At 40.2% G+C, this 72,089-nt stretch overlaps 1 protein-coding gene and 1 long non-coding RNA gene across 13 annotated transcripts; one reads left to right on the top strand and one right to left on the bottom strand.

Annotated features, from left to right (window-relative positions):
* Positions 1 to 36,229: 36,229 nt before the first annotated feature.
* SLITRK2 (SLIT and NTRK like family member 2) lies at positions 36,230 to 40,875 on the bottom strand. 2 transcript variants are annotated; one of them, XM_036402456.2, is made up of 2 exons: positions 40,707 to 40,875; positions 36,230 to 39,696 (listed from the first exon to the last, which is right to left on the bottom strand). In XM_036402456.2, the coding sequence occupies exon 2, from the start codon at positions 39,651 to 39,653 to the stop codon at positions 37,083 to 37,085; it is 2,571 nt and encodes an 856-aa protein (XP_036258349.1). In that variant the 5' UTR covers positions 39,654 to 39,696; positions 40,707 to 40,875; the 3' UTR covers positions 36,230 to 37,082. The 2 variants fall into 2 exon arrangements, with proteins under 2 accessions (XP_036258349.1, XP_036258348.1); XM_036402455.2 differs by lacking the exon at positions 40,707 to 40,875 and adding an exon at positions 40,205 to 40,452.
* On the top strand, positions 40,603 to 67,922 carry LOC118698898 (uncharacterized). 11 transcript variants are annotated; one of them, XR_004981969.1, is made up of 7 exons: positions 40,603 to 40,689; positions 51,744 to 51,917; positions 56,796 to 56,892; positions 57,334 to 57,483; positions 57,788 to 57,866; positions 60,961 to 61,090; positions 61,518 to 64,445. It is a non-coding gene; the product is annotated as an uncharacterized LOC118698898 (long non-coding RNA). The 11 variants fall into 11 exon arrangements; XR_004981970.2 differs by lacking the exon at positions 40,603 to 40,689 and adding an exon at positions 40,740 to 41,364; XR_004981971.1 differs by lacking the exon at positions 51,744 to 51,917.
* The last annotated feature ends 4,167 nt before the right edge of the window (positions 67,923 to 72,089 follow it).

Raw genomic sequence — 72,089 nt, 5'->3', positions numbered from 1 at the left:
ACAGAGCTTGATCAAGACATTAATGCTTTGGAAGTAATGGATTATTGCAAACCATAGTATTTCTTTTTTGGTTCTTTAAAGATTTCTCAGTCTCTAAAATGACACCTTGATTTATGCCCCTACATTCTTGTGGCTTACTGCAAAATATTTATCTAATCAATTGTGAGACTGTCACAGAGGAAAAGTCAAGTGCCTATTTAGAATGCAAATTGGTATAAACTAAAGGCTGTAGTGTTTCTGTGTCTGCTGCAGCATTCTGACCCCTTTTGTGTAACTAACATTCAATGATGCTGAATATTTAATTACATACTGTGCTAAGGGACTGATTATAGTGATTGAGGCCTTTTGCTATTGCACATTAATACTATGGGGTGAGATTCTAATGTTTGACCCCAGGTACATGCAGGGCTCAATGGTCTGAAGTTTAAAACTGATCTTATTATAATTGCAAGTCTGCAGGGGTTTTTTTTAATATTTTTTTTAACTCTTTGAAGCATTTTGGGGGCAATTTAAAGTGTAGGAACATGTATTTGTATTAGGCAGTTCCAAGTATGGCTTTCCAATATTTAGGCTCTTGCAAGTAGAGAAAGTTGTGATTTTTTTCTGATTACTTTAGTATTGTGATTTCTCTGTGATTACTAGCTGTCCTGATTCTATAGCTGATAGCCACAGCTATAAGTGAATGGAATGTATCCCTTAAAATGTCACCCTGAGAAAGCACCAGCCGTTCTCTTCCAGTTCACAAAATTTTCAGTCATGAGGCAAGATTAGCACTTTTCAGAATCCCCAGGTCTGAAGACAACTGGAAGAATTCAGACATATTTTCACATCCTTGATAAGACAAAATTGTACTTTAATGGAGACCAAAAAGTGAAGCCATAGGAAACACTTGTAGTCATTTTAAAACTCCTGTTTATACTGTTTTCCTCTGTAATTGCGCAGGCTCTTTTTGTCAAGCATTGGGAGAAAAAAAAATCTGGCTTTTGCTATGGCAACACAGAGGACTTAGAAAATGATCTCTCAGCATGGAAGAATGATGATTCCTAAAATAGTGTAAGAGCACTGAAAAAGAGCGAGATTCTCTCTTGTGCCAAGATCTTTTCAGCTCTGGAATGGGGGTTCTCCCACAGAGCTGGCTGTCATTCTCCCATCATTAAACTTATTTAAATGTACAGTAATTTAGAGCAACCTATACCCTGCTGTAATTTATGACTGTCTGGCTATTGTCTGCAAGGACCCCTGGATATATTGGGAGCTGTCAGAGTGCGACAACGCTTTCCCCAACTTTAATGCATCCCCAGCCTTGAAGTTAGGGGGAGGGATAAACAGCAGAGGATGAGGATCCACTCACTTTACACTACTGTTTAGCTCCAAATAGCTGAGAGAAGTCTTATGCAAATTAATCTTTTCAGCCAGATTTAGGTACTTTACTTTTCAAAGAACTTTCTGTGCAGGTAGAAAATTGATCACGAACTGCTTTAGGAGGAGGTGGCTGCTTTGCTTCATTAATCCAAGCAGCCAATAATTTGTGAACAAAACAATGTCACAAGTCTGTGAGGTGATGTTTAGTAATACAGCATTGGGGTTGCCACCTCTGAAGTTGAATAAATCTAGAGGAAAGAAGAGCTGGCAGTAAAGTTCTGCAAAGTTCAAGCTAATTACTTCAACGATTTTAAAAATGACTGTGAAAGAACTCTTAGTGATATTTCCAGTTAATGAGAATGAATAAAATCCTTGCGCCATAATTTTTTTTATTGCTGACATGTATTCCTTCACCAAAAAATTAGAATAAAAATAAACAAAGGTCCAAAGATTTTCTTTTCATGCAAAACACAAGTACCAAGGAGGTTTTTGTAAGGATTAGTGTGTTCTCTGCTACCTTCTGTGAGCATCATACAGGAATTTCAACATTTGCAATCAAAATCATGAAGCAGCCACTTGCAGGTCCCTTAACTAGTTATTCCCTTCATTTTTCTGCACAGTACCTCTTGCACAACAAAATGATCACACATGGGAGGCAATAAAAGCTAATATACTGAGACAGTGATATCTATTTCATATGCCCCTTGAGGTCACTGGTTCTAATCTTGGCCTTCTGCAATCTCATGTTGGGCAATACTATCTCAGAGCCTTTTCAGTCTGCTAGCCAAATGTAGAGTGCTCTTCACCAAAATTCACATCACTGGCTGACATGTGTTTAAAGGCAATAATTTCTGCTGCCATTCATGAACTCGTGTTTCTAGCCCAACATGCCTAAGTGAAGAATGTCACAGAGCCAAATTCATTCTAGGGGTACTGTGAGTGTTCCTTATTGGGAGAATTTCTTGTTATTTGTTTCTGAGGTCAAAGACACATCAGCTGTCGGTCTAGAACCCCACAGACTGCTGGAAATGAAAACCATTTGTGTGTCTTGTTTCTTAAGAAGCTGCTTATCAGCCTCATAGGCAAATGCACATATTTAAAGGAGTCCACTGACCCATTCATTTGCACGATACACTGAGGTTTTTGTGTTCACAGTGATGTTACTCTGATGTACGTGACTAAACCTTCTTTGCCTATGAGAAAGGTTACTCAAGATGTTTTTGGAGCTGCTAGGTTCTGCTCTGTCTTTGCTCTGTGCCTGTGCCAATATTATCTGAAGTTACTCAGATCTACACCTACTGTACATATAACTCACCTAAGAGTTGACTTAACGCACAGAATTATCATTATTCTGACCCAGGGTCTCAATCAATGGCTTTCAGCCTCCATTTTTAAATGAATGAATGCTTCATTCTGTGGTAAGTCTCCCTCTGAACAAATCTCTCCAAATGCATGTATCCCATGTGGAGCTTACAAGTCCTTCTTACAAGTTCTTGCATAGATCAGCTAGATGAGCTTTCTGTGTTAACAGCTTTCTGTGCTCTGCAAACAGTTATGTTAAGTGTACTTGAGAGGGTTAGGATGGGTCTACCAGTTTTGTGCTTTGATGAGGGTTGTGATTAGTTTTCTTCTTTCCTGCTGTAATTGTGTTAGAACAGTCCCTTGAATGGTTGCAACTATTTTGCCATCAAAGGTGCCAGGGTATTTTGTTCATTTTTAGTAAAGGTATATAATCTCTCCACACATCAATTCCTTTATGCAATTATCACTAAAATGCTTATGTTGGGGGGGAGTTTTGTTGTTCTATTTCATTGCAGGTAAGAAGACAATTTTGTTTGTATGCAAGATTGTGGCTATCAGTAAAAGTCAGCATTTTGAAAAACTGCTTACCATTGGGGATGCGTGTGTGCTGTAAATTTCTTCTCCATCTCTTTACAATTTGCCTGTCTATTTGTATTTTATAGTGTGTGGATGTGAAATGCCTCCCTTGCTATGAACACAGGGTCAGTTCTTCCTCTGCAGTCTCTCCTAAACCAGAATCTATTAGAATCTATTAATCCATTTATCCTTTGTCTTTGGGGTGGTTCTTGCACTATCAGCCTTAACTGAAGCTCCAGTCTACCATAGGTTTCTCTTTATTCTGTGTGTGTGTATATATATATATATAAATTTTGCTTTCCCTGTCTTGCTCTCTTACCCCTTCTTTGTATGTAGATGGGACACTTATGATCTCATACCCTTTGGAACTGGGATTAAATCTGCTTAATTTTATGTGCCAAAACTGCCTTCCTTGTTGCTTATCACCAGCCACATTGTATTCTTGCATTGACATTGCTTATCCATGGGGAGGTAATTTATGGCATGTAAAGTGCATTGTTGTGCTAACTTTTAATGGTGGCAGCTCTGCTTGGCTCTAAGGACATTTAGATCTGCCTTCACATATAAATGGTTGATTTTGTAGACATGGGAATATTCACACCCTTGACACTCCAAGATCTTATCTCTGTGCCTCACATGCTGCACCCAGAATGTATAAAATTTTGACCAAGAGACACAACACAAATATTGTAACTAATTCAGTAAACTAAATGAAAGTCACCTGTGTAACTGACTGCAAAACAGAAAAGCCTCAACAGTCCAAAGAGCTCACTAAGCACGTTCCATAGGAGTGGAATGCAATGACTCTGTTACATCAGGAGTTAATGGAAAACAGCATTTTACAAATATGAGTATCTGAAAGTGCAAGTATTTGAGCATTTATACTGTGGATAGTCCTCGTGTAGGTGGTTCTGGGAGAAAATTCTTCATTTGTGAAAACAGGGGCTATGGGGAAAAGGGAATATGTCATCTCCTTGGAATGCAAATGTATTATTTTCATCCCCAAGAGATGTCTGCTCACAAAGGTCCCTGCCCTCAGCCCTTCTCTCTGCATCTGAGGCAGTGATGCTTTTCTTCTGGTGCTAGATCTAAGAGCATTCCATTCCTTTATGCTGGAGAGTCAAGGTTGGAATTTACCATACCTCTTACGATGCTGATGGAGGTACTCTGTTGGGGCCTTCTTAGGAACAAATTTCTTTAAAGATAAAGGAAAATTCAACCTTGCCTGTGTAGAGCTTTATTGGGACTCTGTTGCCACAGAGGAGGGGTAGTGAGACTCCAAGGGGTAGTCAGGAGTTGTGAATTTTGTTGTGCTTGGATCCTGCCTTTCCTCCTTCCAGAAGGGCTCTGAGTATAGTGGGATGTGATCATCCCTGAACTGTGTCAGGCTCCTATGGGCACTGCTGTGAATTTTAGCTTCTAATATTAACCAATTACAGTGCCCTCCACACCATACATTTATTAAAAAACTTTTTCCACATGTGAAATGTGTAGCTGTTTTAAAAAAGAACTCCTCACTCTCACACTCAGCTCTTGGACATTTTATGTAGGAACATTCTTTGATGTACTGTTAGCTCTGCTTGGTGACATGAGGTAATCTCAGCCTGTTATGGAAGCAGGAATCATCTCAGACTCCCACAGAGAAGAAGCTGAGTGAAGGTGCAGAAAAATGAAGTGAGCTCTTTCCAGCTTTGAATCCATCCCAAACCCAGAGATTTAAGGCTAACAAGATCTGGAAAGACCCAAAAGTTGTACCTCTTAGCTGGACTATTAGGAATATCTGCAATTAGGGAAAGAAATAGAATATGTGTTTTTATCCATACAAATATCTATTATACATTTTGAATCGGAATATGAGGACTAGCAATATGTTTCCTGTACAAGGAAAAACCTCTGTCACAAGTCAGGGACTTGAAATTTAAACAAGTACTAAATGACTGTGTGACCACCATCTGTGTTCACTATTTGAATCTTTATTCTCAGAGATGTAATACATTTCTTTCTGGAATAAAATAATTAAGAAATAAATAAATGAGATATGCACATAATTCACTGCTGACAGAAGGAGAGACACTAAATAACACAATTGCACAAGCATAATTTCATTAGAAAATAAGTCTCATGATGAGCTTTTAGAACAGACTGTTGCAGATGCTTTTATTAAAAAACCCACATTTTCTGTCATAGGTTTTTTGCCTTTATAACTAGATAGAGCATAACAGAAAACTGCAGCTTATTTATAGAAACCCTAAATCATTCTGGAGAATTAAGGGCTAACCATTCCTGATGGTTGGAGACCAGGTTATTTAATCCAAAATAGTTTAAGAAATATAGAATGATGACTCTAAATGTTGGTTTCCCACCCCTGGAGTTTTCACGTGGTGGGTGGTTACTTTTCCCCCATTCTGTAGGCACTTGGAAACTCTGACTTTTTGTATTGTTCTGTGCTGAAGCTTATAAATGGCACTTTGTTTCATGGAAGTTTGGTGATACTGGTTTGTTCTGGATCTTGGATCAGGTCTGGGGCTGGATCTTTAGAGATCAAGACAGTGAAATGGTAGCTGATTTTTACTGGGTCAAGAAAATATCTTCAAGCCCTCATCCCTGCTCTGGGAAGGATTTTTTTGCTTTGTTTAACTGTTGAAATGTTATCATATCTACCTTTTGAGCTTATGCTTTAGAAAAACATCTTTTGATCTAAACCTATAAACAAACTAATAAAGAAAGGCATCAGTAAAGCAATCAGAAAAACATTTAGAAGGAACTTGGTGGTACTTTGGGGAAGATTAGTTTCCTTGGTACATCCTCTGAATGTCAAATTCTTACATTCAGGAAAAGTAAAAAAGCACAAGGGCAATTTTTTTTTTCCTGTGAGACATCAACACCTCAGAAATGGAGAGAAGAGGAGAAAATTCTAACTTACAGTTAATAGTAGACTTCTCTCTTACCTGTTAACACTCAGTGTTTTTACTAGAAAAAAATATAATGAAAGATAGGAAATGAGCTATGATTTGAAAAGTTCCTCATGCTATTAAAAAAGAGAGGACAATGGTATTTATATGATCTTTAAAAACTAAGTAATAATGACACATGAAAGGCTCGAATGAATGGAACAAAGGGTGATCTTCTGAAGTGTTTCATAGAAATATTTTTTTCCCTAGAAGCATCACTAAATTGATTAACTTATTAGGAAAGCATACATTTTCACTGAAGGAGAGGATTTTTTTATCCTTATTTCTGTCATCTATGTGTTCTGGTTGTTGTCAACACATTTTAATCAAAAATTGTTTAATAGCTTGCCTGCGCAGAATTAAATATCTTGTTGCACTCCAGGTCAATTAACAAATACAAATTGGGCTGGCCATCTTTAATTAGACTGGTTTGGGTTTTTAAATTTCTCCTGTCAGGCTGCAAGGAATCTATCCTTATAGTCAAAGTGCTTGGGGGAATAAAAAGAAATCTGAACCATGGAAATTTAAATAAAAATGAAAGAAGTGAAATGGGATGAGCACTGCCATTCGAAATAAAGTGCTAATAAAACACTCAGGTATTAGCTTCTGAAGAAGATTTTTATAGAAATCCCTTGAAGCACTGGAAAGACTGGAATAATATTGTAATTGGCATCCCTGACCTGCTTTATGTATACTGCAAGAAGTTTTTGTATCTGGCTTGAAAAGTTCATGATAAAACAAAGCTCCCAGAATTCCCTGGTCTTTAGCTTTGAAGGTCTAAAGTATGGATTTTTTCATTAAAGTATAGTGAAAAAATAAACCGGTTTAGCCATGATACAGAGAGCATAATCATCAGGTGTTCTTTGCTGCACACTCTTGGATAATGTTTTTTGCAATAGCTTTGATGAGGATTCTACTTAGCAGACTGTGAAAACCTGACCTTCAAAGCTCTGCTATGCTATAATCATGTGTACAGTGCCCTGTAACCAAATCTAAAGCTCATGCATTGTGTGTTTGGGTGTCATTTTTCAGAACACTTTTATTGCTCATCTAGGTCTGGAAACTCTGTTAAAACCAAATCAAGCATTAATTCCTTCAAAAGAGGCAAAAATACAGTCATATTAGCTGTGATAAAATCAGCAGCAGGTCTGGTATGAGGGGGATTACCAAAGGCAAAACAAACAAAGAAAAGTGTTCAGGAGCTGAAATATGTGATTGAGATATTGAAGGTGCTTTGCAGTTCTTAGGAATTCTTTGCAGGCTGGCATAATGCAGCCTTCTCACATCTCCTTGTGTAATTACAGTGATGAGGAAAAGATTTTTGGGTCAGGTCCTTAATTTAGATAATTCTGTCTTAATATTCAAGGATGATACACCAAAGGATTAGCATTCTGAGGGCTGAAGGGATTCGTGTGCCTTGCAGTGTTTCACTGCAGCCAGCTTTTATTCGTGATATGTCCAATATCTTTCTTGCTTTATATCACAGATTCTGCTCTGCAGAAATGGATCTAATATTTTGCTTATTTTCTTTCCTTCCTAACCATCACTCTCAAGATGGCACCTTTGTCAGCTGCAAATCATTATTTCTGCACCCTGCATGGGTGGGAGCTCACAAGAGCTGAGTGATGCTGCGGGCACAGTGTTCCAGCCATCCCTTTTCTGCAGTGTGCAAGTCCCAGGGAGCTGCAAACATGTGCCCACCCATGTGCCACACTTGTGTTGACATTGCAAGTCTGTCCCATTGCAGGAGAAAATACAGGTACAAAAATGGCAATGACGGAGACATTTCCAAACTTAAAATATACTTTCCTCTTTGTGAAATAACTGTTATTGAACAGTAAAAGCACAGGTTTTGTTTGACTGCCATTCATCTAAATCTCTCCCCTTTTCCCAGAAACTTGCTCTGACTTGATAAAATGTATTTTTTTGGAATAACAGCCTCTATTAACAAACACAAAGGGTAATAGAATTTGAGCATCTTGAAATGTGATTTAATTTGGGAGACTGTAGTCTGTGAATATTAACTACTCACAAATTAAATTATTCAATGACAAATCACATCAGGCAGGCACCTATGTAATATTAATTGGTTTTGTCATTATAACAATTCTTCCAAACAGTAGGATGCAGGCAAACTCTGCATTAATGTTTTGGCTCAAGGTGTTCATTTGTAAATGAACAATTCATCATGTGAAGGAAAAGGGAAATAGCTCCAGGTTTGTGCCAGACTGCCCTGGTGTTAACTGCTGCTCTTTGATGTGACATTGTCTAGACCTATAAGCAGTGGGAGTAATAGAGGGGAAGAGTGGCCATTCCATTATTTTGGATGAATTAAACTATTGGCTGCCATTACCCAAGTCTAATGTTTCTAGTGATGCATATCCACAACTTGCATTAATAAAAACATTGATATGTTAGGTGTTTGCTTCCAAACTTTAAAAATATTGCCTTTAAATTCATATGCCATTTCAAATAAGAATCTTGGCAATATCTTAAAGTTATTTCTTTTTTTTTTTCTATTTAAAAACAGAGACAGGGTCTGCTGGATCAACAGGAGTCATTCTTTAGTTTCTATTGACTTTATATTAGCTTTTATAGGAACATATTACTGAACTGCCATGAGGGATATAATTGATGCTGGCAACTACAGAAGGAAATTAACAGTTGGAGGGTTATTCCATAGTGCACCATAAAGGAAAGAGGTGCACCCTTAGTCCCATATAATAGTATATACCAACACTTATGCAGACAGAATCTAGAGAATACCAGGGCAGAAATTTGTCCTCCAGCTCACAAAAATGAGGGCAACAGACTTCAGACTTGCTATTTCTGTTGTAAAGCACTGGATTTCAGGATACATTGCTGCTTGTTTGAAGTATTTTGTAATTGACTCTTCAATAGAAGAAAACTTTATTATAAAATGTATTTTGTGTGTATATGGTTAGAGATCAGACATATTATGATTGTAGAGAGCATTCAGTTTCTTCCCCAGAATACACTGTGTATGCAGAGTATGATGCTTTAACATCCAGCAAAGTCAAAGACATAATTTGAATGTCTCTGAATTCAATCAATACTTTGATTCTGTTAAAAATAGTATTTCTTAATGTTATTAAATTCATGTTTATTGCCAGGCTACATGCCAGGAAATATACTTTGTTCATTTTATTTTTAAAATAATGCTGTATCCTTTGGAAACAAGGTACACAGCTCCTTTCTTTGACATTTTTATACTTTTAATAAGTATTCTCTTCTCAGTCAGTCTCTTCTGGGGTACTTTATCCCTTTTACAGATATTAGCAGTCTTGATACAAGAAAACAAAATCCAGTCAGAAACCTCTGCAAGGCCCTGAAGGTTTGTCTTGTCCATGTCATAAATTTAGGTGTAGTCTGTCTCAGCTGAAAACACACAACACAGGCTGGTCCAGTTACAAGGCATCTCACAATAATATCTTCAGTGCTCTAAGAGAATATTGATGTTCTGTGGAGCAGACACGCCAGGTTACCTTGACCTGCCAATATGAGATTACAGCTATATCAGTATATTGGACTTTGCCTAGCCTCAAATGATCAAAGAGACTTTTGTTTCTTCTCCCAAGAGGCATCTGCACAGCACAATAGACTAAGGTTAGGCTTTCTTCACACTTATTGCTCAGTCCTTTGAGAACAGCAATTATTTGGAACCATCATAAATAACTCTTCTTCTTCCTTAGTGTTCATTGTCCTGTCTTATGCCTCTGTTTTCTGTTTTAGGTAGGTTAAACACATTTAGCTATTTTTTACAGTCTTCTCACTCTGGCCAGAACAATGTGGAAAGTCAGAGAAAAATTCAGCTTCTGCTTTTTCAGTTTTGTCAGTCATGCTGTTAGTCAGTCTAAAGCAGAGCCATGTCAATGAGAAACTCTTCACATTGTAGTCCTGTGACACAAATCTGGAGCTGTTTCCTTTCTGTCTCATAAGATGAATTGCTCATTTGTAAATGAGCACCTAGAGCCAAAATATGAGTCCTGACTTTGATTACACTGCAGTGTTCAGAAAACTTTTGTGCTTTCCAATTCTCTGCAAACTTGAAAAATCCTACAGAGTTTACAGGCAGGTTAATAAAGCCTTTCTAGTCAACCAGGACATGGTTTACAGAACTGCACAGAATCACTGGGGAAACTGAAGCTTACCCTGATGCTCAGACAAAGGCAAATGAAATAATTCACCTGCCCTTTGTTTGAAGGTGTGGGATATTTAGCACAAATGTAGGTCAAAACTTAAAATTTTTGGAAGTGTAAAGGCCTACAGTGTCTATCAGTGGCCTGTAGTGTATATGGGTTGGCAGTGGGTACAGAGGGATGAGAATTACAGTGGACACAGGCAGAGTGATGCTTTCCTTCTTCCAGCAGTCACAAAGAGCTCAGGAGCAGAATGAGGCTCTCATTGATGATTACTGACCTCTGAATTTAGTTTGTTCTTAAATACTGAGTAGAAACCTGTTGCTTTGACCTCCACAATACTGTGTGGACTCTGAAATCCTACATTTAAATCTGCTGTCTGCTCATTTATACAGATGGGAACTACTTGTAACATGCAAACTAACAAGTCCCCATCTTTCAGGATTTTATTGTGGTCTGTAATATATCATCTCTTTTCAAACCTTAAGTCATGGTGTGTTTATTCTCTCAAAGTAAAGGCTGTTCCATACTTCTGATCATCTTTCTAATTCTTTTTCTGTATCTTTTCTCATTCTGCTGTGTTCTTCTTCAACTTGTTATCAGCATTTCATGCAAAAATCAAAACAGATGGAACACCAGGCACCTATTGTGTTTTCTGATTTGTTCTCAGTTTTTTCTCTAGTATTCAATAATTTTTGCTTTTCTGGACTTATAACAGGGATCTTCAGAGAACTTCCTAAAATTACTCAATTTTTCCTCCTGGTAAAAAAATTCAAATCATATATTTTTAAATGCTGATGTTATTATTTTTGATTGCAGCAATCAAAATTGCATTTCATCTGATCCCAGATAATTTGTATCACCTGGAAATGTTTTATCTCCCTGTTCAGTCTATTTTGCTATTAATTCATAAATATGTTGAATAGCATGTGCTTACTAAATGGATGCCATTGGGCCTCTGACAGCCATCCTCAGCTGTGAATGCTGTCTCTTTATACTTGTTTCTTTTTTTTCTGTGAATTACTGATCTGCAAGAGAACTGTTCTCTTTCCTTGTGTTCTCTTTCCTTTTTCAAGAACACTGTCACAAGCTCTTTTAAAAATCCAAGGACAATGAATTCACCACACCACAGCTGCCCAAACACTTGTTGACTCCTTCAAAGAACTGCAAGAGGTTTTAAAGGAAATATCTTCCACCTCCAGAAGCTGCAGGAGTTTTTCCCTAATGGTTATCCAAACATCTGCTGTTCTAGCTCCTGTTCAGATCTTTAGTTATTTACCTGAAAGTCACAATTCCTTACCTGCAGTTCCTTGCCTGCCTGGTGGAGGTTGCATTTGCTGCTTTCCATTCCTCAGCTGCTGATAAGGGTTTGAGTGACAGGGTTTATGACACCACAGTTAGTACATGTTTTGCTTCCTATTTATGTAGAGTCAACTTTTCTGTAAGGACTCGAGTGCACAGGAGAGTACAAACCAGCTGTTTAAAAGCTGTGTTTTATTCACCTACTTCACTGAGATAAGAGACACTAATTTTTCATTACAGTGTAAATCAAATGCATTATTCAGCCAATGTGACCTTGCCAACAGATCCTGAATATTTTCCAGTCCCTGAGATTTTGTTTAGTACAAATGGATCATATTCAGTATTCGCTGGAGGAAGATCAAATGTAAATGCTGACTTACCGGTTATTAAAAAATGAACAATTTATCAGATATCAATGGGGTATTTGCCTATCACTGTGTTCACAGCAGATAACTAAAAACATAAAATAATTAATGAAAGGGGAAAGTCATATTTTATTCTTTATTTTCATCTGATATCATCAAGAAAAGGATAAGAGGGTTTTATACTTCCATTAACATTTTTTCAGAGTAAGCTACTGTCCACAGGGGCCTCCACTTTTACCTTGTAACACACATCTTATCAGAAGGAACAAGTGGCATGAATTTTGCTAGAAGTACAATTCTCTTTATCAAAAATTTCTTCTTTGTCTGGGAATAATTCTCAGTTCATTTTAGGCTGCTCTCACATGACCCATGTTGGCTCAGTGATTTGAAACCCAGAAGAATTTCAGACCATTTATTTACTCCTTCTAAGTTACAACTGTTTGTCTTTTAAATTTTATGCACATTGGTGATTGTTAGATGGTTTTCTTACACTCACACTGAACTGACCCATCCATTAAAAATCTACTGCAAGACATTGGGAGAATTTTTTTTCCTATTTTTTTTAATCAGCCAGGTCAAGGTGCTGTTGAAATGACTCAACCATTTTCCTGAAGAGAAATAAGGCTATGCTAAAATGAGTTTGCTTTCAGTGGAATGTGTCATGGAGCCAGAGCCATAGCATGGGAGGCAGCAGGAAAACTCAGCCTGAGCTTTCTTGTCTCTGTAGCTGGATGCTAACACTTTTCAGTAAAAACTTCACACCACCAGTTATTTGACATTTTGCATTATTTCTCTCACCAAGGAACTAGCTAAGTGTTGTGCATTTATTTCCACCAAGGCTGAGCTGATGAGGAAACAGAACAAGTCTTTTACTTGGTGTCACTTGGCTGTGTCTTTTGCTGGAAAGGAAACACTATTTGAATTCTGTTAAATCACACTTAATTTAAGAGAAATCAGGATAACCTGCCTCTAAAGCTGCCTGCTGCCAGGAACTATTTTTAATGTCAGTATTAAATATAAACAATAGACAGTCGTTTTAGAAAGTGTCTACTGTATTGTTTAGGATCACTGTGAAGTTGCCAAATCGAGAAATCTTCAAATTGTTCTGGATTATATGCTCATCTTTTTGAAAATATCTCAGACTTTACAATCCACATATTTCACTCCTTCAATATTCTGGAAATAGGTTTCAGTGCATTGCTGCAGGAGACCTGCATGGATGAGCAAGGAGCTTCTGGCAAAACTCAGACTGAAGAACAAAGTTTACAGAATGTAGAAAAAATGGGGAGGCCACTTGGAAGGAATGTAGGAATGTTCTCAGAGTATGCAGGGATGTGCAGAGGAAGGCTAAGGTCCCCTTGGAATTACATCTGGCAAGAGATTTCAGGGACAGGAAGAAGGCTGTCTTCATGTATATCAGTAGCAAGGGGAAGATGAAGGAAAGTGGGCTCAGTGCTGACTGAGGTGGATGTCCTGGAGCGATCCAGAGAAGGTGGAGTTACTGAATGTCATCTTTGCTTCACTCTAGTGCTAAAGCCAGCCTCAGGAATCCTAGGCCATGCAGGCAAGAGAGAAAGCCTGGAGAAAGCATTGAGTAAGAGATCACACAGCAGTGTAGAGAGGAAATGTTAAACTTTCACTTAAAAAGCAAATGCAAACAGAGCTATTCCCTGGAAAACATCCCTGTGTAAGCACAGAGGAGGAAAGCTGCTGCAGTTTACTGGTGTGAATACTCAGACAGCACTGAGTCCAGCTGACAGCAACTGAGAGGAGCTGATCCTTGTTTCTGGAGACAGCAATGGAAACAGAGACCCTGTTCCTTATGGAAGGTGTGAAATTGGAAGCTCTGAAAACTAACATCAGATCTTCACTGGATTCTTCTCTCAGACATTTTTGTTTGTTTCCCATGCTCCAATTAATAAAGGAAAATCACACTTAAGGTGTGATAATTAAAAAATCATCCATAAGGTTTTCCCATAAAGTTATGCCCATCAATTTGGTGCCAGAGTTGGATGCACAGTGACTGCCAGGTCTTGTCCACATGTGCAAAGATTATTCAACAATGGGAAAATACAGCACCTCTGGCCCTTTGCAGGAATATTTGAATATGTGTTTCTTTACACACCTAGGACACTGTAATTAATAGTTAATAGAATTCCTGTAGTATGAATATCATGGCTTTTTGCTGCATGGCTCTCTCCCCAGCACATTTAGCTGCTGTTTCCAACCTGACTTCTGCCATTTTTGCAGCATTGACATTGACTGTTTTGTTGTGCTTAAATAACATTGCTTGTTAGTCTGTGATTCCCTTTGCTCATTCCTGCTGACCTCAATGTTTCAGTTGATATTACTGCCTGTAGCATTCTGGCACAACCTGCTGGAGTCAGTGATTTTTTGTTTCTATTTTCTACAACCTACTCAGTAACAAATCCACTGCCATTACATTTATATTAATGACCCTCTGTTAAATCATGAGGGTGTCTTGCTCCTTATTTCTTAACAGACCTAGTTCTGGAAGTCATCCCCTTTCTGTATTTGCAGCTTAGGAAGGCTCTGTGATATGAATTTTTGGAGGCTGAGCAAATATTCTGAGGAAGAATCACACTGTTGACTTGTTCATATGATCCTTTAGATATCTGTTTGTGGCATTTCAGGGATGGGGTGCAAAGATATTTGTTCCGATAAATAAGGCCATTTTATATTTTCAACCAGTGATGCTTATTACTTTTAGGCAGATACTGTGGAGATACATAGCCTTCATGTTTGCCAATATCTTTTTTCTCCATGAATTCCTTCAATTCTTGTTAATAAGAGGATTCAGTCTGTGCCTGGGCCATTCAAGAGCGACAGCAATATCCCCTTGAGTTCCCCAGATATCAAACGGTAAGGTAATGTCAACTAAATGTGGTTGAGGTTTGCTGTACAAGAGTCAGCTTGAGTGCTCCTTTTTAACTTATTTCTTTTTTACTAGCATGAAGGGAAAATAAGTGAATAATGCAGCTCTTAATTGGCTGTAAATAGATAGAAATATGTGCTAACATATGGTGAGTGTTAATGGTGGTTTACTTTATAATAAATAATTCTATCATCTGTCTGTCCAAATGATCTCACCACAGAAGCATGGCAACATTTAGTGTAGTACATGTTTCCCTGAGTGTTTTTTACATGATAGCTAGAGTTGAATGTTAACCAATTTTATTTTCTGTGGCTTTGCAGCAAATCTGATCTTTGATCATGTATCTCATTTATATCACACTTTTCTTTTCTTTTAATAACTTAGTGTAGTTTAGCCTAAATGTGCCAAATAAACATGGTTTGCTGGCTACTAAACCAAAATAAATATATTTTTCCCACTTAAAAACCTTCACATTTGCAGTTAGCCATGTGCATAACAAAACAGAGACTGTGGAGCATATGTAAGGACTCAGCATTACTGGCAGAAGGAAAGCTTTTTAAATGTGAAGGACACCCACTGGGCAGTTCAGAATCCAGGGCAAAAATTGCTATTTCACTTGCTCATTCCCCATATTTACAAATCTTTTCTATGAAAACCAGCAGCATTTATTCAAAAGCAATTCTGTAGCTGGCTGGTTTTGGCAGGTAGGCAAAGTGTTTTAACATTTTCAACCTTAAGAAAACAATTGACACTTGATAATGGATAGTAGCAAATGGTGCAGTACAAATAGGAAAAGCTGTGAATGGTCACTTGCCTCCAAAGGATGAATTAATTTACTTACAGATGGTTTGAGTTTGTGCTGTTCCTCTCCACCACTCTGAATTTTGCAGACTGAAGCAAATCTTACACCTCAACAAAATCAGGTGTACACAAGCACAGTTTTACAGTTTTTAATTCATTAACAAAGACATTTCACTTTACAAATGTGCTATAAATCTCCTTTGTCAGCTTATATAAAGCTTATTTGAATTATCCTCCTAGTACAAATTAGGGAAGGTTATGGTCTTTATATGGATTATTTTATCTGTAGGCACCACCACGGTGCAATTTCCTTGGACTGTGTCTGAACCAGACCTACCTGGAGGTCAGGGAAGAGTGAGGACATTTTAAACTGCAGTCTACGAAGGTTCATTTTTAAAAAATGTCTGCAAAGTTCATGTTCAGCTGTAAAGCACCTATGATCTAAGCAGGACCTGGTGGTGCCCCTTCAATAACTCTGAACAGTTCTTTGTAGAGGCCTCTTGAGCCCCAGGTAGGTCCTGCTCAAGATGTGAGTACTGCAGGATGGGAGGAGGTTCTGGGGCACAGCCTAGCCCTGGGCACTTGGTCAGTGGAAAGCATGGCTTAATATTAAACAAAAAGAATGTTTTTAGTGTTCCCAGAGCTCTGCTGATTATTCACATCCCATGAACTCAACAAGCTGTAAATAGCAGGGGATCATGCATTATTTGTGAATGGCCTCCCTGCAGTTGTGCTTAGTCCTACAATACACACAGTTAAGAAGGAAACCTGTGAATGACTCCCAGGGAAGCATCATCATCTTCTGTAGACACCTGGATTAAACATTTTCTTACATGCTTTTACAGATGCATTCTTTACTTTTTAGTGTAAGCCAGATAAGAAATCTTCATCAAATACTTTAAATTGTACAAATCTCTGTAAATTGAATCAATTTTATTTCCTGGATTGTCAAATACAGGAAGGGAAATCTTATCTTTTTGTTGTTTACTTTTTTACTATAAAAATATTGGCGTTCCTGTACCAAATGCCATTCCATCTGTGGGAGTTGCACACAGAAGCTGTAGGAAGTTTTCCTAGTTTCTATGTGCATGTTTAGTGAGATGCTAGAATTTTGATATATTGTGAAGGTTTCCAGACCTTCATCTGATTTTAAACTCAATTTACAAAAGTTTTCTATTATTTCTCTCATATTTGAGGTAGCCTGGCTGATTCCTCTCCCCATTTCCATGATGCATTTGTCTTCTCCTTGTAGCAACGTTGGTCAAGGGATCTTGGAAGCTGTAAGGGTCAGGAACAGCCACTTTATTATCTGGTGTAATGCAGGAAGGGCCTAGAAGTTTATTTGCCGTGCTCTGCTAGATTCTGCTTATGATGGCCAAAAAGGCATTTATAATTAAAGCTCATTTCTGAAGATTGCATTCTCTCTTTACTACCTGTAATAACAATTTAACCTTTTTTTTCCTCTTAAGATGGAAAAATGTAAAACCAGTGGAAATTTAAGTTCAGAGCAAAGTGAACCAGTGATTTCTCAGCACCTTTATACTGCACTGTAACCTCTGCTATTTCTAAAGCACTTTAATAGTTCCAAACTGCATCTCAGTGCATACCTTAGTCTAAAATTATTCTTTATAAGAACATATTCTGTTACTGGGGAAAAAAAATAAAAGAAATCATAAATTCATCATGAATACTGATTCATATTTTATGGGAATCAAGAAATAAAAAAATATGTAAAAATTCTAGAACACATTTTCCTTGACTTTCATTGTACTTATATTTTCACAGAGTGTCTTCGAGGTTATGTAAATATTAAGCTTGGGATTTTATATATAAGAAGCCAGAAAATTAAGATTTTTTTTTCCTGACAAGTGAAATATAAAACCAAGAATAACTTGGTGTATCAGGCACAAAATTTCTTAATATACTTAAACAAGTCCTGAAAAAGATGATGAATAGGAAGGCAGCAAAATTTGCTGAGAGTAGGGGTATATGGGTCAGTTATCACAAAGGAAGACTGATTTATGTGTGAGGGATGGAAAGATGTTCACACTGGTTTTCTGGTTTAACATCAATTATGTGGTGAAGAGCTTCCAGACTCAGTGGCCTCGTGGTCCTGTTTGATACCATGGGCTGATGGGTGAGCTCCACCAGGACCACAAACCAGACTCACCATCAGCCCAGGCAAAGCATAAAACATCTGTGAAAGAGCAAAGGATTCAGAATGAATTATTGAGTTCAGGAAAGAGATTTGGATGTTGGTACAGACAGCTTAATGAAGTCTTTACTGTTGGCCAGAAGTCCAAAAAAGGACATTAGGAACCATAAGGAATGGGATGGGGAATAACATGTAAAACGTTATAATTAGACCTGATAGGGAAAAGTTCCCTCAGCAATGAGTAATTTGAGAACTCTGAACAAACACCAAACCTTTATTTGTAAAAACAAACAAAAAAAAAACAAACAGCCATTTGGAGCAAAACTTTGATTACATTCAAAAGGAGCCTAGTCAATTAATAATGCATAAAAATAAGAAGGATGTTCCAAATTGTTTTTGAAGGAGGTAATAAGCTGTGTTTCATTTTCATGCTTATCCCAGTAAGGAAATACTTAGTGGGGAAGACTGATTACAGCACAGATTTTAAAGAACTGTTGTGCTAGCCACTGATAGGAAATGAGAAAGGATTATAAGGTTAAGTGAACTACAGGATTAAGCCAGTGTAGTGTTCCTATATTCTTGCACTTTGCCTCTGCTCCCTGAAAATTAATCCACGGCAGTATTTCAACATCAGCTCTTTGGAGGAACTATGGTCTGGACAATGTGCATTAAAAGGTGTCTCATAGATCAGAGCAAAATTATACCAAAATTTAAGAAAAACACAAAGAGTATTATTCAACTAGAGGAAATTTGGTCTTAAATGAACGACATTACTGTTTTTGAAATTTAGTGTAAAAAGAAAAGGTATATTGAAGTTAATTATTAGTGTGAAGCAATATAGAACCTGGTTCACATAACTGCACTCCATTGGTCTCAGCACAGACAATATTCTCACTTCAATGAAGTTATGTCACTTTTAATTGTAATAGTTCTATCAGGTATCTGCTTTAGGCTGTACTTAAACAGAGTCCTAATTCCCCACTGGTGTAAATTACTGCAGTTCCATAGGGATCTTAATAATTTTAGCAGTAATGATCTGATCCAGGATAGCCTGAACATCAAATTTTCCTTTGACCTTGTGACAATTTTTAAATTAATTTTATAAGGAAAGTAAATACAACTGAGCAAAGAGTAGATCCTACCTCATTTGTAGCAGCATTTTCCACAGAGGCAGAAGCAGGAAGATCACAACCTCTGTCAATAAGTAAAGGATACTTTAAAATGTTTGAATGGAATGGAATTAATCACTACTTAGCTAGCAGGGCAAAATCTATGCATTGATGTTTGTCTTATCCAGCAGCTAGAGACAGCTAAATACTGAGTGCTTTGTCTTCCCTCTGCTAGTCCCAGTAAATTCTCATTTTCTTTTCTTGTTAATCAGGAATGTTTGTTTTCCTCTACCATCTTTTGGCATCCTCCCTCACCTCCATTATTTAATTTTCTTTTAAATCCTAGCAAAACTTATTCTTGACAGATCTTATACTCCATCTCCAGATACTTTTTATTTCCTTTGCCTTTATTTTAGGCTTTTCTTCACTTTTTTCCTCCCTTATCTTTTTCTTCCTTCTCTCTTCAGAAAGTTCAGTGTGCAAGTTAATCTAACAGCATGAAGCTCACTGATATGATCAAGACTTGTGAAATAGAAACTAAGCCCTGAGTGATTTTAGAGCCTTTTGCTGGCAAATCTCACATGAACAAATGGGTTCTTGACATTTGATCAGGTCTGATTGCTTCTTAAAATGTGCTTTAAAATTAACCTGTAGGCCTGATTCTCCTTTTATTCTGGAAATATTGTACAATTGTTTCACAAAATTTCCTTCTCCGTAGAGTAATTCTTGATTTGGTAAGTATAATCCAAATCAGTTGTAGGAAATTCACACTTGGCTTGCTTCATTATAATCCCATATATTAATGAGAAATTTTAGTCTCCTTCTGTGTGTCTATAAAGATTCAACCCTCCCAGAAAAAAATAATAACTCTTTTACATTGCCAGCACTGTAGAGAGAATGATATTAACCACATCTTATATATCTATAGAATACTCATATGGAATCATAGGATGGTTTGGTTTGGAAGGACCCTTAAAGGCCATCTTGTTACAACCCCTTGCCATGGGCAGGGACAACTTCCACTCAGACCAGGTGGTCCAGGGCCCCATCCACGCTGACCTTGAAGTGGTCAGAGATCTGAACACCTCCAGCCCTTCCAGCTTCTCTGGGCAACCTGTGCCAGGGCCTCACCACCCTCATAGTGAGTAATTCTTCCTAATATCAAATATAAACCTTCTCTCTTTCAGTTTAAAGTCTTTACTCCTTGTCCTACTTAATGGAGCCATTGCTGCTGCTGTGTGATTTCCATTTTCACTTTCTTGATGTCTTTGGACTAAGACAACCCAACTCTTCTGCCATGCAGATGACCCTGACCTGTTAACCAGTAGTCTGGAAGAATTCATTAACAGGCTGCTGCTCCTTTAAGACATAGAATAGGCTTTATCAAATGCATCATAATAATTAGGTTCTTACTGAAAAGAACTAATTATTTTGAAAGCTATTCTATTGAGAAACAGATGCAGCAAAAAAAGGAAGATCAGTGTAAGCTAACCTCTGTAACCCACTGTAGGACACAGGATTGTAGTTTTTACATCCATGCCTGACCCTGACACATCCAGCATCCTCTTTAGTCCTGTTCTAGGCATCAGATGTGACACAGAGAGTCTTTTCTCAGTGACTTGGCTCAACACTTCTAATCTCTCTTTTGAGCATGAGGTTCAGAGACAGCAGCCAGGTCCAAAGTCCATTCCAATCAGTGTACAGGTACTCAGGAAAGCTGGGTGAGTCCCTGAGATGAGCAGAAGGTTTCCTACTCCTCCAAGGAGGCTGGGGCTGCCATTCCAGCCATGTCAGAGTGTGTTAAAGTGGCTCTGGCCCCGCAGCTGCACAGCCCCTGCTCTGTGAGAGGCACTGGGCAGCACCACCACTGTGAGCACAAGGAGGTTGGAAAGCTGGGTTTTCACCGCAGGTGATTGGGATTCTGAATTATCCATGGGTTTCCTTATTTTATACTTAAGTAACAAGTGATTTCTGCCCTTTCCTCTCTTACTCAGAGAATGGAATTAGCTGTGTGTATTTCAAGAGACTGCAGCAATCCTACTGAACCTACCCAGAGTTTCAAATATATGTAGGGTATCATAACCATAATGTCCTCATTCTGTCATATTTGCTTGAAATGTTTATATTTGTGTATTAGGTAGCTTTACCCTGCCTAGAAAACAATAAAAAAGCAGGATAAACTGTTTTTTCTGTTTTCAAACATCTTCATCCTATCAGCAATTAAAAAACAGAAATATTTGCTTAGAGATCAGAGATAATTATCTCAGGGGCCTGTTAATATTTTCCTTATTTTGTTTAATACAATTTTTGTTGTATTGGCTCAGCAGTAGTTTTTAAACCTTCTAGTCTAATGGAAATCTTGTAAGAAGTGTAATAACTTTAATAGAAGATAATGTAAATGGGAAATAACTGAACAAACTTGCTAAATACAAAACATCATATACCTATTTTGCCATAATAAAGTCAGTCAGTGACAAAAAGAGTTTGTCTATTTTTCAGGAATACAAACTGAAGATATTAAATTGGTGCCATAAATACCAAAAGGCAGATTCTTGACTAACCATGGCATAAAATGGGATGGTTATGGCTTCAATTTCAGAGGGAAATTATTCAAGACCACAAACTAGTGGCTTGGAACATACTGCATGTTTAAAATTTTCTTTTCAGCAACAAACTCAGTGTTTCCTTACAAACTGTTTTGTTGCTGGGAGGACTTTCAGTTAAATTAAAACTTCCTATAATAAACCACTGTTGGTCAAATAAAGTCTTTGCTCCTGCTCCTACTGAATTTACATGGACTTTAGTGATACAGGATGGCAACAAAAGGGTGCAACTGACTTATACTAACTTTGGTGGGTGCATTTAATCCTCTTGTGATGGGAAGGAAAGAGAAGGAAGGGGAAGGAAGGAAATGGGCTGCTTTTTAGAAGAGTTGTCCCTACAACCTGACTTTTCCTTCATACTTAGCACACTTCAGAGTGAAAAGTGAAGGGTATCAAATAGCAGTGAGCAACAATAACAAGACATATTTTACCCTTCACTAGCTCTTTCTTAGAACTCTAAATACTAGCTGATAGAATCTAATTGAGAGTTTTACCCCCTTTTAGCAAAAAAAGAAACAATTCTGTAATGAATATGACTCATCTGTATGAATGTCAAAGAACTGGTTTTTAAGTTACTTGGTTTCTCAGTTTTTGATTCTTGCTATGGAAGGAGGAGAATGGCATGCATTGCTGTGTATTTGCCACATTTACATTCTACTTGTGTATAACTTTCCCATGGGGAAATCCTTATCTTCCTTAGAGTTCTTCTGGATAAAACTCACAAGTATGCAATTATTGCATGGATGAACTGCCCCATTTGATCAGTTGGTATCTGAAAGTGTTCTGTTAGTGGAGCCAACATAAATGAGGAATAGAGATAGTTATTGTTGGTTCATTTATTTTATAAAGGAGAGAGGTGTGGATGTGTGTGAAGGAGGACACAAGAAGGGATCACCTAAAGCAAGAATACAGGCTGCAGTGTCCTTCTGTCTGTCTTCAGGCTGTCTGCTTAGCACAAAACAGAAAAGTAAAATATGTATCTTTATTACTGCAGAAAGCAAATAATGAAAAAGAATGATTATGTACTTGCTATAGAAAATATATCCATTGCTCTCTAAATGAAGACTAATGGTGTTGATTGTGTGATTAAGATCATAGCCCATCCAGGAATGCCCTTGTTTTATGCATTGTATTACACATTTTGTCAGCACAAGAGTGGATGGAGGAAGGCCTGTGAGGGGAGGGGGTCACATCCCCAGCTGATTGACCATTGATCTTTCCTTGACTTCTGCAACAGGGGTGAGGAGAAGTTGTACTGTACAAAGTGGGATGGCTGCAGAGGCACCTTTTCCCTAATGTGAGCACACTGAAAATCCTGCTAGTAATGAGTCTGCTACTATGACTTGGGTTCATTTTGGGAGCTGGGATGGAGGCCCCAGGGGATCAGGAGGATGGTCTTTCCTCCTGGAACAGAGTGTTCCTTAACTGACTGAGGCACTGCTTGTCTGGACAAATAGGATTGGTGTCAAAATACTGCCAAGGGAGATAAATCCCCAAAGTTTGTAACCTCAACATGACTTGTCTAGGTAACAACAGCCCTTCATGTCTGTGCTTCTAAAGTTCTTGACACCTTCTAGAACTGCTCAGAGCTTCAAAAATAAATGAGCTGCTTAAAAAATACATGTATTTCTTTTATGATCAGATGTTAAAGAGATAATTTATGGTGTGGTTCAACACTTATACCAATAAGATTTTTGAAAATGCCGCCTTTTGCTCCCAGGCATTTTTATTTATAAAAGGACATGTAGAAAAGATGGAATCATTTGTCTTGGTGAGTAAGAGCAAAGTGAGGTCACTCTCTGTAAGCAGCAACTGTTATGATAAACAGCACATCATAAAGCCATGGTTGGCTAAGCAGAATAATTTTAAATACTTTGCTGGATACTCACAACAACTGCACATGGCTGGCGCTGCCTCAGAGTGATCAACAGAGAGACTCAGCACTTGGTGGAATCTCTTGCTTGCTCACCATTCAGTACAAACCCACTCTGAGCCCCTCACAGGAGGAACTTCTTGGAATCTTCCAAATCTTTCCTTCTCCTGCACTTAAGAGTGCATCTCATATATCCAACTTAAGAGAACTTAAATAGAATATATGAGATGCAGAAACATCTTTGTTACTCTAAAGACTGCTGAGTTTTTCTCTCTGTGTAAATATATCTAAATGAGGCCTTTACTAGCTGCAGAGGAGGTGATTTTTCTGCTGGTGTGATGTGGGGTGCCACTGACAATTAGTCTGATACAAAATCTCATTTGTGGCTCCTCTGTTTTAACTGTGACTACAAATCTGAAAAAGCCCAATTGCCTGAAAGGAGATAGGAAAGGACATGAAGATCTATATCTTAGGAATCTATGTGGTATCCCAGGATTAGCTAAATCTTGCTAAAATTATAGTTTTCAAAGGAGGAATCTGGACATAAACAGAAAATTTGGTACATCATTATATGAGCTGAGTATTTTCAAGCATAGAGGTGGGTGGAGGAGATTTAAGGCTCAGGAAACACTGAGAATTTGTGGCAGTAGACATAAAGGAAGGAGGTGTAGGGGGCTGCATACCACTAAAAATATGCCCTTCTCATAAAAAAAAAAAATCAGAATATTTTTTCTTCTTTATCTTGATTTTTTTTTTCTCTTGACAAGAGTTTTACTTTTGGCATTAAAGCATAGGAAATTCGTGTGTTTCTACAAGAAACTAGAAGATCCATATCAATATAACTCAAAAAAAACCAAGAAAAACCTGCTTTAGTGTTTTCATCTATTTCCTGTTCAGTGGGACTTTTAGCTATCAATTTACCTTGGGGACTAGTCTAACTCACAAAGGCATACACAGTGTGCAGACAATGGCAATTTGCTGAGGTGGGTGAGATGAATCAACTCATAATGGGACTGATTTCTTCTGCTAACTATAAAAAGTACACTGATAATTAAACTAGGAAAGATACCTCATGCTTAGGTAGCTGCTGTTAAATGACACGAATCCCACATGAATGACAAAATCAAGCAGCAAAGAAAGCAACATTTATTATAGAGAATCATCTGTGGAGGCATCAGTGCTAACAATCCTTAGTGTCAAAGGACCCTCTCCTTTTGTCACTGGAATTTAAATCTCCTCCTGCACTGGACTAGAGAGCAGAGTACTGCCATGTTTGGTAAAGTGATAATAATTCCTCTGCATTCAAAGAGTAGAGCAGTGCACAATTTTTAAGAACAATCACTGATTCTAAGGGAGTAACTTTGTTTAAAAATTGATGGTGGTGCTATGTGACCCACTTTTTTCTCAGGGCAGAGAGTCCAGTGCTTTTTCTGCCATCAGTGCTATCAAAAAGCAGTCGGAGCCAGGGTCAGTTAATAAGGAAGACAGGGCTCATTTGTTCTTTCACTTTTGAGATCATCAGGGAGTCTCATCTCCCTTTCTCTTTTTCAGGATGGTCCTGTTCATATATTTGGAAGAGTTTAGTCTATCCCAGTCTAGAAATTTAATGTTTTTATTAAACTCCCCAAACTCACACCCACCCCCCCATTTAAAAGCAGATTGATTTCTGAACACTGCTATTTATAGAGGAGGCAAAATGTATTGGAATACATGTGCTGGAATAATAACAGAGTAGAGCTAAATTATTTAAAGTAATTGTCCCCCATGTTTTCCATACCATGGTAAACAGTTCTTAGTTAATAACATGGTATTAGGAACATGGGACTGTGGGGACTACATAACATTTGTTCACCCAGTAGGGCTTCACCATTTCTAAAAATCTTGGAGAACTTCAATTCAGGATGAGTAAGGATGTAAGAAACCTAACCTTTGGAAACTGTGGGAGACCTCTGCTCTGTGCTTGTCTGGCAGCAGCAGTGTTGGTGTCACAGACGAGCAGCAGCAGGTAGGGCTGGACTCAGGGATGCCAGTCCCTATGCCAGCAGCTCCACCACTGGAGCCCTCTTTGACCTCCAACACCAAGTACTTCCTCTTATATAACCATTTTAATATTTACCTTCCTCTGTGCCCTTGTTGAGACATCTTACTTATCTTGTCCTTAATGATAGTGACATCTTATTGAGTGCACTGAGATGAGGAGTGTCAGGCAGGCTCCCAGGACTCTCTTGAGGAAAGCTGATTGTGTCCTTCCCACTCTCCCAGTCAGCTGAAGCACAGAGCTCTCCAAACCCAATTCCCAAGCCCTTAGAATGGGATTTCTACCAGACCATTAGATTTCTCACCATATTAGCCAAGTTTGAGAGAGGGCAGACAGATTTGGATGGATAGACATCAATCCAGGGCAACTGCCCTGCAAGCAGGTCCTGGGGAAACAGACAGACCAGGTGCCCAGTGTTGGTTTGGTTGTGCTGAAACCCAGCAAAACCTTACTGTGGGATGGAATGCCATGCTGCAGGAGCCTGTCTCTATGTGTGAGTGTGGGGAACACTGCCAGGAGGGCAGAGCTCTCATTTTTTATGGCCTCAACACCTCTTCAAGACTTTGCTTCTGTGTCTGCCCTCTGTTCCTTCTTGTGTCCCCACAGCTCCTCTTCTGTCCCTTCCTTCCCCTTTGCAGAAGCAGCCTAGCAGTTACTCAGACCAACTACTCAGCCCAGAGGCAGCAAAATTCAATTTATCAGTTCAATTAATTCAGTTAATAAGCAAAATTCAACAGATCAGAGAACGGGCACTGCAATCAACATCACAACCCATGTTGCTAAGTGGAGTTCCTTCAGTGAAGGGGTCGTGCCATTGTTATTTCCATGCTCATATTTTATTAATGTGGAAGAAACTGTTAAGGGTATTATTAAATTGGAATCTCATATAATGGGAAGTGTTCTGGAAAGATGCTGGCAAGGCTTGCAAAGTTTTGCTCATTTCCCTCGAAGCTTTCACAGCTTTCAGTGTGGCTTTTTCACAAAGCTAAACTTAGAGGATTAACGCTGGTCTCCTCATGGCACTGTGTTTACCAAGGGAACTTTGGTCAAAGGGAGAAAAGTGGACAACTTCAGACTTTTCATGTCAGTGCTACTTACAGAACAAATATCCATTGGCAGGGTAAGAGGCAGAAGAAGAAGAAAAGCAGCTTTCTACCTATTGTGCAATAAATCAAAAGGTTCCAGTGAATTTCTTTGAGTATTAGCAAAATTGCTTAATCGAGGATTTCAAAGGGTGATCAAAACTGTTTTCAGTTATTCCTGACTTGCACTTGTATCATTCCAGACTGAGCTGAGTCTTTTTCCCTAGTACATTCCTTTATTTAAAGGCAATAGAAAGAAGAGAAAGCAGTGAATTTCAATTATCAGAATCTTAATGTGTGGGAAATATGACTTCAATTCTTCCTCTGGAACATCTGAATAAGAGCAAATAATTGCAAGTTCTTCACTAATAAAAAGCAGAGGAAAAAAGAAACAACAAGAGAACATTTTCAGAAATTGGATTTTCATTATCTGCAGTAACACAGGAAGCTTATCTATGGCAAAGAAAGCCAGTCTGATTCTAATGTGGCATAAATATTTGCATGATAATAAGGTAATGTATTTTAGATTAAGTCAATGTATTGCTCACAAAGAAAAAGAGACAGCTGTGGCCTTGCTTGGGAAAATGTGACTTTCTGGATGTGACTTTGTGCATCTCAGGACTCTGCTGCTGGTTTTCTTTGAAAGGACATTTACTGTTACAGTGCAATTACAATTGGCTACAGACTCCCATCCAGACTCTGAGGGTGGCAGAATAGGGATGCAAGACATGCTAAAAAGCTTTGATCTTTAGGAATAAGCGAGAAGTCCCAAAAGGAGAACACAAAATCTGCCTAGCTGCCTCACTTGTGTTGTATTACTAACTCTTAAGGTCTGAAAATTAAAAGGGTTTGTGAAGCACCAAGTGTATAAACATATCAACCAAAGAGTTTTAGTACAGAAATTACTCATTTGAATCCCAAAATGAACTAGGTGCTGAACTTTCAAAGATCTCTTTCTTTTCAAATGTGACTAAAAATTCCAAGGCAGTGGCAAACTGTACTGGTTCTACAGCAGTGGAATCAAAGTGAACAACATAGTGCACTCACAGCACCGATCCATTATTGAATAAATGCTGATTGCTCAAGTGAAGGGGTTCACAAAACAAAACAGCTGCATCCTCAGCTACTGTAAACAAGTTCTGTGATGTTTATGGAAGTAAGCACTGTTTACAGCAGGTGAGGGTCTGGATATCCTTCCTTAAATAATAAACTCTGTTTTCTAAGGAGAGAAAAATAATCCCCTAAAGTTCTGAAGATGAACCTGTTAAAAGGATCACTGAATATTTACTTTCCTTGATTTAGATTTCTCTGAGAATTTAAGAATAACAAGTATTTTTAAGGACTACTTTGAATTACCTCTTTAGATGTACTTCTGCTGGTCCAGGACAGATGGTTTACCTTGCACAGCCAGAAATAATGTGGGTGTACCATGTATCTTATGTTCTACATAAATAGTCTCTAAACAATTGCCAATCATCTAGAAGTATGAAAGTATGAAATTGTGCATGGGATCAGAGCACTTGTCCCATCCAGACAAAAATCTCCATGTCACTTGCAGTCTAGAAACCAGGAATAATTGTTCACATCCCACTTCATGAATCAGCAAGAAAAGGAGAGCATCAGTCTTCACACTCTCAAAATTTAGATAGGCATAATATCCAAACATAAAGCAGAACAAAAGGCCTAGCCAGTGAATGAATTTTAGTAGGTTAATCAAAAGCAAATTTAAAAGCTAGGTGAAGTTATGTCTCTGTTGTGTTGAATGGATGTGGTGCCACAGATTCTTTAATCCTACATTTAGAAATCAGCTCTCTTTCATGGAAGCATCATGCCATGGAAGATTGGCTGTGGAAAATGCTGGGCTTTCCTACACATAGCTGGATTTTACAGTGTGTGGTTGGGCTATATATGGAAAATATGCCCACAGTCTGCATTCAATGGACAAGAGAATTATTATGGTAACTATAGAGTAGAAAGAAAGAAGTTAAAGAGGAAGGGAAGAGGCTGACAAGGAAAGTTGAATGAATTTCTTTCTTTCCCCAGAGTGCCAGGCTCTTATTTCAGCAGCTGTCTGCCACTCAGAGCCTCTCTTGGCTCACTTGCCAGCATAAGAACTGTCAGCAATAGCCCAACTGAGTTCACACAGAAAAAGGTGAATAAAAAAATGACTGGTATGCTGAGAACTATTTTTGAAGGGATTCTATAGGGCAGAAACAGGCAAGGTGATTCAACTCAGCCAGGGAGGGAAAACTGAGGAGATGGGGAGCTATGTATTTTCAAAGGTTTAAAAACAAACTGTAGCTTTTGCCTCCCTATTTTATTCCATATATCACATATAATTTTACAAGGAGACAGTATCTTTCCCTGTACAAGGTAATCTTCATGGTCTGTTTTTAACTGCAAAGACAGAAAACAAAACTAAATCTGACATGTCGACACCACATTCTTAGATCAGAAAAACATATGCCAGGGAAAAAAAAGCAGTACACTGTTACTGCATTTGGATGAAGCTATAAAGGCTTTGAAAAACAATTATACTTAACATTTCTCATCAGTAAATCCCACCAGACTAAGGCAGAAAGTATCATCCTCCTTATTTAATGATGCAGAAATTAAAACATGGGGACACAGGTATGCCTTGTGCAAGGTCACTGGCAGAACTAAAAAGAGAACATTATTTTTCAGTTCCCAGCAAATGAGCTCTTAACTAGGGCCACTGGGCCACTGCTTCACTATCTACAAAACAAAATAAAACAAAACAAAAAAAAAGATAACATAAACAAAGTCCTTGGTAGCTCAATTTTAGGCTTTCACTATGAAATATCCATTAGGACTCTACTGTTAGGAATTATCCCCATGCATTATTTGGAGAGCAAAAAGAAGCCATGGCAAACTTAAGCCACCATCAAAAATATTTGTAAACATTGCATTATGGAAAGGAAGGCCACATCAATAAATAGAAGAATTATCCACTCAGCCCTGGTAAGTAGCTTATGAGTTGGATGTGATGGTAAATATGGTTACAGAAAATACAGGCTACAAACTATACCACTAATTAAGGAGTGAAGTGCAGCATGAAGCATTTTCCCCACTTCCATTATCTCTTCACATAAGCCATGCTTATATCTGAATGACAGTAAATCTTCTCTAACTTTAAGGCTGGGATTTCTCAGCTCTCCAAGGGAGCCTGTCCAGTTCCCTTAGCCTTTAGGAAAGCAGCCTGTGTACCAGTTTGCTTTGGATGTTCCACAGAAAAGTAGGCATTTCTGTAAGCTCTTTGAGTCATAAACTCTGAACTCCTTAGTTTTCTGGTAGTCTCCTTTTAACATCTTGACAGTTAAGACAACTATAATCTACCTTTTTTTCCCTCATTCCCCCACCTCCACTATCTTACACAAAAAACACAAAAAAAAAACCCCTACACAACACTGTTGTTAGAATTCTTTTTGATTCCCCAGTAATCATAATAAATCCCTCTGAAACCTTCAGGAAAAAAAACCCAGAATTTTGAAAGGCTTTTCCCAACCTCTAACTCCCTCTCTTTTTTCTATTATAAGCTGAATATTAGAAGGTTTTACACAGATAGTTATTAGCGTGTATGTGTTTCAAATTGGAATTCATCTGAATAAAATCAGCAGCTTAGCAGAACACAGCAGATGTGATGGGAGCAGTAAGGCTTTGGGTAAAGCTTTGCTCACTTGACTGGATCACCAAGCTTCTGAAACTTCTGACTTGTTCAAGTCTCAGCTGCCTGACACATGAGGAACTTGGCTACTTGTGAAATAAGATAAAGAAAAACCAAATATTTTGCTGATTCCATTTGAAAGCAGTAGCAAGAACACAGTCAGGAATAATTAAGAATTAAAATCTAGAAGAGATAGAATAAACAAAAGGTTCCAAGCAAAACCTCACCCAGGAGTAAGAGATGTGATAGCCAAAAGGTTGCATCACTCAAACATTACTGAAAATCTGATCTTGAAGCATAAACTTGGAGTGTGCCGACTTCAGATTTATGGGAATGAGTATTGAGTCTGGAAAACTCCCAAATGGCATTTTAAATGATGGTAAGAAGGACATAGGCATTTTTCCCTCTCCTCTGCCACTCACAGCTGGGGAGCTCAATGGGATTGCTCTTATTTAGTGAGATTCCTGTCACTTGTGCCAATCCCAGGGCATCCCACAGAAGGCACTCAGGTGCAAAAGTAACAAAGGTACTCTGCACCTACACCTGAATTCCTCCGATTTGACTGTACCCTGGAATCTTTAAAAGCCTCTCTGACAGCTTTTCTTCCTCATCATGTTGTATGTTCTTCTGTGATTAGAATAAAATTTATGTAGTCATTACATTTTCACAGTTCTCAAAAAAAATTTGTGTTCATTTCAGCTATCTGGCTAAGATGATGGCATGCATCAAATCTGTAACAAATCCCTGGGGAAAAGGACAAAACTTCATAGTATGGCAAAAAAATGCCTTAACTCACACTCCAACTCTCAGATGAGAGGCTTTCAGAACTAAAATCAAGATATTCTAAAATAGACTCTGTCACATTATCAGCAATCTCAAGGGGATTTTTTCCAGGCTTTTGTATGGAAATATGTCTTATCTCAAGAGGAGATAACTGCAACAGGTCTATATACATTAGCTGTGCTTTTTCTAATGCAGAGTTCATTTTTAAAAAGGCTGTTCTGCCTCCTTCTCACAAGATAACCGGTGATTAACAGTTCTGGCTCTGGAGAGCAATGCACAAGCAGGGCAAGAAGACACAACCTGTGTTTTCAAGACACAAATCTACACTTGCTCTGTCACTACAAAGAATCCTGACGTTATTATATTGCATAACTTTGTCATGCTGATGTAATTTGTTATACTGCAAATATGTATTCACATTACCTTGACTGCTTCCTTCATAAGATCGGCCACAATGTTTTGTGTTGCTCACTTGTAAGTGGCTACATTCACTGATCTGAAAAGTTTGCTGAGAACTTAGTTTACAAAGGACTTTAGAATTTAAAAGTCTATGGCATTAAATGCACCAATGGTTAATTAATTTAATTTTAAAGGCCAGAAATAAGAACCATTCAGATATACTGCAAATAGCTCTGCCCCTCCAAACTTCACCTTGTTTACTTTCTCAAACTGAATGCAGAAGCAGTGCTAATATAGGTGTGCACACAGGGTAACAGCCAGGGATGAGAACAAATCCTGAACACTTCAGTCTATCCTCAAGGATACTGGAGGTGCATCTGGCCTCTAATTTCATCCCTCCAAATGGTTAACAGCATGTACCAGAATCTGCTGCTGTATTCACAGCGGTGTCCTCTGTGTTTATGATCTCAGGAAGAAAGCCACTTTTATGACGTCCTGTTTTTCAAACTTCACTCATACTCTTGAGCCTATTTGGTCTTGAGAATGACTGCATCTCTGACTGCCACTCCAACATTTCTTTCATTCAAAACGATCTATTCATCTGTATTCATAAACATGTCAATCTACTGGTTCAAAAAATCCAACCAACCCTTTAAGAACAAAAGAACAACAACAAAAACCTTCTCCTTAATCCACCTCCCTCATTAGCTAGGATTAAAAACCTTAGTCAAAATGATTGGCCTTGTGCCCAGAAAAGCTATGAGATCAATAATCCAAACAGACTTAATGATCCTCTTAGAAAAGAATAACTTTTGTACTTCTTTGGAACGCTTAGAAGAAGTGATGGGAAATGCACAAGAAGTGTCACATCATCTGCATAAGTTAATTTATGTTATTTTGAAGTTCTACTGTTGGAGGAGGTCTTTGGGAAATAGTTTTGGTTTTTTTCCTTCTCTGTTAAATGACGTTTATTGTCTGCAAAAACAGTAATATGTAAAATCACAAACTGTATCAGTGATTAGCCTGTAAGAGCCTAAGAAGTTTCATTAACATTTCCAGTATCTCATTTCACTCATGAGCAGTTTAAAATTATTGTATTCCTATACAAGCTCAGTATTCTATAAGACTTTTTTTTTTTAGGCAATTTAACTTGTTGGTATCCTTATTTTGACATTACTAATTACAGCTTCAAACTTTTAATAAATGCGACTTTTATTTTAGAAATTCAAGTGGTGGTGGGAAGAGAAAGAAACCCAAACTAATCCCTACTGTATAGCACAAGGGGGGTTATAAAAAGTCAGTGCATTTGACCAAAGCAGGGTTTAAACTCCACAGGGAATTCTTCTCTCATGGACAGGAAAAAAATGTCTTGGAGTAGAGACGGGCAGATACTCAGCAGAGCATGGATGTTCTATGTGAGTGTGCAAGCTGCAGTCAGCCCAGCCTGACCATTTTCTGTGTGGGAATTAGCTGTTATCAGCACTCATTATCCATCCTCTCTACACTTCCTGGAAGAAAGCAGGCATATCTGTAGCCCAATTCACGCCTTGTATTGTGAGCAGGAATAAATCCCCTTTGAATGGCCTGGTATCTTTGCTATTTACTCTAGAGACGCCACACAACCAGTTTGAGTTTAAAATTTTAGTAGCTAATTTTGGCAAGATTAACTCATGCTGAAGACAGCTCACCAAAATGACAGCAGAGTGATGTGATGGCAGTGGTTTCAGCAAGCTCATCCATTTGCTCTTGCTCAGAAGAGCTGCTTGCATAGACACAGGTTATGCCACCTGCCCCAGGCTGGCACACGGGGAATCCTGCATGGAAACTGAAACCCTCTGTGATTTTAGGCTTCTGTTCTCTGCTCAATGAGGGGAAGAGGGAACAGCTAAGCAGACTTTCCTCCAGCACAGCTCCCAGGAAAACTACTGGGACCAGGTTTCTCATTTGATACAGGGGTACTCAGCAATGGCAGGGCAGGAGGTGAGGACTGAGCTCAGGGTGGAACAGGGACAGCTGCTCCCTTCAGAGCTGGAACAGGTCCTGCAGAGCTTGCTAGGGAAGGAATAGACAGCCTGTAAGGACAGAGGCAAGTGGGAAGATTGGGGCAGGCTGAGAGCTTCGGAAGCAGATAACAGAGGTGGGGTAGGAACTGATAATGCTGGAGGCCAAAAAGGTGAAATCTGATGGAAGACAGAGACTGCAGGAAGGAGGAGCACCAGGAGGGCACGTAGAGTGGCTCTGCAGCAGGCTTGGGGGCACAAAGAACACTTTTTCTAAAAAGTGACATTTTTTCTGCCACTAGGGAGAAAAAGGGAAATATGTTGATAAGCTTTATCTAATACTTACCCAGAAAGGTCTCTCAAGGAAAAAAAAAAAGGATTCATGCTTTGGAAGGGTTGCACTCCTCATTTTCACTAGAAATAACTGCATAGTTTGAACAGTGCTTCAGTCTGCACTGTTACTGTTTCTGTAAAGGTCATTAAGTTCACTTTCACAACAGAAAACTTATGAAGAAAGAAAACTATTTGCACCCCATTTACCTGAGGGAATAAAAACAACTTTGCTAACCTAGTTACATAATTTTCACAGTTCAACTTTTCAAACTCTGAAAGAAATTTTTTTTCAGACCCATTATCAAGCCACGACTCAGGCAAGCAGCTCTCCCCTAACAAGCAGCAGCTTCCAGGGCAGCACAGCTGAAGAAATGTGGAGACCTTCTATACAGCAGCTGCCGACACACTTTCCCTGTTAAACAAATCTCTTTAAGTGTAACTGAAAAAAATCTTCTCTTTCACCTAGACGCTCTATGAAAAGAATTGCCCAAAAGATGTCAGCTGAAGGGTATAAAAACAAACCTAAAAGATCTACAGCAATAATAGTTTTTTAGCTGGTACTGGTGATGCAAAATAAAATCTAGTCATTAAATAAATTCCACTAGGAAACCTAGAGGAAATGTAAAGCAACAGCAAGCTCTGTAAAGTATGGCTGTGCCACCAAAGCAAACATCAAAGTACTGAGACTAAAGAACTAAACCCAAACAATGTAATGTTACTAAAAGAATCAATTCCCTATCTTTGTTGTTTGCCAACACTATAACACTGAAAACACTTCTGTTGAAAAAAAATAGCTTTTTTTTCTGAGGGAAAAAACCTTTGTAATTGGTTCTTGCTCACTAGAGAATAATTAATAATAATATCCTAGCTGCTGCCAGATGTAACATGGTACTTGTTCTGCAGGCAATACCAAATTCATACCTGGAAAGAGTTAATAACTTTAAAATAATACTTATACTTTTCTCAGTGTTTCAGTAATAAATGCTTTTAATTACCCAGGGAAAGGAGCCATAATAAGACAATCAGTACTGGAAGCTTTCAAGCAAGTACCTTGCTCAAAGATGGATGTAATTCCAGTCAAATTTTCCAAGTTCAACTAAAGTGATACCGTTTCACCTCCCTCTTGATGTGAGACCATTTTGAAGACTGATTCTTCAGTAGTTCATTGTAGCACTTCAATTTTAAACCTGATCTAATGAACAGCCATAGATGCTACGGATTCTAAACATAAAGAATTGACATGTTAGCATATTAATGTACTCAGATGTCACATAAATCATTAGAAGGCATTTTACTAAGTGACTCAGATATCTGGCAATACACATGCAAAGCCTCTTTAGCTCTTAAATATAAAGCAACTTCCTTTTGGCAAAGTCCTGATTAGAACAACATTGATTGTAGTTATTTATAGCTTAAATGCTATTGCTGACAATTTCTCCAAGTTGTAGATACTGTATTATTAACTATAGTAAAGCTCTAAAAATCAGTCAGCAGAGGCCACTTCAATCTCTGCATGATAATAAAGGATTATTATGTGCAGTAACCTATTTATGAAAAGGAAACAGTGTGCTTCTTTCAGACCCCATCAATTGCTTTAATAAGGAATTGAAAAGCCTGGCCTACTTTATATGCAGATCACCATCCCAGTTGCATAAGGATTTAGAACAGACAAAACAAAACTGTTTTTGTTGTAAATAAGGGCTGTTTGTTTAAATTGCACAATAATGTTTGCATCTAAAAATTATTTAGAAGCTAATAAGGTTTAATAAAGTTTGACTGTATACTTGTTAATAAAAATGGTTTCAATATTCTCCATGAAGGAAAAGCAAATTGAAGGTGATAACATAAAGCTTGAAGCAAAACAGGCCTGAGTTAATGGGAAAGGAGAAGACTCATTGCATTTGTTCACTGATGGGCTTAAGAAAACCAGTGCCGAGAATGGAATTCAGTTAACTTAAAACATTTTATAAAATTTAAGACAGTGAACTTAAAAGTAGTTTTCTCTAACAGATTAGAATTATTGCAGTCTTACTTCTGCTTTAGAGGCAAAAAGCACAGACATAGACACAAATCAGACTACCAAAAGTTAGTGGGATGCACATACTGATTTCAGTTGGAGGACTGTGGAGTCCCGGGTTCAAATTTTACCTTTGGCATTGGTTCATTTGCCTGTATGTTAATAAATTTAATGAAGTGTGGGATGACCCCTGCTGGTGCCCCTGCTTATGAAAAAAATATGTATCTGGCAAGAAGAAGACATGTTAATTTCAGTCCAAAAAGTTACAAATATAAACTCTGTCCCAAAATGTATAAAAATACCTAATCCAATGCATAAAATATTATGAGTAATGTTCTGTTAAGTATGAAAATAATCTTAAGCCATTGAACATTACTGTGTTAGAGCTGCAATGCAATGTATTAAGAAGGACATTAATTGTTCAGTTCACTATGACATTGTGTTAAACATCTTTTATTAATGAGCTGTTATTCCCGGCTGAGGCATTTGATAACCTCTAGTCCATTGCTAAATCCTCTCAGTTGATTTCTGTGAGTCACTCTAAACAAACCTAGAGGGAAAAAACACCCCAATAATTTACATTTGAGTCTGTAAAGTCCTAGAACTAGAGTCATTTAAAGAAGGGCAGCTTTCCTATAAATCAAACCTTCTGATTTAATGCGGCTGACATATAGATCTATTTTACAACTTTTTTTTAATTTCAAAAATACAACACATTAAAATAGGTTCAATTTATCAAAGCTAAGAGCAACAATTAAGTAATAATGTACTTAAAGTGCAAAGGCACTTTAACACAAAAAAGTGACGCCCAGTGGCTATAGTTGGTAATTGAAACAGCAGTACTGTATATTATTATTTACAAAAGAAAGTCATAGTCCAGGAAAAAAAGATCTTTGGAGATCTTCTACATAATACATTAAGTTTCCATTTTGAAATGAAAAGGAAAAAAAAACCCAAAAAACAGAAACCCCGAAGACTCCTTCCTCATTTCCTTCAAAATCAAAAAAAAAAATTATGCAAGATCTATTACAGAAAGATACATTTGCAATGACAGTTCCTAGAGAAGGGTCAAAAGGAGAGAGATAGAGAAATAACTTAAAGGGACGTTGTAAAAGCAACACCACATCCCTGCTATGCTGCAAGGGTTCCTTTTCTCTCTCACTCCTTCTCTGATTTAAAAAAGTGGAAATGTTGGGAATGCGACAGATGACATCAGTACTGAGTTCAGACTCAAAGAAATATGATGCTGAGCTCATTTAAAAAAATTTCTTTTGTCTCCCACCTCCCCCCTCACAGCTGACTGATTGCAGTTTGTTTTTCCAGAACTTCGAGGTAGTCTGGTTCTGTTTGTAGCTTTCCTTGGAGTAAAGGATGCTCAGGTTTAGACTGTTCTGCAAAATATTTCCTGGGAGTTCCATATAAAACAGTTTTATTTATCCTGTCCTGGTTTTGGCGTCTGGATTCATATGAAGGGGCAAACTGCCTTTTGGGTAAGGTACAAAAGTTATAATGAACTAATCCTCCGGTGGGGAGTTCCTTGACCCTTTCTGCAATATTTTGATACAGGAGCTCTGGTTCCCTTGGTGAGGATTGCTTTTCCAGCAATTCAGCTGCACTGATGGTAAATGCAAGACTGGTAGGGTCTTCTTTTTTGTGGTCAAGACTGCTATAGCTAAACTCATGGAGATTCCTGTAATAGGCAACTGGATCCCCTTCCTTTTGCATGTAGATTGGGTTTTGGCACATCTGTCCAACAGGAGGGGGAATGTAGTTATAAACATGTCCTTCAGTTTTATCGTGGGTCTCAGTGTTGTAAGACCCATACTGGAGCTGAAATGAACTTATATCTACATTGTTGGCACTGCTGGGCATGCTCTGCACCCCCTTCCGGCGCTTAAGGACAAAGACAAACAGACCTGCCCCAAAACAAACAGACAAGATAAACACAACCAGCAAGCCTAAAATTAGGACAGAGAGCGGAACTTCGGTGTGTAATTCTGGGTAGGAGCTGGGTGAGGCACCGACATGGGGGGTATCGGTGTTCTGGTTCATGGAGAGGACAGAAGAATCTGACAAGTTGGGGTTCTCTGGGCAGATGGCTTCTTTGCTCAGGAATTTCAGATGCTCTCCAGAGTGCTTGGTGGGAGACTCACAGATTACTTCATTGATAACTACAGGGGGACTTGACTGCTGGTTGTTCTGGTCAGTGACTTTCTCTATCCAGTTCCTCAGCCCCAGGATGTCACACGTGCAGTCCCAAGGGTTCTCTTGGAGGTCTATCTGAATCAGAGCCGAGAGCTGGTCCAAGACTCCTCTCACAGGCAGGTATGAGAAATGGTTGTTCCTAAGGTTGAGCCTGGTGAGGGAAGTGCCTCCAAAGACATTATCAGGCAAGGATCTGAGCAGGTTGTTATTGAGGAACAACAGATGAAGATTACTCAGAGCATCAAATGTGCGTGGCAGGATCTCCTTAATGACATTGTACTCTAGGTAGAGATATTGCAGGTTGTGCAGCCCTTCAAACATGGATCGGTACAGAACCTCAAGGTAGTTGCCATTAAGGTAAAGTCTGCGTAAACTTGTGAGGTTTGTAAAGGCACCTTCTTGTATCACTGCAATTCTGTTATTTCCTAGATGTAGCAAATCCAGAGAGCTGTACTCTGTGAGATCGGTTCTATAAATGACTTGCAGATAGTTACTGGTAAGGTAAAGTTTCTTTGGACTGGTTGGCCTGGGGTGCAGATCAGAGATGTTACTTATCTTCTTCTCTTGGCAGTTAACGTTTAGGCCATTGTCTGAGCTCTGGGACGTACAGATGCAGCCAGCTGGGCAGGTGATGGGCACAGGAGACTTTGTCTGGTAAACCATGATAGGTCCAAATATTTGCCTGTCTTTTGACACAGAGACACGGGGGGTGGGGCGGTTCCTAGTTTTGGGTGGCCGGCTGGCTTTTGGGGCCCTGGTGGGATTGATGGCAGAGTTGGCTGTGGGTGACAGCCTCGAGATGTGTGGGTCTGAGAGGACAGGGTGTTTTTCCCTCTGGTTTGAATCGCTGGAGCTTTTTCTAGGGCAGAGGTCTTGCCTGGTGAGCTGGGTCACATCTTTCCCATGAAGCCTGAAGGGGGTTTCACAGACTATCTCACCCACAAACACGGTGATGGTGTCTAGCCAGGCCTTGAGTGGCAGCAAGTCGCAGGTGCAGTTCCAAGGGTTTTCCTCCAGCTGGATTTCCATGATGCCTCCAATGTGCTCCAGCACACCGGCAAAAGGCATCATCTTCAGCCGGTTCCCCCGCAGGTCGAGGTGAGTGAGGAGCACAAAGCGGAAGACATTGCTGGGCAGGGACAGCAGGAGGTTGTCATTGAGGATCAGCACCTTGAGCTTGTTCAGCTTGCTGAATGCCCCCGCTTCAATGGCACTGATGTAATTGTAATCAGCCTGCAGGTACTCCAGACTCTCCAAGCCCAGGAAGGTGTCTTCCTTCAGCACTTCCAGCTTGTTGTTGTTGAGGTGCAGCCTTTTGAGGGTGCGGAGGCCGCTGAAGGCCCCCGTGCGGATCTCCTGCATGTCGTTGTTGCCCAGGTGCAGGGTCACGGCGTTGGAATAGTTGACGAACTCATTGGGGAACAGGCGGGTCAGTGCGTTCCCATTGAGAAACAGCTGGTAGATCTTGGATGGGGGCGGCAGGAGGAGGCTGACGGTTGTAAATCCCTTGTTTTCACAATTAATGTTCAGCACGTTCTCCTTCTCCTCGCAAGGGCAGCGGCTCTTGCTGCAAATGTCTTTGGCAGGTTTGCGACTCTCTGTCCACGAGATCCCAGCCACTGTTAACAAACTGAGCAACCAAGCACCCTTCAGCATCTTTATGCGCCGTCGATCCCCGCTTTGGTACCTACAGTCAAACCTTTTGAGACAGGTAAGGAGAGAAAGAAGAAATCCCCAGTGAACACGGCCGGGAGCAGGGGCTGCACGGGGAGAGCGAAAGCAGGTCGGAAGGCTGGGGGGGAAGGGGAACTGCAAGGCAGCGACTTCCAAACTCCTCTGGAATCCCCCCCTCCTCCTCCCTTCTCTTCCTCTCGGAAAGCGCCTGCGGAGCCGCTGCGGGGGAAGCCCCGTCGGGGAGCTCCCCAAACCCGGGTCCCTAGCACTGGGCTCTCCGCCCGATCCCCCGCCCGTCGCGGCCGCCGCCTCCGCCCCGGCGGCCGCCGGCAGCACGATCCCGTCCCCGCTGCCCGTCTCACGGCCACGGCGCACCCGGGCTGCCCGGCTCCCGGCGCCTGCCAGCATCTTAAACCGGGGAACACGCGGACTGACAGCATCTTAAACCGGGGAACACGCGGACTGCCAGCACGCCCTCCCCGCCGCAGCGGCGCCCCCAGCCCGCGCTCTCCGTGCCGCCCCCGCGCTCGTACCTGCTCTCGGGGCGCCCGAGGGGGCAGTGGGGGCAGTGCCCGCCGCCGAGAGCCGCCGCGCCCCGGGAGCCAGGCGCCCGGCGGCGAGCGGCATCGCCCGCTCACGCCTCAGCAGGAGCCCAGCGGGGCGCCGCCGTCCCGTCCCGTCCCGGCCGGGCCCGTCCCGGCCGCGGCTGTGCGGGAAGTTGGGCCGGGCGGGGGCCGAGAGCGGCGGCGCTGCGGGAGCGCGGCGCGGAGCGCGGGCAGTGCGCGGGGCGCGGCGCGGCGCGGCGCTTTTGCCGGGTGCCCCGCGCGGAGCCGCGCTGACGTCAGCCGGGGGCGGGGGGGACACGTTTTTCCCAGCCCCCCTGTCCCAGTCCCCGTCCCCCCCTTCCCTCGGTGGCTCTCGCAGCCGGCTCCGCTCCCGGCTCGGCCGCTCTTCGCGGGAGCGCTCTGACAGCACCTGCAGGACAGCGCGAGCACTCGGAGCCGGGAAGGGGAATAAGGTAACGAGCGGATTTACCTGGGTCCGGAGAATTTTTGGCCCCGAGTCCCTGAATCCGTGCCCTCAAAATAGAGAGCAAGTCAAGCAGCTCCTTTGGCAAAAGCCAGCCGGCAGGCGCGCACGCACCGCACACACACGCACACCGCACAGGGACACACGCACAGCCCGCACACATCCTCCGCACACGCCGCACAGACGCGCACATCACACATCACACATCACACACATGCACAATCTGGCTCTCCGAGCAGCGGTGCTGCGAATCCTGATCTGGCATCAGCATCGATCCCCCGCTCCGGCTGGAGTAGCCAGCCCCCTTCCCAAACTGCCGTGCCGAGCTCTACCCAGCACATTGGTGTTCTACACGTTCAGGCAAGTTCAACACCTTCCACCAAACCGGGCTGCCAGGCAGCGGCAGTCCCAAGCCTGAATCCCTGCACCCTCTGGAACGCTGCCCTGAGTACTGAGCAGGCAGATTTAACCACATCTAACACCATCATTCCCACTGGCTGGATGAGCCCCACTGCCCCATTGAAATGTTGTGGTGTAGTGTTTGGCTGCCTTTAAAAAGAGCAAGATGTTGGATCTGGGTTATTGTGACTTTGCTTAAGCTCCATGCCCTGGGCACAGATCTATGTGATGGGAAAGGATGGCTGCTCTTGGTCTCTATCTAAAGGTAAAACTTTGGGTTCACACTGCGGGGAGGGGACAAAAAGGCACTCTACAGGGAATTTTTAAAGTGTTAGCAGGGCAGGGTGCATTATTGCCAGATTCTTATAGGGTATTATATGCACTTAGTCTCCAGAATGTAAAGGTTTGCTGCCAAAAGAGTTCTGAAATTGGCAAAAGTGGTACTGTCATCTCGTGGTATTCTTTAGCCATTATGTATCAGAGCCCACATTTTAGGAGCAGCAGAAATGTACTGTCTATTTTTATCTCTCTTCTTGAGGCTGGAAAAGGTAGCATCCTGCAGCAGCCAGCACAGATGCCTTTGCAGTGCTCCTGGACAGGAATAGTGCTGGAGTTTGCGTTTGGGATTGAAACAGTTGCAGCTTCCCTATCTAAAATTTGGAGAGGTTGTGACAAGAGCAGGAGCATCCCACACTGGAGCACGCTTTTGGTGTGGTGCTCTGTGAATTTCAACAAGATTGGGATTCTGAAATGCACTCAGAGCTGCTCCATTCTGACTCTCTTGATCCAGCTGAATTCAGGAGTGAAAATTTCTAAGATCAGGAAAGATCTGTGTGGCAGATCTGCTCTTTTACAACACTAATACACCAGCAGCCAGATTATTATTCTGTGAGATTTTTTACTTGTTTTCTGCTCTAAACATGAGGATATGGTGTTTGGGGAGCAAAATTGGACTAGTTACAGGCTGTAGCAAATCCTGTTTTCAGCTCTTTCTAACATAGTCTGGGGGCATGAGCCTAAAAAGAGAAGGTAAAAGGAGACCCAGGTTGATTTTTTTTTTGTTATTTTTGTTTTCAGAAGGGAGCATATTCATACACACCTGACCCACACAGAGGCACACAGAGGCTCCTGTAACCTCCCTCCATCACATCTCACCCGAGCAGCCCAGCACAGCACTGCCAGCTCTCACAGGGCTCGCTCCAACACAGCAAAAATGAAGGCACAAGTGACTCCAGTGCAATTTTCCCTTGTCTCAGAGTGTACATTTGTTTTATGTCCATGAGTTTCAGCGAGGTGCAGCTTTCTGGTGAACAAGGACCATGTCCTGGAATTGGCTTATGAGGCAACATGCACTGTCCCACTTGCTTGTGTTTACTGATAGGTGGGAAATGTGTTTGTGGCACTGCTGCTGCTGCCTGGGAAGGGAGAGCGTACACATGGCATGCCTCAGCAGTAATTACCAGATTCATGTGGGATGGAAGGAACAGCATGTTAGGGGATTGCAACAGCAATAAGACACAGAGATGATACTGATTCTATTACACTGCAAACGCATGCATATAATAACCATGGTTGTAGGAGGAGGAACAAGGATTAAAAAAAAATAATAGCTTCAGCTTTTTATTTAGGAACAAAGTCCTGATTTCTCAGCATGCCTGAAGTGTTTTATAATCCCTTCAATTAAAAACAGAGTATAAAAGAACAGCTTTTTTCCTCCACCTGTTTTAAGGCCTTTTTATTTTACATGTTGAATGGAGGAATATTTCCAGTTTGTGACAATCTGGGAGCTTCCAGGGATAAAAGGCCAGGAGGCAGGTTGGTACAGCAGCCCATGAGGGCTTGGGGAAACTCAAGGTTATGCCTGATTTGTAAGCATTGTGGAGGTCCCAAATATTTAGCTGTGCTCCCTCTATGCTCCTTTTTGTGCAGAGTCATGAAGACTCAGTACAGATGCATAGATTATGAGACTTAATAAAACCATTGTGGCTTTTGAATCTTGCATAACCCAAGCCATCAGCTAAATTTGAATTAATTCCTGTTCAAACTAGATCATACTTCATAGGAAAAAGAAAAAAAATGAAACCCAATAACATAGCCAGGCATATTTTAGCAATTGCCTATGGTGAAAATCTGCTGTCGTGTTCGGTAAATTGTTCCAATAGGTTTCATTCCCCACAGGTAAAAGACTGGGCTTTCTCTACAACTCTGTATGTAACTGTCTTCAGTTGGAAATGTTTATCCTTGTAATATCCTTGTCTGCTGGCTTAAGAGCCCTTAATTATCCCCTACCTGTTTCCCATGGGGGCAGTCCCAGACAGCTGCAGAGCAAGTATGAACTGAATACTTGCCTGGTGCCAGCCTTAACCTGCTTCACATGGTCTGTCAGTCCTGTGCTCTTCCATATACCAGTGCAGCTCTTGGCTCCTGCACAGTCCTGAAGCCACCACTTTATCTGTCTGCTGGCAGGGGAAAAAAAAGCCAGACCACAGCATGAAGCATAAGCACATAAAATTTGGCACAGATCATTACCCTTCCTGCCTAGTGCACATCATGCTGTTGTCCTTCTGGGAGAATAAATATCAAGGAGAAGAAAAAGTCTGGAAAAATGTGGAGATAATTTTCTTTCTTCTCATTGTATCTGCAGGTGGATGCTAAACACTACTTACACATCTTTACCTATCAGTTTTTCTGGCTTTGCTTCTCTGTATATAAGTGAAGGAATAAACATATCCACCAAGTCTTATGGAATAAAGAAATAAAGGCAGCAAGAAACAAAGCAAAAACTCTGTGAGTTGGATGGAGGGTAGGATATAAGTTTTACTGGTCGTTAGAATCTATTAAGGTAGCCTGGATGCTGCTGGCAAGTAAAGAAGTGTTTATTCATATAGTATAAGTAGAAGCCAATATTGATTTCTGTGGACACAACATGATTGGTGATGCAGTAAGACAATGGGAATTTGTAAATCTAGGTATTTGCTGATCTCATGTTCCTCATCCTGTAATCCTGAACTGTATATGAGATGCCTACTCCATGTAAGCTTTTAGGGTTCTGAGATATTCATGACTGCTCTCCAACAAGTATCTTGTATTCTTGCTTTCTCTGTGCATATGTGTGTTTCCTTATAGCTGGAGATATTCTACTTCCATAATTTTTGTGGTCTTTCCTATACTGTAAAGTGAATTTTTGAGCATCATTTAAAAGGAATTCTTAAGGAAATAAACAGTTCCCAGATTTAGCAGTGAACAGTATGCAAAATAATTGTTACTTGTGATCCACAGTTTCATCTCATCCATCAGCACTGGGAAGTGCTGTAAAGGACAGGATGAAAGAGTCTCTGGCTTCCCCTTTCTTTGGGCAAGGAATGAGCAGGGGATGGTGAAGGAGGGTGAGCATGAGAGGCAGGGAGGAAGGAGAGGCAGGGGGGCAGCCTGTGCCCTCCTGGCCCTGTGTCCATCCTGGGCTGCCCAGCCACAGCCACACGTGCCGAGAGAGGCAGAGGAGGGTGACCTTTGGGATGAAGCCTTGGTGGAAGGAGAGCTGCTGGATGAGCCAGTCTGGGGGCAGAGGGGCACTCCAGCCTGGGTGGTGTCTGCTGAGTTGCCTTTTGCTGGCAATCAGTGATTGCCTGTGCCATCAACTGTAAGGAATTTCTCTGGTTTCCAGATGTGCTTTTTAGCTCCATTTCTCCCAGCCATACAAACATATGGAGGGCTGGCCTACTTCAGAGTACTGTTCCCTGACACTTCATGACTACCTATTGTATAAATGAAAGGGTTTAATGAACTATGACTTAAAATTAGTGTGCTTTCTAACTCTTCCCTGAGTTTTTGCTTCCTGCAAGGACTCAGACCCTGGCCAAGGTTAGGCATTTTTGAGACCCGTTATCTAACTGCAACATGATTTTTTTTGCAAGGAGACTACATCATGATTTGTTTCAATATATCTGGGGTAATCTGTTTTATAGCAGCACAGTATGATTCTACCCTGGTGGTAAAAACTGCAACAGCAGAACTACCAGTTTCTGATTTTTTTGTATCATTAATCCTGACTGTCTTAAGAAGAGAATTTAGTGTGTTATAATGGCAGTTATATTGGTTTCAGCAGGAAGTGTGATAGAGAAGCTGTCTGTCAGAAGGCATCCCTGGTAGCCTGTGCTTGGGGATACTGACAGACTCACCACTGCGCAATTAAGAATTGACCATTAGTTTAGATTTAGCCCAGTTTTTTTCTTTCTTGCCTAGAAAAACAAATATCTATTCCCCTACTGCACTCACACCTTTTATCATAGGACCCAGCAGAGCACTGTGAGACAATTAATATTTATGGATGTCTTCATCCTATTCAGGAAAGTAGTATGTCTGATCCAAAGCCCTTTGGTGTCAGTGGAAGGACTCCGACTGATTTCAGCGGGATTTGGATCAGATCTTTGAACAAATGCTTAGCTTCAAAGTCGGCACTTAGGTTTTATTGAGTGCTTTAAATATTTTTGGAAGTGCTTTGTTTCATCATGTCAATGGCTCTTTTTCTCTGATAGGAACAACAAGATGAATCTTCCTGATGATAGATATTCTGTGCTGGCATTGCTGAGCAACAAGAACAAAAAAAAAAAAAAAAAAAAAAAAAAAAAAGAGAAGTGTGGGGTTTTATTTTTTATTTTCCCATCCTTAAAACAACAATGGATGTATTATTTATTGTGTTTCAAATGTGTGTCCACAGTAATTTCTACCACTACCATTTACAAGTACATTTTTCCAGCTTTCCTCAGAGTCATAATCTATGTGTTACATACTGTGAATGTTTTTAACTGGAAATGTCCCATCATGTAAGCACAAGTGCACACAAGTGTTTTTAGTGATTTGGAGAGTATTGTTTAAATTATTGTGTCTTCTTGTCTTACTTCAGTGGACAGGGGCCTCATATTTGCATAATGCAGTTGATGTATGGGTATGATGAACTTTCACTGTTGAAAGTCTGGTGAGCTGATGTGAGAAGTTTTTTCTATTTAGTTTTTAGTAGTAAAAGGAACATAAAGAAATCTCTCCATATCATCATTTTTATGGCAATGAAGTTGAAAGAATACAAATTCCACTGTGCTAATGACATATCTAGAAATATGTGAGGAGCAGGAGCAATGGGTGAAATTCAGTCCTGGGCAGAGGGCCAGCCTGGAGTGATTCATCATGAAAGCCCCCAATTAAGACCTCAAAACAGGGCTTAAGTGAGACTTCAGTGCCCTGTGCCTTGAGCTGGCTTTCTGCAATAGTGGGAGAAAGTTCCTCCAAATGAATTATTCATCATAAATAATGCATTCTATTAGTTTAGCCTATTTTTCTTGATTCCTTGAATTTATTTAATTGAAATTACTCACCAAATAATTTCTATGAATAATCATGGCCTGAGGATTATTTTTGAGCAGTTCATGGTGAGCATTTCATATTCCACATTCAGAATGAGAGCTGTGTCATTGAGTTGTCATTATGCACAGAGGTCACATAGTTCTGGTTTTGCTTCAGAAAAAAATGAGATGAGTAGAAAAGAAACAGCATTTTTTCAGACTCCATGTGTTCCCAAAAGTTCCTTCCATTAAATTCATTCCATGAGCTGTTTGTGAATAGCTGCCCACTGAAAAAAGAATTGGGTAATCATTGGCTTTTGTTTTTTCACCTGGTTTCTAAGAGGAGTGTAATTCTGCATGTGCAGAGGGTATGTGCATGTCTGGCTGTCAGTCAAGGTACCCCCCCTTCACAAAAGTTTGGAACCAAATCTGCTGAAAGGTGCTGCTCTGAGCAATTTTGTTTTCCCACTCATCAGTGGAGAAGTAACTGAGGATTGCCCCAGGCAGGTGGGAGATTTCAGCCTGGCCTCACTGAGCCGAGTCTGGCTGAGCCGGAGCTCATTTCCCCTGCAGTGCTGGGCTGGGCACTGGCAGCCAGAGGGGCTGGATAATTCACCAGAGCTTTGGCTGCTGCTGATCTGCACTCCCACAGCCTCAGGGCTGTCTCTCCAGCATTCTCCCCTCACTGGGCTGGGCAGGAGGAGGATTCTGGGGAGAGCACACAGCCAGGGCAGCTGGCCCCAGCTGGGCATGGCACTGGACATGGCACTTGGTACTATAGGCTAGTTGACTTGCTAGGGTTAGACATGGCACTTGGTGCTATTCTAGTTGACTTGTTAGGGTTAGACATGGCACTTGGTACTATAGGCTTGTTGACTTGCTAGGGTTAGACATGGCACTTGGTGCTATTCTAGTTGACTTGCTAGGGTTAGACATGGCACTTGGTGCTATTCTAGTTGACTTGTTAGGGTTAGACATGGCACTTGGTACTATTCTAGTTGACTTGTTAGGGTTAGACATGGCACTTGGTGCTATTCTAGTTGACTTGCTAGGGTTAGACATGGCACTTGGTGCTATTCTAGTTGACTTGTTAGGGTTAGACATGGCACTTGGTGCTATAGGCTAGTTGACTTGTTAGGGTTAGACATGGCACTTGGTACTATTCTAGTTGACTTGCTAGGGTTAGACATGGCACTTGGTACTATTCTAGTTGACTTGCTAGGGCATAGTCTGGACTTGATGATCTTAGAGCTCTCTCTCTCTGTGAACTGGCCAAGGGGATATTCCACACCATGTGATGTCTGCTCATCACTAAAAGCTAAGAGAGGGAGGAGATGACATTTGTTACAAGGAGGTTTGTTTTCTAGAGCAACCACTAATGAAGACCTGCATCCTAGGAAGTGGCTGGACAGCACCACTGTGCTGAGGATAAATCTTTTGTTTTCTTTTGCTTCCACGTGCAGCCTGTCGTTTTGCTTTTTTAAACTGCTTTTATCCTGACACACAAGTTTTTCCAATGATAAAAAATTTAATTCTCTGAGAACTAAATACTTCAATTTTAAAGTAAAGCAAGACATTCCCTGCTTTTCTGCAGTCTTTTCCACATCACTCTAGCCAGAAACTTCACTGTCTCTGAGCAGTAATCATTTACCTGAAAAATACCCTATAATATTTGTCTTGTGGAGGCTGGTTGTGCACATGCTGACTTTGAAGCATGATGTATAACTGCAAGTGGCATGAAAAGAAATTGATGAGACAATTAGAACTTGTGAGAATGGTGGCTGCATTAATTTGTCGGGGAGAATCACTTATAACGTATTTCAAATTCCACAGAAACCTCAAAATTTATTTGGCATCTGAAGTAGCTCCCTGAGTTGTTATTGCACAAAGCACAAAATAAACATACATAAAATCCTGACCTAGACTTCAGCCACAGACAAATCTCCCTTTGACTTCATGGGGCCAGGATTCCAGCTGGCTTCTACCCTGGGGAATTACACACAGACACACAAATCTTGAGTATCTAGTAAGATCTTTTATGGTGAGATGTAGGTGGGTAGAAAATAGGCATACTCAGAGTCTCCTCTGCTATTGACAGTGGTCAAACTCTGATGGTGCTTAAAATTGCTTGGTGTCAAAATTTCTAACATTGCTGTTTACCTGGCCTTGGAGTTGCTTTCCTGGCTGTCCTCAGAACCATCTCTGGCTTGATGGACTCATTCCAAAGCAAATCAGAAATATGCCAAATGTGCACATTAACTGAAAGGACAATAGGAAGGGAAGGAGTTAGAATAATATCTCTGCTTTATTGCAGTCACTGGGGTCTGCATGCTGAAGACATTTAGTCAACTGCTGTCCAGCCTAAATGCCAGGGGGTGGTGGGGGACACCTGAACCTGTGGGATAGTCTGTGGATAAGTGTGTGCCCAAAGCTGTACAGCATGGACCTTGTTCTTTGTGTGGTGCCTTTCCAGCCCAGGGGATTCCATGTGAAGTGGAACAGCTTTGGTCTCAATATGAAGTGTGTGTATGCATTCCATAGCTCTTCTGACATTTCTTTCCATTCCAAAGCATGTAATTTTTGAACAACTGCCCATCCTTTATATGGCCTCTTTTTATCATCTATTAGTCTTTTTCCTGTAAAGCAATAAAGTCCTTTGCACAGCAGGAGATTTTTATGTCCACTGTGTGCCTGAGCAGCAAGTAAAGCTGGGAGGAGAAGAGGACAGCTCAGTTAGCCTTGGTAATCAACTGCACCTTGGAATCTGGAAAATCCATTTGCACACATATTTGCTCAGAGTGTTTTTGCATTACAACCATTACACTGGTTAGCATTTGAGCTTTCTGGTTAGAAATATTGTTGCTTTTGCACACAGAAGTGTTTGGCTTTATTATTTCTAGCAGGTGTTACAGATGCCCTTAGAATTCTATAGAGCTGAGGTCCCTCCTTTGCAAATATTTACTTATGACCTGTCCAGTGGTCATCTCAAGTATAAACACTTCAATCCCTTCCTTTTTAGAGATGTGTCTTTCAGAAGCCTCTCTTACCTTATGACAACTACCTTTGTCTTTTGACAATTTTTTTGTACTAATAAAGATATCTTAAACATCTTTTCTTTTGGCAGAATACTTAAACATCCACAGCTAACAGGTGTCATTCAGCAAATCACAGCTTACATGGTACCTGTAGCAGAATTGGGCTCATGGCAGATGCATTGCACCTATGAGTTTCTCACCCCAAAAATTCTGGTTCTTATTTTTTATCCTTTCTGGCATTAAAATTTGTATTCAGCATTAGTATTTTGATACTGCAGGAACATCTGATAACATGAGTCATGAACCAGCCCTCATTGTTGTATTGTTAGCTGTTTTGCTTATCTCTTTCTTTCTCCTCTAGAGTGCAAGTATAACTGTGAGGAGGGGGTCATATCATTTTTGTTCCATACCTTAAGAGCTTTTGTAATATGAAGGCTTAGATCTAGAATTATAATTGTGTGGGATGCTGTATGCACAAGCAGAATGACAGAGCTTTGCAGGTAGCTTACAATGATGTAGTGAGAATTTTGCTATTTTTTAAACTGAATGTGGACATGAAAGATGCACCTATCTCTGAAAGATGGGAACAATTAGATTGACAACTTGTATGTCAGGCTTCTTGTTGGTGTCATTTAAAATTGCTGAAACGCAGAGTTGCCACTCCCTCCCTTCTTCCATTCCCCGAAATGAGGCTTATCCTGGAAATGCTGACAAGACCCTTATCATTTGAGATGGCACCATGCACAGCTTTAAATACTGGTTATAAATGTTAATGCGTTATCTGAATGATATTTTTTCCACATGTAGGCAGCTCAGGATAGAGTCTCAGTAATAAATTTAACGGGTTCAGGGGGAAGACGCAGAATGCTTATGTGAGTATTATAATGATTGGCATTTTTGCAAACAGCATATGATAAGTGGTGCAATTTTATTTTCAAAGTTTAATCAATAGAGAGCTCTTTGATATTGCCATGTACTTTGCAAATAGATGCTTACTTGGGATGACAGCAAAACAACTTCTGTTTCATGGTGTGTTTACACTTAGAGTTTAATCAGTCTGCTTTAGTGATTGTCATAAATTTTGATATTCCAAAAATTAAATAGGGGCTATAAAATAATTATGCTTCATGGTGGCATCCTCTTGCTGCTAGCTTGGGTTATCTGGCTCCACAAATGTTCAAAAGGGCTCTAAGTCCATCACTGTGCCTATTACAAGAGCATGGGCTGTGTACCAGTTTATTCTCATTTCTTGTAAACCCACTCCAGCTGTTGTAGAGGAAATTGAGGTGGATCTTCAAGAGCTTAAGAAGGACTTTATGAACGTTTTGTGTTAGCTTTTGGGAATGAATTTCCTGTCAGATAAGAGGAAGCAGAAATGACCCCACATTACACTGCAGCCTCCCCTGTAATTTTGATCCACATGGGTCACAGAAGTGGCTGAAGCTCCTTCTGTGTGAGCACTGTAGTCCAAACCCCCCAGAGTGGCTCCTTCAGTGAGCCCCAGAGTCAGTACTGGCACTCCCCAGGAGGCTGGGAGGAGCAGAGCATCCATGGCCTTTCCTTGGGACATTTCAAACCAGCACAGAGGACTTGGGGGGATTCCCACTGCTCTGGGTGAGCTTTGTTCTTGCTGAGCAGAGCCCGATGGGCTGTGTCTCTTTAGTTCTTGGAAACAACAGTAGCACTGGAAAGCTGAAGTTGGAAGATCATTCCACAAGCATTTGAAGGCTGACCATGTCCACACGGAGCTGTGCTGCCAGCCCAGCTTGTCCTCCCTGCTGCAGCAGAAATTCCTGCTGGCCCCACAGGGGCAGTCCCAGGGAAGGCTGCCTGGAACAGCGTTAATGCTTGATTGGATGTGGCAGCAGAAGGACACACACCATGAACTCAGAGATAACCTTTGGCAGGGAATTCCCTCTGTCACTCTCGTCCTCTCTGATAAAAATACAGTAACTGGTAGGCATTTGTGAAATGGGGAAGCTGGAGCCTTTCAGGTGATTTAACCTGAATGTAGCAGAGTGCCACGAGCACTGAGGCAGAGCCTCCAGAGATGGCAATGGGAGATCTGTGCCAGGCACCACTGCAGGGAATGACCCTGTGGGATACTGATCTCAGCACAGAAATTCCTCCAGAGCCATCAGGGGTTTTGGCAGGCTGACAGCAGTGTAAGATCAGGGTGTATGTGTGCTGTGCATACCTGATGAGTTGTTGTAGTTGCCTGTGAAAAAAAAATTGATCTTTGAATATTTCTTTTTAACACTTTTTACTTGCAGCAAGAAGACAGTTTCAACATCAAGATACTGCAGCTTCAGCTGGAGTTCCACTACTGTTCATACAAAGATTCAAGAGAATATCCTAGAGAAAGCAAAGTGGTTTTACTCCTTTTTATACAATTTTTTTGGTGATATATGTATGTGTGTGAGCTCTGTATGAGCAAATATATACAGGTAAGTATGTACATCTGTTTGTTTAAATAAATGGTGTTGTGCTTTGCTGTGCCCTAACCAACACCAATTGCTGTGCTGCCTTTGTAAATATGCTGTACTGGCTGATTCTTTTGCATTCTTTGTGCTATCTTTGCTTATGCTGAATAGCAGCTGACACTTTAATTGGGATGGCTGAGCTCAGTGCATTTGCCTTTGGAATTGGACACTTTTCAGTGCAAAGAGAGGGTACCACAGGCTGACTCTTCTGCCTTTATCCTCAATCAAAACTCCATTAAATCAGACCTATAGTTTGTGGCGTTCTCCCTGGGACATTCTCCCTTGCATTGAAATCCATGGGAAAGGCTGGAGACTTCGTTTTTAAGGTTAATTAGGTCCTGAAAAGGATTAACTGGATTTGTTTTATCTATATTTTTTTATCCTATTTTTAAAAAGCTTTTTAATTACCTTCAACTTTGTTGGTATATTCAGATACACTTTTCCCTTTACAGGAAAAAAAATGATGTACTTTTGAGTTTATCAAAAGCCATTTTGACAGACAGACTCTAATTCTCATTAAAAAAGAATGAGCATAGTGCTTGACATTGTGTTAAAATTTAGGCATCAGATATTACTATATATTAATGTGAGTTGCACAGTTAATCTTTATTTTTGTTTAACCGACTGCTAACATTATTCACTGCTTAAGCACTAAATGTGAATTTGATTTTCAGTTGGCTACACTGTGTTTGGAGAGTAAAGGAAAAAATAGTTTAGGGCATAACCATTTAAAAATTCTTTTAAAAAGGTGGCAGTTTCAGAAGTCATTTTTTTTTATTATTATTTTCATGTTCCCATAATGAATCTGCTGTGCACCCTACTGCTGATTCAGAAAGGTAAATACTCTCCTTTGGCTTTTGGCTGCATGAAAACATTTCTGTATAGATATGATAACAATAGTTAAGGGACCTGCCTGTGGGCCAGCAAAAACATCCCCTCTGTGTCCCTAAAGAGGGTCCCCAAAGCCTGCCTAGCACTGCCAGCAGAGACAGTCTCCTTGTAGAAGACCATGCAAGGTTTGAGGCTGGAGTCAGTCTCATAACTTTCTTCTTTTTGTTACTGAAAATAGAGCTATTTATCATGCTTACCCCTCAATGTCAATATACATGAAGAATAGAATGTGTTGTAGGAGGGAGGAGGGAGATATCATCTTGTTCTTTTACTCAATTTTAGATGAATTGATTTTGCAGGGGAGTAAATTTGTATTTGTAGTCCTCCTCCCCATTCCAGGTTTCCTTGTGTTGCATTCACTTCCAGCCCTTTCTCCCACATCTCTTCAGAAATAACTGGGTTCTCAGTTATTTTCAGTAAAATTCAATTCTCTTAACCCTTAGCAATAATCCAGGCAGGAGGGGTTTTGAGCAAGTGCAAGAAAGGCCCTACAACGTCAGCATAATAACATGGCTCTTCTCATTCTAATGGCATTCCTTACTCCTTGTTAGATTAAAGAAGTTTTCTGTGGCTTTTTTCCTGTTGCTGTACAACACACTTCAGTCACGAAATGGCAAGGTTCTCCATGGACTGCAGGATTTTCTTCTTGATTCTTTTCTTCTGTTCTTATGATCCCTTTCTTCTCATCTTAGCTCTGGCTCTTGGTTTGTATCTGTTGTACTGAATGTAAAATGCTTGGAAAGAGCAAGAAGGAACAGAGACTGACAAGATAGACTTCTGATCAACCATGTCACACCAAAAAATATTAATAAAAATAGTAGTCAGACTGGAAGAGGCACAGAGGAGGGACTGCTGTGGGAATGCTGAAGAAAAGTGGGGTAAACTCAGTTTTAGAGCGTGGTTTGAAGATCCCACTCTTCTGTCATGTTTGATACCCACAAACTCTCCTGTTACCAACCCTCAAAGCCACAGTGTGATGATTCCCAATGGAGCAAAGCAGGCAAGCAGAAGCTACTGTAAGAACACAGGTCCTTGCATTTTTCTTGGTGTTTCAGTGCTCTGTTTACATGAGCACCCACTGGGTTCAGCACTAATGACCCACTGGAGGTGCTGAGTGAATGAAGCCACACAATCAGTCAAGCTTAGCTTCAGAAATTATTGGGACCATTACGAGATCTTGGAGTTTTACTTGTCCATCCCAGCTGTGTTTCACTCTTATGAAATACACGGAGGCATTTCACACCTGCTGTCACCTTAGAGTTCTTCAGTACAGCCCCATTTGATGCTGCTTCAGGCACCCAAGAACATCTGGAGAGTCACTGATTTCAGCCAGCCCTCAGAACATCCTCAAATCCTGGCATTCCTGCTCTCATATCTTTGGGGTGCTGCAGGAATCAGTTGACACAAACAGACACAAGCAGATTAACTGGAGGTGCAAAGCACTGAGGTATGGTTGTTCACAATTAACTAGTGAATTTTAATGGCAGCTGAGTCATGGATTGCCCCTGTGGCTTTGAAATTGTTGACCAAACAAAGTGGTGGGTTTATTTGACATTCAATGCAGAACTGCATTTGGTATCTATGCTCAGGAACCTTGACAATGGCTCAGAAGCCCCTTGCTCTGAACAGGGGAAAACACAGCATAGGGTGGTCATTGCTCCAAGTATAACTATTGAGTGAAAGTTTCCTTGATGACATTTGAGTGAAAGTTTCCTTGATGACATTGGCAGCAGAACACAAGAGCACAAACCCAGTCTCCTTTGAAAGATAATTTGTTTTTGCAGATGTTAGAAAACAAGTTGGTTATTTGTTCTTTGGATTCCATACAAGGGAATGTCTGATAAGGAGTTGCTTTTATACTAAGAAAGTCAAGATGTTTTATGTGATTGCTTAGAGTCAGAAGAAAGCTGTATTAACAGACCTTAGCAAGTTATGGACCTAAATCCATGCTTTTCTGGCACCTCCCAAAAGCAAATTTTACCTTGCTAACTGGCAAAATGCCATCTGAGCAGGCCAGCTGTGGCTGGGTTCATCTAATGTGTTTGTTGAGGTCAAATCTCCTGGAAGGCAGTGGAGCAGAGGTGCTGTGTCCTGAGTTTCTGAGGCTTCATCTGCTAATTGGATAGACTGTCTCTGCCTTAGTGCTGATCAGAGTTAATGCCCAAGATCAAAAGATAGCTCAATGAAGATAAATTTGCAGCATGAGAGAATTTGTCGTGTGTTTAAGTTACTGAGATACAGAATAAGCAGAGCACTGGTATTATGTAGGTGTGTGCAAGAGTGTTGTGAGGAAAGATCCTGAGGCACTCATGGAATCTGAACAGGTGGACATAGGGTTTAAAGAAAATTAAGTGTCCTAATTTGTGTTTGAAGTTCTAAGCTCTTCCCAATACATTAAAGTTTCTCCCTCAAATTCTCTAGAAATGATCCCACATCCCTAGAACATACCATAGGACTTTCTGCTTGCTGTGGAATCTTTCCACCACTAAAAGATATTGTAAAACTGTTTATAAACTGAGACAAAACTGGTTCTGCAGGCCATATTCTGTGATACAGGGATTCTGACTGAAAGAAAATCAGAGGAACTCCTGCCACACAGGTGTAGGAATGGGGAAGCACAGTCTTTGGGATACTATTCCTCCTTTTACAGTAGTCAGCAAAGTTTTTCCAAACCCCTTTCTTGCTATTCAGACACTTTGGGATATATGGCAGGTGAAGGCTTTTGAAATAGAGTGAAATCCAACCTGGAATCATGGGGGAGCTTTATTTAAACCAGGTGTATGTACACACACACTTCCTATGCCAACAACCTCCTCTTTGCCCACATGAAAAGAAATGTTTTCTCTAAATTTGCAGCCAATGCACCCTGTTTGCATGTGTTACACTTTCAGGGCATCAAACAGTGATCAGCAGGCTAAGGCTGGAGGGGGACTGAAGCTTTCTTTCTGCTGCAGAACCTTCTTGTGGGGTGTAAGACAATGAGGAAACATGGAGACTGCTGAGGAGGTTTGTACAGGTAGTGCTCACCATCCTTTGAAGGGCACAAGAGTGGTTATGCAGGGCAGGAGAGGCACTGTGTAAGGTAGCTAGAGCCAAGCTAGGGTCCAGCAGCAGCAAATTGTGGTGTGTGTGTGTTCTGCTGCTTCATCAACAGCACTCGGTGTGCCTGCAGTGCTCTGACCTTTGATGTCCTGTGAGCATGAGGATGCTTTCAGTTTTTTGCCTCATCTACTTCTTCCTGGTCAGGTGGCCTGCAGCAGACTCTGACCACAATGTCACCCACCATGGGCTGCCCTCTGGTCCTGGCTGCCAGCTGTCATCTGGCTCATCACCTGCCCCAAGGCACAGACAGCTCCATGTGCCTCAGCTGCTCTCTCACATCAAGGGATCTCTTCAGCTTTAATGTCCTGTCCTGTGCTTCCTGAATATCCATCCCTGGCAGCCTCCATGGCAGCTGACCACTGCCCTCTCTTTCTTACAGCCTAGTGCACAGCATTGCTGTGATGCCAGCGAGATCACAGCCCATCCCAGAACTTTTGTGGCTTCTGTTTGTCCCCTGTAGTGTACAGGCACTTACTGGGGATCATTGTGAACCACGATGAACCAGCACCAGGCTTTGAACCCTGCCCAGACACACCTGTCCAGCAACAGGGCAGGTGCAACAGAGGCCAACCAGCCCCAGGAGGACTTCTTGACTTGCACAGCTCCACTGAAGCAGCTGACATCCAGGGGCAGACACTTTCTCAGTGGCTCAAACACCTGCCCCAGCACTTTGGTTATGCTGCCCTGCTCTCAGGCAGGTGCGTGAGTCTCACTGCCTGTTGATGTGGTGTTTTCAGGAGTACCAAGAGCACAGGATTTAGCAAAACCATGGCCTGAGCCCTCAGTGCAGCACTCATTAGCAGCAGGCTCTGCCTAGTGCATACTAATGTCTTGTTTTGATCCTTCCAGGCCATGGGAATTGTCCCCGCATGCTGCGTCCTCAGCCACTCCTCCCGTGGGCTGCCCGGGGCGCTGGGGCAGCACCCAGGGCACCTCAGAGGTTTTGGTGAGTTCCAGGTGATCCCATGTACAAGGGGGGAAAAAGGAAACTATCACTTGTTCAGAAGACTGCACAGCATTTATGATAAGTAAGATTTTGCTGTTTTTTCCTCTTAGTGTGCAGGCCCTTTTTCATAAGTTCTCTGCTGCCTCGAGTTGAGACAGGATGCCCTTTATGCTGGCAATATGATGCTATGGAGCTGGCAGCCTTCCTTTTTCACAGCCCCACACTAAATGCAGGGCAAGCAGGCAGGGGAAAATAAATCTGAAAAGGAGAAGGTTGTGCTGTTCTAGTTTGCCTTCCCCTCTTTCCTGCCTGCTCTTTTCCTCAGGTCTTTTGCCCTGCTATAAATGCAGGTAAAAACCTCCAGTCACAACGAGAAAAATGAAGAGAGCCACAGGCTCCGGCAGTGCGTATCTACTCTAATTTCTCTTTTCTTTCTTCTAGTAATCCAGACAAGACTTGCATGTTTTCTGCTCCATTCTTTGGGTCAAGAACACACTGGTTAATAGCCAATTATTTCATGCCCTAAGGAAATTTTGGCAAAGAAGTTCCTGGGAAGAGTCAACTTGTTTTGGGAAATGAGACTAATATTCAGTAAGTGAGATATTTCCCTTTGCTCTCCTTTGCAATACTGTCCCATCTCAGCACAAGGCTGAATTTATTGCTGTAATAGCTGTGATTCAGACAAAGCATAATCGTTTCCCAGAGTTGGTTTTTTGGTTTTTTTTTTTCTTGTTTTTCACAAAAAGTGAAGTTTTAGCCAGGACGCTATAGCAAAAATTTCAGTTAGGTAATAAAATTCTGCTTATTAAAAATTTTCCTTTTAAAATCTGTCCCAAACTACTGGTTGCTTTTCCTTTGAGCACTTTTAAAGGGATAATTCACTTTATATTCACAGCTTTCCAATTCTGAAGCCGGCTGAAATTTTCCTGGACTGCCTAAACCAGAATGTGCAGCTCCAGCTGAGATATCTAAAGGTACATTTTTGCATGTTTAATTGTTGTTGTTTGTATTCTTGTTTAGACACAACTCATGTAGACTCAACCTATGACTAGCAGAATTAAACAAAATTATTTGCATAGGAAAAACAAGCCTTATTTAAAACTATTTTTTAGTAGGAGTAGCATAGAGCATAGCATAAATTCAATTTGTGTATCAAGGGCTGTTTTACATGTACAAAAATCTAATAGTGAAAAAATAGTCTGAAAGATAATCTGAGGCGAACAGTCTGGAACAGCAACCCTGAACAGATGATCCACAGTATAAATTACTGCAATTTATTTTTTTAATTTACTTGTGCTACTTTATTATTGTTTATTCATTTGATAGATGGCATTTAATTTCAGTTTGAGAGCTTCAGGATGAGTGTTTGATGCTAATGGTTGGAATTTACTCCTGGGCAGAAAGCCAACGTGCCACAGCCATGTTCCAGTGGTGCCCTCCAAGCTGTGTTTAAGTGGCCTTCTGTTGCCCTTGGGGTATGTTTTACACAGGAAGCTAAAAGCCTAATGCAGGCCTGCAGCTCACTTGCTGGAGCAAGAGAAAGATGGTTTTCCCTCTCTCCTGGTCTCTGCAGCAAGAAAATCAAATTATTGGATTACTGGCCCTTCGATTGTGCTCAGCGCAAATAGTTCAAAATCCCATTGTACTGGAGACCTTTGAGATGAAATGTAAATGGATAAAGAAAACAAATGTATTAAATTGGTCTAATATGTCAATAGTGTGCTATTACTTGATTAAGTGGAATGGCTATGACTGTTCTTCTAAACAGCCTGATGTATGTAAGACATCTGCTGCTAGGCTGGCCACACAAAAAAAAACCCCAACAAACCAATAAACCAAAAAAGGCATCCACAGGAGCCTACGAGAGGCATAAATTAATGCAGATTTTCTTTCCTTGCTTATTTTTATTTCTGGAAAAGAAAATCAAAGCAAGCAGATCGATCTTGTGCAGGGTTAAAATTGCAATTACACAGGGATCTATGCAGCACATGAAATATTGGGGCTGATAGATCAGAACCTGACTGCTTTGTTCTACATATACCTCTGTATGCATTAGCTTGAACTTGGAATTTCCTGCTTTATGTAATTTTTTTTTTACTTGCACATGTGTTTTATGTATTTAGGGCTAATTATTTATATATTTTATATATATAAATTGTTTTATATATTATCTATTATATATATTTATAATAATAAATTATATATATATATATATAATATATTTTATATATATATATATAATGTTTTTTATATTAGGGCTAATTCCTATTTTTTACCATGTATTTTTAAAACATAATATCAGCTAAGACTGATATTATGGATTAAAATCTAATGGATTTTAAACTACCTTATTGTTGTAATTTTTGTGCATATTCACACATAATATCATGATTCAAATGTCACTCCATTGTGCAGAATAAATAGGTCCACAGGAAAGTCTAAGTGAAGTAAATTATTGTACTTTTCAAAGTGGAGAAAACTTCTTTAACAACCAAGGATTCAATTCTTCCATTTTATATTAGGCTGGTTGGTTTCTCTCCAAGTTTCTTGTTAAAATTATTTTACTGTCCTTTTGTATTTATGTGTCCATAGAGCAATAAAGAGTTATTGAAACACAGTTGTTACTGTCAGTGTCACTGTCACTGTGTTTGAATTCCTTTCACTCCACAGGTTTGATGAAATCAGGTTAGCTCTTGTGTGCAAGTGCCAAATATGTGAGCACGTATTCTAATGACTTGGGTTTCAAATAGAGCCTCCAGAACTGACTAATAAAATGCACATTAAACTAGAGGCTGAGATATATTTTTTTAGCTTGTTGAGATTCTAGCACATAATGGTATTCATAAGATAATAAATGTGAAATGAATTTGATGCTTATCCACCTGAACATTTCTGAGCTATAAAAAATAAAAGAGATTGATAGACAACGCCTTCTCTCTTTTACAACTAATAAGCTTCTAGTTCATTAAGTTATTACATGCCATTCCTTGTCTGACAAATAGAATCCATAATTCAGTTTTTCCCAGAGTTGCACATTCTTTAAGTCTACAGACTAAATCACCAGAGCACATTTTGTCAATAAAGCTTCTGTTTGGTGGGGGAAGGAGGGGGCAGTTAAGTAAAGTAATATGAAATGCAATCGGTTCTTGGTGTCAGAGGTCATTTATTAGCTTCAATATTGCTTTTATTCTATTTATACATTCACTAAATGATGATTGTTATGGAAAGTCTGTGGTTATTCACTGCATTATATTTAAAATGTTTTACATATTTTTGCAGGCTCTTACACTTGGGAATCTTTAGCATTATCTTGAGAAGTAAACTGTGCTTTTGCAAGGAATCCTTGACAATGTATTAGTTCAGCTCTGCATTTACTGAGGGATAAAGGCTTTCTTCTGTGAGCAGTGGGAAAGCCACAGAGGCAAACAAAAAACCAGCCATGTTCTGCAGCCCTGAACCAAAAGACTTGTCACTTCCTGAGCCAGAACTGCCCAGAACAGATGCAGGCAGCCAGTGACACCTTCAGCATGGAAAGTTATATGGGACTAATTTGTGTCCTAGACCAAGGTTCCAGCACTGCTCTTCTCACCAGGGCTTGAAGAGGGATTGCTGTGCTCTGTGTTGAGTATAATGTACAGTATCTATTTGTGGAAAATACAACCTGGTGATAAAATGCTTGCCTAGGGAGTGGGATAGAGTGGTCCAGGCTCTTCGCTGCTTGCAGTGATTTAAACCCATTTTTGCAGTCCAGAGAAACAGGCAATCATGACAGGGGGAGAAAAAAGCAGTGCCCTGCCCTCCAGGCCTGGCATTTGGTGGATGCTCTGCCAAGGGTCCCCAAGGTTGCAGCTGATGAGAGCAGTGAGACAGCACTCCCTAAGGAGGGGTGAGGCTGAGAGCTGGCAGGGGGAGCAGGGCAAAGCAGCTGCCCTGCAGCACTTCTGGGGTGGGCTGGGGTAACCATTGCATTACCTTCCCTGGGGAGCTGTTGCCCTAACCCTGGGGAGGCTCAGAACTTCTTCCCTTGTCTGCCCCTATTCTGATTAAAGCTTTCCTTTTTCCTTGCAGTGGAAATTAGGAGCTGTGAGCAGTTGTCATTTTCACCAGAAGGAGAAGAAGCCATTCCCTGCCCCAAAGTGTCCCAGGGGTATCTGGTTCAATTTCTGCAGGCATCCAGGAATTAGTGTCACCTCTACAGGTGAATGAAAGTCAGGGTTAGTCTGAGTAAGGGGGGGGAATGAAGGAGGGTAGCACTGAGCAGGAATATTCAAGCCTGCACACTGCTGGGAGGAGGTGTTGAGTAACATTTCAACCAGTCCAGGTCTGTCCAAAATGCTCTGACACTGTATTATTGTACTTTAATATGGGCTAGTACCTCTCATTATATTTTTAGTTAACAAATACACAGGTGATTGTTGCAACTGAAGGATAATGGTGTCTTTGGAAAGCACTATTTTAAAAAGAGATGTTGTAACATGGAGTTAAGACAACAGCCTAATGGGGTTACTGCTCATGACAATTACTGACTGTGAATTATAAATGAGAGAACAATGGGAAACATTATTTCAATAGAAAATGTAATAAGTGAAGAGAAGCCAAAAGTCTCTAATTGATCCTTTCCCCAGAGATCACTCAGAGCTGCTCTCATGCTGAAAAATCCATCTTTGAAGAAGATGCAGTTCCTGTGTGTCCAGTCTCTGCAGTGGCTCCTGACAGCAGAGCAGAGCAGGAACCTCCAGATCCACACTGGTGCTCACTCTTGGGCTTGAAAACCCTGCTCAGGATATATCCTGTCTTCCCAAAATGGGAATTATGCTGCTGAGGCTGTATTAGTGCCCTGAGCTAACCTCTGCAAGGAAGGCTCACTAGATCATCATGGAAATGAATGAGTCAACAATGCTTTTGCCTTAGCAAAGCATTTATAACATCTGATTTTTCTAGATAGCTAGGTAATGAAATATTCAGTATTCTGATGGAGTTTCCTAATCCACTGTCACTCTTGTCTGTGACTGTAGCCTGTGTAATTTAATTAGCCATTTATTACTTTTTTACATAATATATAAAAAATAGCAATGAGCTGAAAACACTGAAAATATTCACAAGAACCAGAAAAGCAGCTGTGGTAGCTGTGGGTCTTCTGTAACTGCTGATATCTCCTGAGAGGCCCTTACACTGAATTTATCCAGGATTTTGAGCTCTTGCTTTATGTTTAAATAAATGAATCTATTATCTTTAAGCTTTTTGCTTTTTTATCAGGGAAAAATTTAATGAGAAAGTTTAGCTCATCAGTGTTAAGTTTTCTACTAATTAGGTGAAGTGATTTTTCTTCTGCATGCAGTTTCTGTTATCTAGCACTCCTGAGCTAGTGGGTAGCATCCACAAATAGTGCTGCCCTGCTTTAGTCTTTTCAAAAAAACAAAAAAAGAAGGTCTAAGAAGTTATTGACTACTATAGCATTTACATTCTGTGGGAACAAGTAAAATGACATTTAAGAGCTGCATGTTGTTTCTGTAATTCCAGAACTGGAATAGATATGCTCAGCCTTTCTGCTATGGTGTATTCTCTTTCAGTAACAAGACAATTTATGATTCAAAATAATATATTTGACAGCATAAATAAGTGATCTGGTCACATCCACTAAGCATGTGGTTTTGCTCATTGTTGGAAAAACCAAACCAAATTTTCATTCCTCGCCAAACCAACACTCATTCCTGGCCCACTGGATATTTTTTCATGCTGGTTGTTTTTTATTTTACAGGCCTATAAAGTGCTGCTATGGAAGTCACTTTTTGTCCCTGCTGAGTGAATAAATTACAAGTCCTGGAGCAGTGCTCAGTGTGCTGTAATTCCTGGCTATAACATCTATGAGATATGTTTAAACTGAATGATCCACTGCTCAGAGGAGTGATGGCTTCTTTTACAGCCCTCTTGTTCTTGCAGACAGTAAACCATTGAAATAGACCATGAAGACAAGGGCAAGTTCACCATATTCTCATCTTTCCTGGAGTTGCATGTACTTTTGTCTGTGCTGTGGGACACCTTACACCTCACACCTAACACATTCAGGACTAGCTAAGTCTTGGCATTAATAATGTTTTGTGTGTTTTTTTTCCCTCCAGTCTATATTTTGAATTATAAAACATTGATAATTTCTAGAAAAGGTTATATTTCTTTCCAAAGCAGATACAAGCTTCAAACTCATATGTAACCTGTATGTATAAAACCACCTTGAAAGATGTTATTGTTCCTTCCAGTAGTTTTTTTCTCCATCTGCACAGAAAATGTTTTTCCACTTCCAGGCAGACTCTTCTGTTCCTATCTCTCATGTACTCAGTCACCTTGTAAATGCAGAGCATTATTGTACAGAAGAAGCTTTTTCACAGACTCCATGACTTTGACAATTACTTATTGTAATTTTTTCATCTCTCCTGTCCTTTTTGACAGATCCTGCAAGATTATTTTATCCATTATGTGGCCTTCTTACTTGACATTCCTTTGTCATTGTTCTGAATGCAGGCACAAAGAGCTGAAGAAGGCTGGGATGCAGAGGAGGGGAGAGGCCAGGATGGTCACCCAGAGCTCCCAAAGCAGGAGTGCCTGGGCAGGTCTGGGCTCTCACACTGCAGCCAAGGTAATTGCACTGCACATTTTTTAAATGCTAGAGAATAACACACGTGCTCACGCCCTCCTCATGGCTTAGCTGCCTTTCATTCCCAGGAGCAAGATGACATAGAACCCTTTTTGATACTCATGCTGGAAGTTGTGGCTGAAAATCCTCACTCTCAGTACCCCCAGCCCCCATTCCAGACTTTACTGAGTTTCTACCAGTGAGTAGTATGCTTTAACATTTTACTGTTCTCATGTATTTAAATATAATACCTCTCTAGCTACTAATTTTATTTTCCTGTTTAATTTATTCTCCAGATTCTCTGGCCTTCAGTCAATGCACTGAGTGATTAAATTATTATCCCAGTAATGAGATTTGACACAATCTATGCCAGTTACCTGTGTGACCTGCTAAGTAGGTTAATTGGCAACCTTGAATAATTATCACCCACCTCATCTTGCTGACTGAGAGTCTGACAAATAAATGAAACATAAAAATGCTGAAAATGACACACCATTTTTAATTTCAAGTTCTGAATTGTTTCAAAGAAACCTTTTACTTAGTAGCTTATTAATAAAATTCAGCAGTTGAAAAAATACCTTGTGAAGATACTGGTTTTATTAATATGTAGATGTTTGTTCTTGTGCAAAAGCTTCCTAGAGGAAAATGAACTCTGTGACATATTAGATGAACAGGTCCCTCTATTCTGTAAATTGCTTATATAAGTCAATTATTGCATCCTCAGAGACTGCTCAAAAGTGAGGAAAATTCAAGAAGTCAAAGTGATATTTGTGGTGACAATGCAGTAATTATGTTTTAATGCTTTTCTGTGAAATCTTGAGAATTATAAATTAATTTTATTGTTTAATGAAAGCTGTGATCCTTCTATTCCTATTTCCCAGGAAAGGGAGTTAAGAAAAATAAATATGGTACCTGGTGATGCTGACTTGTATTGTGTATCTAATCTTTTCTACTTTGTTCATTTCTGAAAAGCCAGGATGCTATTTCTTCCTGCCCTAGAAAATGTAAGATTGGAGCTTAGAGAGGAAAAAGAATGGAGTCCTACAGATGAGAAGATGGGTTCAAAATTTAAACTTTTGGTCTCTTCACAAGATAATCAGCTCAAATTAATGGGTCAGAGCCATAGATTTAGTGAGATTGCTCCCAAAATCATTCCTCTGCCCTGGCCAGAAATGTCACCAAAACTTGGGATAGAAAGAACAATCAAAGAACTCATTTCTTGTTATCAGCAGTTAATGGCTGCAACATAAAGTGTCTTTGGAGAGGCACTTTGGAGAGGGGGAGCAGCTCTGCCCTGTCCTGGGGCATTCCTGTGGCACAGGGGGTGGTCCTTGGCTGGTCCTTTTCCAGGGGACCCTGCAGCCTGCAAGCACAGGCACCACTGTGCGATGGAACCACACAAATAAGCACTAAAGGCATGGTAATTTTGGGCCATTTACATCAGCTTATCATGTGCCATGTCTCAAAATTTCAGCATGGTTTTCCATTAAATAAAAGCTTGTAACGTCCTGATGTCCCATCCCTTCTGGCGGCTATTGACATTCCTCTTTTTCAGCCTCTGCAAAAATAGGTTTCCATTTCTAAGCTCATTCCATTACAGAAAGCAGAGTGTGCTGTTTGCTGTGTCCAGGATGGATTCTTCAGGTAGATAACCCATCCAAAGCCATTCCAGCTTTCACTTTGTTGTCTTACAGGCTTTCAAGTGGGGTGACACAATTCAAGAGAGGATACTGATGAAATCACACTCAAACCTGAGTCTGAACAAGTCAGCAGAGCTCAGCTTTTGGGAGTGAGTCATGTTAAAACCAAGCATATGCTCAAGTGTTTTGCTGGATCATGGCCATATTGAACTATAATGACCTAAATGGATTTACTCCCCAGACAAATTTACCCTTTGCTTTCCTCCTGCCCACACATACATTTGCACCTCAATCAATCACTTATGTCTCCTTCTATTTCCTGCATCCTACTTTTATGAAAAACTTAATGACTTGTTTAATCTCTTCTAAGCATGGCTTTATTTCCTCTATTGGTTTCCTTGATAATTCATCATCAGGGATTTTTTTCCCCTACCTAAAGGTTTTCAATTTTAGTGTAGAAATTTAATAAAAACAAATTTGTTAAGGCTTGTTAAAGGAGCTGCATCATCTCTTTGTGCTCTTTTATCTAAACCCCTTCCTCCCCATATAAAGACAAAGGTGTTGAAGATGCACATCAGGTAAACAACTGCCTACAAATGGCAAAAATAACATTTTGAAGCTCTCTTTCTGTGGATCTTTTTTTTATGACATGTGATCTCTATGTCTAAAATTATAGGCATTTAGATGTCAGGTAGCAGGAGAGAAAAAAAATAAAATAGAAGAGATATTGCAGCAAAATATCAAAGAACTGATGCATTGGTGATAGTTATAAGGTGGTTTATTTCTCAAGAAGTGCCCAACTTTATCATACCTGATAGAAAATTAAGGGCTGCTGATATTTTGCAATTCATTACCCATTGCTTGTTGATTACATAATTGTTATTGAATGAAGGAGCACTGTGAGGTCCTGTGAGAAGCCAAGCTGACATGACTTCTGTCTTTCCTTTTATTACCATAGTCAATAGCTTGGTTGTAAGGAACAGAATTGCTCTTTGTGACTGTATTAGACATTCTTCTGGGAGAGCTAGCTAAAATTTGAGAGCAGAAAAGCATTTCTGGAAAAAAAAAAAAGAAACAAAAAAACACCAACCCAGCATGCCAGACAAATCAATAAGTGGATGGAGCCGAGTCTGAGACTTTGGGGTTGGGTTAGAACCTAAATCAAGACACTATTGACTCTGCAAAGCCTGGATCTTTAGGGGTGCCTATATCAAAATCAATATTGCTTTCCTGCTTTATTTGATAACTTTTATACCTTTGTGCAAGCAAATCCATTTTACAGTTGTATTTCTTTTCTTGAGCTAAAGTCTTCTCTTTGGTATGTGTGACCTGTGTACTGTGGCTCTGTGTAAATTAACAAAAGGTGGATTGTGTGTGATATCTGTCACCAGTGCTCTCCAATGATGACATTTCCAAAGGAAATGAAATATCTATAAATTATTTGCTGCATAATTTATGCTCAACTCCTATATGGGAGTTCTCTACGAGCTGTTCACCATTACCTCAGGAATAACTATTTTATTTTCTGGAAAAAGGATGTAAGCATACATTGATCATCAGAATGTGAGAGCATAAACAGTGGGCTTTAATGATTTAATGCTTTGCATTTATGCAGTTTCCCATCCAAGATTTTCATATTGTACCCAATGTATCCAATATCACCTAATTTAAATGCATCCCAGCTTTGTGAAAGGTAGGTTTTGTAATCCTGTTTTGCAGATAAAGATGCAAGGACAATTGAAATTTTACTTGTGCTTTAAGTTAGACAAGAATCTTGTGCTTGTGCACTTGGCTAAAGTGTTTGGACTGGTCCTGACTGTTCAGTGAGCTCAGCTGGGCTTAATATTTTAAGAAAAGTTATATTGTTCATGAATGATTTGTGATCTTGAATGATTGTTCTGGACTATTGTTCAGAACTATTTTTTGCTGGCCATCTCAAAGTGAACCCAGTGAAAGCCTGTCTCTTTGTGCACATGCCTATATAGACTTGCCCTAAATAAACCTGAAAATGAGACTTCTGTATCTTTGAACATTTAGAGTGGAGTTGGGGCAGTATTAGGTTGCTATAAAGCCAGTGAAAATTCTGAACCTGGTCTCTGAAGTTAAAGCATCAATCACATCATACCCAGGCCCCCCTGCATTCTGCAGGTTTTGGAATTAAAAAGCATTGCTAAAATTTTACTTAACTGGTTTTTGAGGCAAAACCTCTGCATTCCCAGTGAGCTCCTTGTGCTAGAAAAATGCATCTATCACAGGTAACATTTCCTCTGATTTTTGCTTGTGCTACCAGCCTTGCCTTATCTGTCTCATAAGTACTCTGTGTGTGGTATTTATGAAATATTATCCAGGTATAGTATTTATTATCTTTACAAGAGGGAAAAAAACACAATACACTTGCTCAGCAATTCCATCTGGACTGTGCTTCCGCGATCTGATTTTCTGCCTCTCGATGCCACCAAATTATTACTTCAGCAAAACTCTCTGCAGTGCCAACACACACACAGATGAAGTCATAATAGCAGTTCATTTTACACATGCATATGCACAATCCTCCAAATGGTGTTCCTAAGAATAGAGGTTTGAAAAGCTCCTTGATAACATGAGTGTGAAAGGGGGTTTTGTACAATCAATACTCACATTCTGCTTGCTGCTTGGTATTGATTGCATCTGCTTCTGCAGGGTATAATGTATATTTAACTGTATAAAATAAGTATATTAATTACTGGACCTGTGCTTCCAATAAAATGAAAATTCTGAATTAATAGCTGTACTTTCCTTTTCTGTTTTTGATACATTTAATATCTCAGAGTTAACATCAAAATTCTTCCTGAGTTAGAAGAAATAAATTCAGTCTTCTGGGTAAAACAATTCCTATAGGACTGGTGAAATTCAAGCTTTAAAATTCTACTCACTGTAAAATATGGCTCACTGCAGAAGGATAAAATGCTTAAGAAAAGATAGGTAGAATATAAGAGTATATGAGGGACTGGACATTGCCTAAAAATATGTGTTTGTAATTGTGCTTTAGGTAAATTGTAAAGGTAGGAAAAAATAAGTGGTTTATAGCTATACAATAATGATATTTGATAATGAAGTATTCATTGCAGGTAGAGATGAGAAGTTTAATGAGCACATCTTTTCCTGACGGATTCCTTTGTAAACCTTTTGGGGAATATGTCACATCATGATGTGTTTCCACAGGGTACTGAAAGTGCAGAAAGTTTCTTCACAAAGGAAAACCTGCATGGGCAGCCACCCTGGTTTCCTACAGCTTCCCCCTGGGACAAAATTTGCTCAAGGAAAGTCTCAATACAAAGGCAGATTTGATGCCAGTCCCACATACCAAGGGGATGGGTAAAAAAACCACTTCAGGTTCCTCTGCCCCACACTGGATACCAGTTTTTGCCCCATCTGTGCCCCCTCTGCATTTTGTGGGGCTGCTTCTGTGAGGCAGATCAATGGATTGATCCCTGTTAAAAGTAAGCAGGCAAAAAGATCAATTAGCACACTGAAAGTAATTTCATAAAATAAATCAATTTGCACCAATAAAGGAGCAATTAAAAACTGGTGGGCAATCTCACCCTTTGGGCTTAAAAAAATAAAGCTGTGCTGATGTGAAACAACATGATTTCAATAAATAACTGTCAGTTGTTCTTTTGTTTGCAGTTTAGGAATCCCTTTGGTTCCTCAGAACACAAAAGAAGCCCAAAAGCAAGCAAGATACCTTTATTGTGCTTTTCATATAAGTAAACAATCAGGACTGCACAGGGCACTGTCCAGCTTTATTTAAAAACTGCTAAGAGTAGAAAATAGCTGTAACTGTAATGAACACCCTTTAACTAAATCAATTCCACATTCTGAGGTCTTCATGACAGATAAAGAGCTAATTACTGGTACACATTAACAACTTGAGAAGTAAATAGTCCCATTAAAATATTTTGCCAGTGTTCATAAACCATTGCTTCCCAGAACTCCATCCCTGTCAAATAAATAACTTTTTGTTCCCTGTTAAATACAGAGAGCACAGGTTACTATGGTGATCAACAGAACACAGAATAAACTCTGCTTCTTCATAACTGCCACATTCTAGAGGAAAAAAATATCTGAACATCAGATTGCAGTTTCAAGCTGAATCTCTGAAAAAAGCTGAATCTCTGTTTTGGAAAAACAAAATGATTTTTATGACGTCCAAGAAACACTGGGTTATACACCACAAAAATGGAAGTGTTGCAGCAGAGTTCCCCTTCAAGTAAGAGTGTTTCTAGTCTGAAACATTTCAAAACTCAGGATCACAAGCCTTAGGATTTTTTTTCTTTTTATTCTAATCAATGAAACATATAGAACTGTGCTGGAATGCTATGGGCCACATTGCTGTGCACATACATCTCCATCTGGGTCAGGGACACTCTGGCCTTTGCCTGTTGTGTTCTTTGTGTGCCAGTTGTTTACAATCCCATTTACTCTGTGTTTTATGTCCAAAGGCTGAATCCTTGACATTGGGGACTCACTGAGCAGGGACTTCTTTGATGCCAGTTTTGGAGGCTTCACTCTTTTGATAAGTATGACTCCCAAGTTTTAATTGCACTTGTATTAGTTGTTGACTTTTCACTACCAAGGCTTAAGAAAGCAATGAAGTTGCATTTGCATCTGCTTTCTCAGTAATCTCTCTTTCATATTTGTTATCAAGAATACTTTTTCAAACATCTGCAATGAATTCCACACCACAATGTGAAATGCTGTAGTTATTTCTAGTCATCCCCAGGTTTAGTTTAATGAAACACAACTTTGATGCAGTCTTATTGCACTGAAAGTCAGACCTTTCTGTTGGACTGCACAGTGGCATTGAAATGGTTTAGGAGCAAGGAATGCAGTCTAGAGCCAACAAAACTGGGTGAACCTTGGAAACAGCCACTTGCTGCATGGCTTTAGATTATATGCCATTTATTTTTACATATTTCAGCTTCTTGTAGCCTCAGTACAACATCAGATCTGCAAAATATCCAAGTGAATTAAACAGAAAGATCATCCAGTAGCTTGCATGCTGACCTTCAGAACAAAACACTGCCAAGTCCCCAAAATCTCCATTCACATTCACTGAGAGATGAAGAGCAGCATTCAGATGGGTTTCTCTTTTATCCTACTCTATCCATTCACTCTGCTAAATAAGAGTATCCCTTCCTGCTACCTCTGATATGTTTTTGAGAGGGATAATAACCTACTTTTTAATTGTACAGCTGCACAAGGGACAAAGTGAAAGTGATTTAAAAAATTGTGGTCCATTGTAAGATGCTTCTAAGCACACTCTGGAGGTTTGAAGCCCTACACAGTTATTATCTAGCTGGACTCTTGGCACCAGTTTTATTTCTAGTCCCAAGCATTCACTTCCCAGACATTCATGGTAGTGAATTTAGTCACACAAAACTTGTTCAGCATGAAAATCATCTTCAACCTTATAGCTCAAAAGGACATGCCTGTGGGTTCACAAATACACAAAGCCTTTCCCTCAAAAGGGTTGAAAGCAGGAGATTCAAAGGCTAGTACAATCCAGAGCCACAGCTTTCATCATTTGATGATGGCACACAGGATGTTTCCTCCCAGCTGAATCATGCTCAGCATTCCCTGCTCTCAGATGGGGGAGCTCCCCTTTGATACCTGGCAGAGAATTGCAGACTCTTGTACCTTCCACACATCTGAGCTGGGGAGGGGGAGGGAGAGAGACACAGAGGAAAAGAGGTAATATCTATCACATTTCACATTACTGGCAGCCTTTTCTGGATTTCTTAAGGACTTTGGGGTTTTTTAAATTTTGGATTTTTTTTTTCTTAGAGGCATGCTGTAGTGCAAACAAAATTCAACTCAGCAAAACCATCTAATGCTTTAGATTAAGCCTTATAAACCTTATAATTTGTAGAATCTATGAACTCAGTAACTCAGAAGGTAACAAGCCTCCATGTTATTCTGCATACATGTGTCACAAAGCAGCTCTTATTTTTCAACCTTTAACTAATTGTGTCACTCTGATGTCCTTCTCCTAACCCATCACTTCTGCCCAGCATGGCCGCCTTTTGTCTTTAAAATGTCATATTAAATATCATCAGCATTTGTAATCTTCTGGACAGAACATTTAAAGTTGAAATAGTTGGTGGCAATGTATATAGACACTGAAATGGAGTTTATTCAATAAAAATCTATATGGACAATTGGTGCAGTACCAGCTCTGCTCTAACCCAGATGTCATTCTGCATTATGGCCTGGCTGGTAGGGCTGCAACACAGCTAAGCCATAACTTCTAAAAGTACCAGGCATTTCCAATTCACATTGATTAAAAAAATAAAAATTTAAAAAATCCACATAACTTAGTTGCCCACTAACAGCTTTTAATAAAGGGCTCTATATCTTATGTGTATGACTAATATCTCTGTATGCCTCATAAATTCTGTGACAACAGTGTAACCACTCCTGCTAACTGTGGGTGTTGGACTGCAGAAACACCTGGATAATGGAGACCTGAAGAATTGCAGAGGCTAAATCTCCTCTTTTATCTCACAAACAGCAGCCTTTTATGGGATGAGAATGCCCTGAACTTGTGTTGATACAAATGCTTGTGCAATGCTCGGCTGTGCCTCCTTTAGCAATATTCTGCATAAATATTTATGCATTCCTATTTTTACCTGGCATGATCACAGAAAGCAAGTACAGTTAGTACAGTATGAGCATGCCCACAAGTGACTCAGTTTGCATCTCAGAAAGCAATCCAGTAATTTTTCCCATGGTATTCCAACATTAGTAAAACTTCAAGTAATCAACAACTATTATCTTTACCAAGACAGAACACATGCTTAAAACCCTGGATTAAATTTTTCATCCAGTTCTTAGTTTTGCTGCTGTTCTGTTCTTATTGAATTTGAGCAGATTTGTCCTTCCAACTC

This window comes from Molothrus ater, chromosome 14 (assembly GCF_012460135.2).
Source record: "Molothrus ater isolate BHLD 08-10-18 breed brown headed cowbird chromosome 14, BPBGC_Mater_1.1, whole genome shotgun sequence".
Classification (NCBI taxonomy): domain Eukaryota; kingdom Metazoa; phylum Chordata; class Aves; order Passeriformes; family Icteridae; genus Molothrus; species Molothrus ater.
Note: the sequence above shows the minus strand (reverse complement) of the source record. Positions and strands in the feature narration are given on the sequence as shown.

Coding starts and splice junctions, on each gene's coding strand:
- SLITRK2 (XM_036402456.2), bottom strand. CDS start 39,653: ATGCTGAAGGGTGCTTGGTTGCTCAGTTTGTTAACAGTGGCTGGGATC.